The sequence below is a fragment of the Argiope bruennichi genome, chromosome 1, assembly GCF_947563725.1.
Source record: "Argiope bruennichi chromosome 1, qqArgBrue1.1, whole genome shotgun sequence".
NCBI lineage: Eukaryota > Metazoa > Arthropoda > Arachnida > Araneae > Araneidae > Argiope > Argiope bruennichi.
The window spans coordinates 18828515-18896414 of NC_079151.1; the positions used below are offsets into that span (position 1 = coordinate 18828515).

At 30.0% G+C, this 67900-nt stretch overlaps 2 protein-coding genes across 2 annotated transcripts; both read left to right on the top strand.

Annotated features, from left to right (window-relative positions):
* The first annotated feature begins 18310 nt into the window (after positions 1-18310).
* LOC129981675 (sensory neuron membrane protein 1-like) lies at positions 18311-20233 on the top strand. The gene has a single exon (XM_056092647.1). It carries the CDS (start codon positions 18475-18477, stop codon positions 19900-19902), a length of 1428 nt encoding a protein of 475 aa, XP_055948622.1. The 5' UTR covers positions 18311-18474; the 3' UTR covers positions 19903-20233.
* Positions 20234-34983: 14750 nt separating this feature from the next.
* Positions 34984-46594, top strand: LOC129962699 (uncharacterized). Its single transcript, XM_056076632.1, has 3 exons — positions 34984-36723; positions 42237-43925; positions 46384-46594. The coding sequence occupies exons 1-2, from the start codon at positions 35032-35034 to the stop codon at positions 43881-43883; spliced, it is 3339 nt and encodes a 1112-aa protein (XP_055932607.1). The 5' UTR covers positions 34984-35031; the 3' UTR covers positions 43884-43925; positions 46384-46594.
* Positions 46595-67900: the final 21306 nt, after the last annotated feature.

Below are 67900 nucleotides of genomic sequence, written 5' to 3' on the forward strand. Positions count from 1 at the left end.
AAATCTTCCACATTTACTCATACCTCATTTTACAATTAAGAATACAAATAACAAATGTTTTACTACAAATTCAGAATTAGTAATATTATTCCGAGCTATATATTCTTTATATTTCACAGTATCAGTAAGCTTGAAGTTCAACACATTCTTGATGACCAACTTTGTGTTGAGTGATTTCCTGAATGTGAGGATGAAATCTTCCACATTTACTCATACCTCATTTTACAATTAAGAATGTTCTGCTATAAATTCTCAAAATTAATAGCAAAAAAGAATGTGATTAGTGAAGATGAAGCCTCTATTTTGAGGAAAATTTTCAGTTTGTGGCGAAATTCATTGAATCTTTTACACAGTTCAATTAGGAAAACGATTAAACTTACCAGTAAGATGATAGCAAAAAGAATCACTGCATGATCCACCAAAGAATTTTCGTATACAAACTCCTTTATGCTTATAATAGTTTTTCAAAATAATATATATATATATATATATTGAATAAATGGAAAAAAAAAAAAGAAAGAAAGAAAGAAAACAGGGCAAAGAAAAAGAATCGTCTGCCGGTCATAAAATCGCGGTAGTAACGCAGATGCGGAACATAACTTCCGGTTCGTTTGTCGCGCTCGCGGGAAATAGGGATTTTCCGGCGCGATGATTGGCCCACGCAGTTGGAATTTTGGCGCGCTTTTTATAGCGCGCAATTTTCTCCGAGATACATTTTTTGGTGATTGGCTATGCAAATGAAGCGGGCTTGAAGGTCGTAAACGGACAACCATAAAAACTGGAATGGTATCGAGTAGGGAAAGCGAAATAAAGTAAAACACGGAACACTATTTGCAAAAGAAGTGTTTTTTTTTTTTCTTTCTTTCTTTAAAGTATTCTGTGTTTTGGACTGTAACGAAAGTTCTGGAATGTTTATAATATAGTTTATTCTGACGGACTTTTTTTTTTCCGTGACACATTTCAAGGCAAGACGTATGTTGTATTGGTTCCGGCAAGAGTACTTTATAGGGTGATATAGCAGTGATACGTTGCAAGAGTCTTCATTTGCGTAGTTTAGGGGATGGACTTGAGAGATGCAGGATTTGATGCATGAATTTAGTGATGTTTATAAAAACGAGTTTTCCTGATCATTTCAAGAAAGTTATACCGTCAGTATTTCTTCCAAAAAAGATATTGTTTATGAATAAATTGTGGAAAAAGATAATAAAAAGAAAACTAACCATTAAGAAAAGTGATATACGAACTCGGTTCGTTAGAAGTGATGAAATGTAAAATTTCAGGTATAAGTAATTTGCATCACCTTTTTAAAACATGCGTAATTTTGGAATAAATAAAACAAATACAATTAAATGTTTTTATTTTTTAATTTTTTTTTTTTAAGAAAAGATAGGATACAAAAAAACTCTTTTTACAAATAAACTGCATTAGAAAAAGTAATAACTCAAGTTGTGAATGAAATTTAAGTTTTATTATACTATTTTATTTAATATTACTCATCTAATGTTCACAAAGACGTAATTTGTAATGGAGTTTCTTTTGCTGAAGTGCTATAGTTTTGAAATTGTCTTGAATTGCCTATTCTAGATGATAAGACGCCAGTTTGGTATTTTCAGCATTTAATTATAAATTATTCCATAATGTAATTAAATTTTGGTTCTATACTTGTGCCAATGTAATAAATTAGAGGAAAAACTGATTACTTGATTCCATAAAATTTATTATAAAGAATTACAGATTAAAGAGAAAATTTTAAAAAAAAAATAATGTAAATATGGTTTAAAAACGTTTTTTTAGTTAAAATTATTATTAATGTATTGGTCTGATGAATGAATTCTGAAATTTTAAACTGCTAGAGTTTGTTGCTTTTTTTCTGCAGTATACTTTTCAGGTCCGGAGTGGGACATTTAAGAGGTCTAAGCACTTAAAAAATTTATGCGTCTTCATATATCGAGGTCTACTCTAATCATGGCCCAATAGCTAGTTCTAAATGCATAAAAATATATTTTATGTTGCTGTAGCCGTGTCGTAACATCCTAGGTAATAAAATGACAATCATCACGACAACATTGAGGCAGGAGCTATAGTTGAACCCAATGACCATCATCGGCCACAATATCCTTTCGTAAGATATATATTCCATCATCGAAGTGGAGACAACTTATCCTAAATCTTATTTTATTCATCAAGGATTTAAACAACATAAAATATAATTCTTTGATTCAATCAGAGCAATTTTTAAACTGAAAATAATGCCCATCTTTAATGATTCAGAAATTAACTATTGAGCCACAATTAGAATAGACACACCGTAATTCAAAACATAGCATAAATAAGCTATAAGCTTCTATTTTATTGATCGAAATTAAGCACAGTAAGAAAGAATATTGTATATTTTTATATTTTCATTTCATGTATATTTGAACAGTTTTCTTTTTTTTTTAATGAAGATCTTTCACTAGATCCTTCAAACTATTCTTGCTTAACATTTCTTTATTTTGAAACAGTGTACAGAAATTATTACAAAAATATTATGGGAAGAATTTACTTTTGTGCGATAATTTAATTTATTTCAAACCAGAAAAAATAGCAAAATTCAGCTTAATTTTTTTAATTAATTAAGTTTTTTAAATAAAATTTCAAAAACATCGCTTCAATTCCGCAAACATTCGCACCTTCCAAGGTATACGTGTGTTAAATTCCGTGTCTGTTGGTCAAACGGTGTGATCACACCGTTTAGTAGATCGTCAACACACACACACACACACACACACACACACACACACACACACACACACACACACACACACACACACACACACACACACACACACACACACACACACACACACACACACACACACACACATTCATTTTTATTATTAGTGTCGATATTTGCTTCTGTATTAATTAACAGAGTTAAGGCATCCAGGCTAACTTGTATGTTTATTCTGTTGAGACTTTTAATATACTTCAACTGACAAAATGAACGTTCAGCCAAGTAATTGTGACCATTAATGATAAAATAAACGAAAATCAACGTGAGCAAATTCAGAACCGCACTAAGTATTGTCTTTTACAGATACTTGTACAGATAAAGTACTTGTTTTCACATTTTTTTTTGATACTTTGCTTAATCTCAGTTGAGAAGTTATCTTTGAAATCCTGTGGGTAGCTCATCCAGCTTGTACCAGCTTTCAAATGTAATTAAATTTTTATCGACATGAAGTGAGGTTTTGTGTTTTGTCACAGCGTGGATATCTCATTTATTTCTTATTTATCTCTTCTCCTCTTTTCGGAACTGAAAGTCAGAAAATGTCCTTTATTCTCGCCTTCTCATAGTGTCTTTAGCACGTGCTTATTTTTGCTTACTGGTTAATAAACGATTAAGAATATCATTAAGACAAATTCTATTTTCTTTGTTCTGTTCATATAAAAAAGGAAAGTATATGTTAATTAGGGACGCTGCTTCACATTTGTCTCTTTCTTCATCTTTCGAATGACTTTCTGAGCCAGGAATTCTTTCCAAGCAAGAACAAAAAAAAAAAAAAAAAAAAAGGGAAAAGTAAAGCTTTAATCAACACTAAATTAATAACAAATGAGCTTGAAACTATAAACTATTTGTTAATTCTACTTTTAGACATACCTTTTGTGGCAAACGTAATTAATAGCTTTCCGGTTTGCTTATCTTTTCTGGGTAACGAAAATTTTTCGCCTCTCTACTAGCAATCGTCTGAATACCTAAGCATTACAAGTTCTAAACCTGTATTGTTTTTTTTGTTTTTTTTAAAAATAGTAATGGGCAGTTTAGTGATATCTGACGAAGATAAAATGCAAAGAAAGACCGAGCGAGAATCTGCCAGTTTCGAAAAGAAAAGCTGAAAAGTTTGCAATTTCCCGTGAGACTAGCTTTCTCTAGGACCATCAATAAGTCGCTGGTCAATTGTATGCAGCATTGTCCGGAGTAAAATCTAGAGCTGGAATTACAATCCAGGCTAAAGATGGTAGCATTAAAAATATTGCTTTTAAAGATGCTCTTAGTAAAAAATTAATAATATGAAACATAATATTAAAAAGTATCTTTTAATGGTTTTTCGAAAGTTTTAATTTAATTTGTTTAAAAAATTTTGGTATCATATTTTAATTTTTAATTTCTGCCGAAAAAGTTAAAATTATGATGACATTTCTTCTGAATTTAAATAATAGTGTTAAAATATTTCTTTTCTTATTTGGAATTGAGAATTTTTGCCCATGACATTTTAAAAATAGCTTATTACCATTTATTTTTTGTTTTCAAATTTTTCAAGAAAATTTTTGTCTTTTCAATTCAATAAGAAGAAGGAAAAAAAAAAAAAGAATTTTTCGTTATTATTGCATTATTCATTTTTCAATACATAAGCCTGGAGAGTAGCATTAACTGGAGATGCAGAGGTGATACTAATGCAAAGTGTTCATTTCAATATTCATTATAATTGTTCAAGTATGGACCATTCCCTGGTGGTGGAATATAATCAGAATGGATCGCGTGCCTTAGTATTAACGGGAATATAAATAAATAAATCCGCATGTTACCTACAGGAAAAAACACTTTTAAAAATGTGCTTTCACTTAAAAAAAATCATATTTGAAATATCATTTATTATTATTTTTTTATTTATTTTTTACAGTTTCAAACAGTTCTCGGACTTCCTATATTTTTGCAATTTTCACCTACTAAACATCGTTTGGGACCCTATGTTGTTTGGTGATTCTTTATCCTCTTGATGCCTATTATCACCCCTCTGAATTTGTCGGTCGAATTCGGCAACACCCTGTATATATATATGACCAATAAAAAGGAATAAAAATAGAATTTCTTACAGTTACAATACAATGGTGCTTTTTTAGTTTGGTTCAGAAATAATTTGTTTTTTTTAGGTTGTTTCAGAAACAGTATTTAATTGGAATTTTCATAATGCTTATATTTTTGTTTTTTTCTTATATATATATATATGTGTGTGTGTGTAGAAAGAGAACTAGAAAAATTTATTTATTGGTGCAAAAAATCTGTCATACTAATTTATTATAATTTTTTCTACATCTTAATAAGGAAGGTAAAATTAATTAAAGAATTAAAAACGATAATAGCTAAAATGTTACAGGGAAAGAAAAATGAGGAGAGATGTCCATATTGCTGAGGTTATTAAGGAAATTTTGATATTTAATTTTCAATATTTTACCAATTGTGAGAAGGCAATTTCTATATTTGTATCCTATTCTATAAGCTTATTATACATTTATATTATTTGTCTGAATATTCGCTAATTGTATACAGTTCAGAGTAATTTAATTCATAAAATGTTTTTTATAATTGTCAAGGAAATCAGCAATCTTTTATTTGCTTTTTTTAAAACAAACTTCAAATATTTTTCATATTTTTTTCTTTTATTTGAAGAGATACATTATAAAATATCCCCCTCTTTGTTGAACAAGTAATTATGCATTTTTCATACATTTTGGCCTTAATTGACTTTTTTCTGTGTAAAAACTTAATTATGACATGTTTTGTCTTCTTAATATGTAAAGTTCATATTAACTTCTTACTATTCTATTTTTTGCCACCATTACTTTGTAATTTCTAAAAATTAGTTGTTGTTCTCTTTTTTTTATTCATGTGAACTAAGAACTCAAAAAAAAAAAAATCACATCATAAAATCCATTTTTATGTACTTACTGTTTCTCGTCTTTTTCCTAGTATCTTTAAAGTAGATTGATTAAAACATGACGGAATTTTTTATTTTAATTATGGTCTTTTGTTTCAAAATTTGTTAAGAATTTTAATGATGTTTGCTCTCGTAAACTATGTAGAACGAAAAAAAAAAATTAGAACATTAGCAACTTTATAATGATGTGGGTCATTTCAAATTAATAAATGTTTCATTAAAATCGCAATATGACATGTTTTTCTTCCAGTACCTAAAAATCCAACTAAAAAAAGCAACAATTATTGTCTTACATCCCGAAATGAATAGGCTACATCAGTGGGGGGTAGAAGTGGATTAGTGATTGGAACAAAGACTTTTAAATTCCACTTCCATGCCTACCTACTACTGTTGAGGGAACACAAAACGGGGACAAAACTGAGCACAGATCATTAATCACGCCAACAATGAAGCGACTCATGAAAAAGAAATTGATGACATACGAGAGAAAGCAGAAGTAGGAAAAAAAGAAAAGCAAAAAAATGGCGCTTAACTTCTTGCTAACTTCTTTTAAATGCCAGTTGGTTCCGCTGTTGAATTTGCATAAGAGAAAATTCCTCTCTTGGCGGGAAAAAAAATTAGCCATGGCAATTAATTACAGATTCTTTTCTTTTAAACTAGAAATAAGTTCTCCACTTTGGCTTCGGCTTTCTCTCTTCCATAACCCCTTTAGAAAGGAGAAGACAAAAAAAAAAAAAAAAAAAAAAAAAAAAAGAGAAGAAACAGAAAAAATAAACCTCTCTAAAAAGGGCAAAGTTATAGTCTCTTCTCCTTCATTATTCTTTATTTTCGTCAATTTTAGAGATCTGAATGGGCGCCAAGTTTGGCGATTCATTTTAGGTGATTGTGATGTTAAAAAGTTTTAAAATGAAAGAAAATTTAATACAAAGTATAAAATATTTCAGTATATTTTAAATGAATTATTTTAATGGATTTGTATCAAAGTTACTGTTATGGAGCCAATAATGTCATAATGCCAATAATTTGATATATGACAAATATATATGTGAATTTTTCTAGTGTTTTATTTTTTTCTTCTGCAAAATGCAAAGAAAAAAAATGGATTCAAAATTAAATCGGCGGCATCATTTGAATCTGATGTGTCTTAAGAACATCAGTTGATTTGATTTGATTTCACGTAAAAAGACGATTAATAATAATATTAACAATCGTAATATGTAATAATAATAATAATTAATTCGTTTTTTATTGTTATCATCAATCTTTATTTTTGTTTATGAATATTCTTAACAAACTCTATATTATTTTGGCGTCATTCAAGAAAGTTAATTTATTTATATAATTTACAAAATGAATGTGAAAACCCTTCCATTTGAAATGACTATGTAAATTTTTCCCACTCATGAATTCTTTTTACGCTTAGAAAGATTCTCCCAATTTTAGAGTGGAGTGGATATGAGTGGATGATGAATTTCGCAGTTTACATTAAGTGATTGTGGTGTTTGGGAATTTTGTATTGATATTATGTTTAATATCATATTTCCAAACTCATGTTTTTCACAATAGTTTGAAATCATATTTTTTTATGTGTAATTACTGTTGGTTATTATATTTAAGATAAGATAAAATTATCTTTTTCATCTTTAAATCTAGATAACATAAAAAAATACAATAAAAATATGAACAAAGGATCCCAACGTTTCAAAGATAAGAAGACAGAAGCCCTATTAAAAGTTACGCGATAAATTCACATTCAATTTTTTGGAAAATGTTTATTTGAGTGAATTTTTTCGATAAACAAATAATACTCTGATCATTTTTTAAAAATGAAATTAGCTGCATTTTCATTTCTTAATTACGTTTTTACAAAAATTTCAGTTCCATTATCAGCCGCGGCAAATAAACGTATAGTTGCTCACTGACGCATGGCAGATAAAACAAAAACTTGTTTTAAGATTTCATGAAGTCGGCAATATTATTAAAATAACTAATGGCCTCATGCGACCAACTGATTTGCCAGAAATATTGGTTATTGTGGTTTTTAGATAAATCGTTTGGATATAACTTCATGCCCATGATTCCACTAAATTGTTAGATATTAAAGATTATTTTAATTTGAATATTTTACTTTAGTTGTATTTATTGCGTACGTGGATCTTTTTAATGGTCACATAATATCATAGGGCTATTAAAAAAGAACGTTCTAAAATAAGGCTATGAAAAACACATACATATTTTCTAAATTTCGCGATATTGTAACTTTTCCATCTGTATTGTAAAATGCAAAGAGAGATACTAAGCATAATTCTTTTTCTTTAGATTTCAACAATGGGAGCAAATCTCGCGATTAAGTATTTGAGGAAATAATGAAAATAAAATGAATTTCAGGGAAACAATGTAATCTGTTATTAGAAATTAAGTAAAAAATATTCTTAAAAAATTCCCAAAATTCATAAAAAATTTCCTTCAATTATTAAACTGGCCCCATTAAAAAGATAATATCTTCAATTTTAAAGTGGTATTAAATTTATTTTTGTAGCAATATTTTCGGAAGCTATCGCGGAAAAACACGAAAATTTATTTTAATTTTTAATTAATAAAAATCATAACTAAAATTTCAAAAAAACTCTCCCATAGGTGCATATTCCCATCCACCAAGGTATACATGTGCCAAATCTGGTTGCTGTAGGTACGAGGCCTGACACACACACACCTTCATTATTATCATAGTTTAGTTTAGTTTAGTTCAGTTATATTAACGTCCCGTTTAAAGCAACACAACACTAGGGCTATTTTGGGACGGACCTCGTCATTTTGAACCGCGGTCAGATGACGAGGACGACACCTGAGCTGGTACCCCCCTCTCCACACCACACCACACCAGCAGGAGGACGTTTGGCATGATAGATTTAACGTGCAACAGACCCCCTTACACGACGGTTCTTCGGATTATTATCATAGCATAGAAAACTATTGTAATTCCACAGATTAGACATTTTTCAGACTGAAGAAAAGCTTTGGGATTTTGTTTGTGTGCAAGGAAGCATATGTAAGAAATTTGATGTGTAAAATGGCTCCCTTTAATAACCAACATTTAAAATGCAGTTTGATAAGTATAGAAGCCGTGTTTTTTTTATTTTAATTATTTTCCACTTTTTAATGTGCAGATATGTTTTTGAAACATTTATAAACATGTGATGCCACCGATATGGAATCAAAACTTAATTTGATTAATGATTAACTCATAATTTATTTCTGAAAATATTAAAATAACATATTGTCATTTTCAACAAACAAGAACGCAGAATTGGAGAACTCTAACCCATAAGGAAGGGAATAAAGAAGCAATTATGAAATTCTATATATCAAACATGAAATAAGTCAAATTGAATAAAAATATTAAAAATCATAGATTTATATCAAATTTTGATCTACATTTATCTAAAGAAGTAGATTTATTTCTTATATATATTTATATACATATTTTTTTTTTTAATCATGAAACTGTATATAAGAAACAGAGAGTGGTCTCTTCCTAACCTTTCTCGCACTCTCTCTTCTGTTAAAGTGTTATCGCCCTTTCCTATCTGAAAATGTAAACATTCAGTACGTTCACACTTTGATCAAAGTCAAAGATCACAAAGGCAGTGAGTGTCCAAATTTTCAGTCTCAGACATGAGCGAATTTGTGATTCTTCTTAGTATTGTGAAGGAAATAGAGTATGCATTTTTGACATTTTTTAGGAACCGATTGAAGCCAACTTTGGCACAAAATTAAAATTTTAATAAGATCATTTAGAAAATTTCATTTACATAAGGCATTGTGTTTTGAGTTATCGCGTTTAAATTACCGATAGAAGGTCAAACAGTCCACGGATTTAGTTCAAAATTTGAAACATATCTATATTTTAGATTTTAAGCTATATACATACCTGTAACTGTGTATCTAGCTCTTAACGTTTCCTAATTTGCTGGTCACTTGTTTTTAGAAGGCAGGGCAGATAAATTTCCTCTGTGATGATTTCGTTCAAATTATGATATAAATTTACAAATTTGGGGTAAAAATCCCAAATTTCATCTTTTACAAATTTGGGGTAAAATTAAATTTCATCTTTCTAACTCAAATTATTTTTGAGCACACACAATTCTAAAAATGCAGTTTTCGTTCTCTAGGAGATCTGAAACGGGAAGATTCGTCAAAATCTCGATATCAGATTTTTTGACGTTTACAATACTTTGACTTTGTATGCTTAATAGATGAGAAAGTAAAAAAATGTGCCTATCCAAATATAGTAGTAGTAGTTACGTTGCCACTCAAGTTGAATAAAAACTTTATATATTTAATGAATTCATTTCAGGTTATTATGTTATGTAAGTCAGCGGCCGACTTGCAAAAGTTTGAAAATCCTATGCATCTTAATCCTATGTATTTCTTAAATCCTATGTATTATAATCCTATATAAATCCTATGTATTTCTTAAATGTGAAAAAAAGGTGTAATAGCACTGCTTCAGACTATGCAGTCTCAGGCAGTCAAATGGCAAGTGCTACTCTGAGAGTGCACTTGCCATTGCATGAGAGTAGCATTTGCCATTTGTCACGTGCATTGACACTATTATTTAATTTATTTTCATGCAAAAGTTCATCTCCTTCTAAAATATTGATCAAAACATTTTAAATTATTGCTTTCATTTAGAAGCTGTATGTTTTTTCTTTCAGTAATATTATTGAATGCATTTATTTGTGAACATGTTATTATTGCTTTAAAACTAAATTTTTTAAAAGGTATTGGGGAAATCAGAGAAAAAAATTATTAAAACAATGATTACAGAAAATGATCCTAAAAAAATTTCCTTGTCTAAAGAAAATGATCAAAACATCTTAAATTTAAATTATTATTAAAGAAAAAATTGTCATGAAAACTATTTTTATGTTTAAAGAAAATGATAAAAATATCTTAAATTATTGCTTTCATTTAGATGCTCGTTGTTCCCCCTCACAAATATTGCCTGATTCTGAGAGAAGAAAGATAAAACCTCATGGCCGATAATTAGAATTAATACAGTTTTTATAAGAGAAACAAACGATTTAAGTAATTATTATGAGCTTTCCACTAAACCCTTCTTAATATTTATGAACTAAATTTGAATAACAAATTCTATTCAGTAGGAGTTTCTACTGTTCCTTTAGTATGAATGTCGAGAATGAAATGTATTAGAGACTCATAAAGCAGAGTAAAAGATAAATACGACACGGAAGATAATTATAATTAATTCTGTTTTTGTAAATGGAAATAAACTATTTATTATAAATTTATCATCAAATACTTCTTTATATTTAAAAACTGAATTTGAATAACAAATTCTATTCAGTATGATTTTCTATAATTCTTTTAGTATGAATTTGATAAAGCTGAATAAGACATCAATGACTTCAAAGTATTAATAACTATTTTGATAATTCGATGGAACAAAGTGGGGATTTTTATGTTTTCTAAATATCGATACTTTTATTTTTTTCTAGTGGTGTCCCAATGAATGACTGGTTGCATTCGAACGTATGCAAATTAGCAAATTTGGCTGCTTTTGGCGAGCGATTTCTAAATCAAATAAAGAAAACCCTATCGCTCCCGGTCTTATTAATGAAACAGGAAGTAGGGCCGGGACCCCCTAACGTTGCATCTTATCCGGAGAGACACAGAACAACCCTCTCTGATCCCCACTGCTTCGTTTAATCAACGAAGCTTGAAGCGATCTGAAAGACAAAAACTTCATTTGATTATGAAGAACCCAACGAAGTTCGCGTTTCGGACAGAATATTTGTCTCTTTTTAGATGCCGCAGTTCTAAACGAATGTTGTAAAAAAAAAAAAAAAAAAAAAAAAAAAAAAATTTAAAAAAAAGGGGGGGGGCGGAACTGTCTTTTTATTTCCGCTCTTTAATTCGGAAGGATTCAAAACGGTGAAGTCTGTTTTTCTGAAAGGGGGGGGGGTAATGGGGGAGAGGATAAGAGGTTTGATTTTAATGATGGGGTAATTACAAGCCTGTCTCTTCGTTGCATTTCAATGGGAGATTTGAGTTGATAAATTGGCTTGAATTCTAGTTCACCATAGCCATGCGCCGCCGGGTTTATGAAGTTCTATTATTTATTTAAATTATTATGACAAATGGTGGGGTATCAAAAAGGAGGGGGACGGGAGAGGAATAAAGACACAGTAGTGGAAGGAAAAAAAAAACTTGCTTGTTTTGCGGTTCCTAAATGTATGTAAAAGGTTAAAGACTCTTTTAAGGATAAAAAAAAACTTCAATAATAATATTTTTTATGTATTAAATTTAAATATACTCAAAGGCAATTTAAGAGATTCGTAAATGACTTGAATAAAAATTTCATTGAAGCGATTCATCGAATGTTTTGCGCTCATGTTCGGAAGCCAAAGAGAATGAATGTTGTTCTTACGTGTCTCTTTTTCTTCACATAAGTGTAAGAAATCATTGGGATGAAGATCGCTTTCTTTAATTTCTTGCAGAATTGAAAAAGAAAATATTGCAATCATTAAAAAATTCGACCTCGAAATTTTGATGAGTATTGAAGTTTAATGCTTCCCTAAATTAAGTAAAAAAATGATATTTAGTCCGTTAACGCGATAACTAATTAAATAAATAAATTAATAAATAAATAAAAACGATGGTATTCGTTATGTTGTCTGTGCTTCAAAATTGTAGGTTTTTTTGAATTGTCAAATCCACTTTTCTGCCATTTGTATGACAATGTAAGAATTCAAAAATTATTTGCATGGTAGAAATTTGCCAAATTATTTTGTCAGAATAATTGTAGATATTTCCCAATTTTTTTTATATCGAATGCAACATTAAGTGATTGTCTATCGGTTTATCCATATATATGTTAATGCAAAAATGCAAAAAAACTGCAGAAAAAACAAACAAGATGCTTTATATATTTATTTATTATTACTAAGGCGACTAGGTGGCTCTCCGATAATATTTATGTTTTATTTCAGATAAATAATTGAGATATAATTTCATGAACATAATTTCGTCAAACTATTTGACTTTAAGGCCGTGCTATTTTAAATGTCGTACTTGGATTTTGTTTATTGTATGCCTGAACCATTCTAATAGAGACAGTCAGAAAATGCAAGCTAATGAAATGTCAGCTAATGATTTTCATCGTGTCATTTGTATTGGCATTTCACTGAATGCGTGTCGTGAAGCGAATCATTCTCCGAGAGAAATGAACTTAACTTGCGTGGATTTTTCGTGAATATCAGACTTGAGAGAAAAAAAAAATGTAATGACATGGAGTGTCATCATTCCAATGGTGCTGTTTGAAGAGGAAAAAGTTGGAATGGCATGGAATGCCATCATTCCATTGGCGTAGTTTGAAGTGGGAAAAAATGGAATGACATGGAATGCCATTATTTCGTTGGCGTAGTTTGAAGTGGAAAAAAATGGAATGACATGGAGTGTCATCATTCCATTGGCGTCGTTTGAAGTGAAAAAAAAAAGAAGGGAATGGCATGGAGTGTCATCATTCCATTGGCGTGGTTTGAAGTGGAAAAAAAAAATGGAATGGCATGGAGTGTCATCATTCCATTGGCGTGGTTTGAAGTGGAATAACCAGCTTCTAGAAGTTAACATCTTAAAAAATGAAATAGAAAGGAAAGTGCGGTGCTAAACCAAGTAGTGCAAATTACTTTTCCTTTTTGAATATCAAATGTTCTCAGAGTAAATATGAATTAAAGCAATGGCCAGGAGAAAAGAACGGAATAAATAATAGATAGTATTATTCATGCATCAATAATAATTACGTACATAAGTAAAATTAGCGAAGTATTAACTGTAAAATTCTAAATTAATTGAGAGTTTCAGTTTCATGAACGATAAAGATTTTTTTCTAAATGGACAAAACAAGTAAACTTAGTTTGGCACTGATCTTATAGTATAGAACCGTGACCAGGTGACGAGGCCCCTACTAATTCAATATTTTCTAAAATTTCATCAACAAGAGGACTTTTGGCATTCGAAGTTTGTGCATCATGCTTACAATACCACGATTATAATTGGTTTTGTACTTGAAATCCTTTAGTACTGATGCAGAATTCCTGGAACACCTATAAAGTTAGAAAAAGATATTTTAGTATGGGTATGTTTCAGTTTACTAGATATCTAAAGTATATCAAAAACTAATGGAATATTTGTATATTATTAATTTATTTATTGATTTTGAGGTTTTCTTTTTTAAATACATTCTGAGTATTCAATTACTAATCTCGCTGTCCAATACAAAAAGTTCCATCTTCATAAAAGAAACCCGTTGTCTTCTCTTATTCATTGGCATACATGAATAAAAAAAAACCATTTTTATTCTTAGTTACAAAACAGGCAGATACTTCGAAACATTAAAAATTGTAATGGACGTTAAAATGAACGCGAAGAGACAAGCGAGCTCTTATAGAGTTTAAAGTTCTCCAAAGGTAACGTCGCAAAGAATGAAAAGGAAAGGATAAGGGGAGGGGGGAGTACCGCAGGTTTCTTTTCTTTTGTGAATATCGTCGGTTTGCAGAGTAAGTATGAATTAAAAGAATGGAGTAGGTTCATAATAGAGGGGGAAAAGTTTTTGGGAGTAGAGCGCAAAAGCTTCCAAGGGATCACAAGAGGCAGGAAGAGTGATCATCCAATCTCGATCCCTAGAGGGCAGAGCCCAAATTCCTCATCTTCTCTCGAAAAACTTCTTTCTTTCATTTCAGATTACAGCAGGGAGAAGGCAGGAGGGGAAAAAAAGAAAAGAAAATAAGAAGGAGAACGAAAAAGAAGAAGGCTTTTTATAAATATTTTCTGAGGAAGGTTTCTGCTGCCTTCGAAGAAGAAATAATAACAACAAACGATGGAAAAGAATTGGAGAGGGAAGGACAAAAAAATGATGAAAGCTCTTTGATTGATATGCAAATGAGATGGGTTGAGTTGTTCTCTGATGCAAAACTGCAGTAACTGAAGCATTTTCTTTCTGTTTTTATTTAGTCGAGGAACAGGAATAAAGAAGAGAAAATATATTTCAAGAAAAGAGAAAGTTGATTTTTCATTCTTTTTTTCTTGTTTGGAAGGTCTAAAGACAGTAACTGAAACGATGGATATTGCTGTACTTTCAGAAGAATTCTGGGCCAAGTCCTAGCTGACTTGCTTCAAAATAATGCGTTCGCTGGTTAAAGTGATAAGCGTTTGCATTTAGATAAATCTTTCGTTTTAAAGACCTGGAGCGATGTTCGTATATAAACTGGAGAATATGCCCCAAAGGAAAATTATTGTCTTTCCCATTTAGATTGACACTTTTTAGAGTGTTTTGAGTGTTTCAAACTACGACTAAAAGCTTTTGTAATTATAGTTGAGATTTGTGAGCTTTGATGTAACTGAAACGGGCAGATTTATTTCTTATGTTCGAATGTTTAAAATTTTAGATGAATTTATCACGCAGAATTCATGTTCTGTGCTTTCGAAAATGTAACTTTTGACTTCTAAATGAGGAGACGATATGATGTTCTCATGTTGGTTTTGATGAAAGCTTTATAGCATACAACGAATATTTATTGATTATAAAAAATATTCAGTAAAACATAAAGAAAATATAAAAACGATTTCCGATAAATCAAAGAAATAAACGAAGCTACAATGAAAAAGTTTAACAATATGAGTAATACAAAAATTTACAATTAAGCAAATTTTTTAGGAAATAAATTTAAAAATCCATTTATTTGTATTTTTAATACATAATAAAAAGAATTATATTTAAGGCATACCTTGAGTAGTCGTATTAAAAAAATCTAAACAACAACAATATTCAACATATTGTTTCTTAGACTATTAGTATATATTGATTCAGTTTAGTTATATTAACGTTCCGTTTTAAAACAACACTAGAGCTATTTTGGGACGAACCTCGTAATTTTGAATCGCGATCAGATGACTAGGATGACATGTGAGATAGCACCCCCTCACCAAACTTTCACATTGCACCAGCGGGAAGGCGTTTGGATCTGACGGACTTAACGTGCACCAAATTTGCTTACACGATGGTTCTTCGGGGAATCGGTATTGAACCTGAAGCACTCTGATTCCCAGGCCGAGACCTTTTCGCCAGGCCGCTGCATCCCTTAGTATGTTAGGAAGAAAATTTGTTTTAAGGAATTTCAATTTGAAAATATAAAATTTGACTTTCAGAAGTTTTATAATAAACGAATAGCAAAGCTTTGAGTTTGAATTGATTCTTTAATTACATTTAAATAGTATTTAATAAAGTTAATTAATTAATATAATTTAGACATCATATAGTGCTTAAAGATGTATATTTACTTACTTTAAAAGAGATATTCAAATAAAAAAAACTGAAGAATTTTTAAACAATTTGCTAGGGATATCAATATATTATTGACTGGTAACACAATAATTTTTTTTTATCGTGAGATGTTACATTTGTTCCAGAATATATATATATATATATATATATATATATATATATATATATATATATATATATATATATATATATATATATATATATATATATATATATATATATATATATATATATATATATATATATATATATATATATATAAATTCCTTCCCTCCCACAAGAGTATGATTTGAAGCCAAAAATTACAGTAGCGATTTTTATCAGAGAGATTAAATATCATTATTTAATCTCTCATTTCTTCTTAGCTGAAATAATAATCTCTTATTTTTAAAACAATCCCTATTTCTAAGAGTAAAACTAATATTACTTTACCTTTTCATTTAATTTTAAACCGATTAGCAAAATGAAAAACCAAAATGGAAATTTTCAGAAAATAACGAAATATTTTTATTCCGTATCGGTATTATTTATCTTCATATTCTAGACAGATTATCAAACTTATCTTCTCTTGTTTACTGCGAAAAAAAAATTCCTGTGTGATGACCAATTCGCTTTCATCTTCACATAAGTTATGATGTATCTAAGCATTCCTGCTCAGTGTTCCTTATACCATATATGCTCAAGTAAATAGATATAAAGAAATCTACTTATTGATATCAAAGAAGCAAAAATAAAAATTAAAAGAAAAACTTTAAAAAAATTTATCATATTCCGTTCAATTCCTCTTTTATATTCCGACTTTTGTGTGTATACATTTTTTTTCCTTGTTGATGTTTTCTGTTGAATTATCGAGAAAAACTCTTCAGCCATTTCTACTCAGGAAAAGGGGGAGGAAACTGAAAGAATTATTCAAATTCAGAGCACTATGATTTGCGTAAATTTGCATGCAGGGAGGACACAAGAACTTCCTTGCTGTCATCGACATCCTCTTTGGGAAAAACTTCCACCCCCTCCCTCTCTTTGTATGGTTAGAGGTACTCCTTCCTTTCCATTCCTTAATCGAACGAAAAGACAGACGATTCGAATGCCGATCGGCCAAGATCGTCTGTCTGACCTATCCCAACAAAACATGCCATCAACTGAACGTTTTTATTCAACTTCCTTTTCCGAACCGATGCGGGTGCCGCTTTCCTTTTATTCTTAGGAAAAGAATATTTGATGTACGTCTGGAATGACTAAATCGCATATTTTTGAAGATTTCTTTCTTTCTTAATGATATATCACCGAGCATGATTCGTTTATTATTCTTATTCTCAGAAGGAGAACCATGATATATGGAAGAGTCTTTTGTATTGGAAGTTATATTGTATTATTGTACAAAGATTATATATTTTTGTATAGTTTAAAAATGTTAATACTTGTAGAGATGTCTGACAATTTCAAACGTAATCGTCGTCTTGTCAATAGCTGCTTGAAAACTCGTTGTCATAATAATGTTATATATATACTATAACATTATATAATATATATTATATTATGATAATCCAATGAACGAACACATATTAAAATGTTACACGAAAATGAAAATTAAATGCGCATTAAGTAAATTTAAAAAAATTATTATCCGCAGAAAAGATTAAGAAAAAAGAATGTCATTTCTGTTGATTTTTTAAAGGAAATTCGAGTTTGGAATTTTGCTTGCTTTTTTCCCACTGATTTGGTTGATAGACGTAAAAACAGTGAAACTAATACTTAAAAACACAAGATGCATTTATACAATATTTAAATAATGGAGTAGCAAATAGTAGTAAATTGTAATTCTAATACCCATAATATCTAGTCCTGCATTCAGTGATTAATATTTGCTCAATTTATCATTGACATCCTTATTCAACTATTTTTTAGATGTGTTAAAAGGAAATTTGAAAGCATGATAAACCATATCGGTTATGTTAAATATTTAAAGAGTTTCGTCTTATTTTTCTGAGTTATTGAAGACCATTATGTAAAGGAAGAATATGTGCAACGATAAAATCTTGAATTTGTTTATTCGGTCATTTTATTCCTGTTATTTCATTTCAAGATTGAGAAAACTGTCCAGTCACCACCTATCTTAAATGTCCTTTATCTCAAATAGCTTAAGATCCCTATCGGTCTAGTTCACTGACTAGTTTAGATATTTAGCAATCTACTATTGACACATTTTCTTTGTTCAAAGATCAAAGATATTGCTGTATAGCTTTGGTCCAAGTCTGTTGTAAGTTCATTCCTCCCTATGCAGTTCGAGATTTAGAGGCATGAAATATCTTTAAGCTTGTCATAATCATTTTTAAAACTTGCGGAAAGAAGTGAGAATTTTTTCTCGATCTTTTGAGGTCAAAGGACTAATGCAAAAAGAGAGGAATCAAAATGTGTAGAGTTACTTTTGGATCCATTATAGCTACTCTTTTTATACTAGTTTTTGCTTTATGGATTGTCATCACAATTTTATATATGAGGGTAATGAACGAAGCTATTTCATTTAAAAATGATTCTCAATTATTTAAGCTGTGGAAAGACAGACCATTGGTGATGTACAGGAGGGTGAAAGTCTTCAATATCACAAATCCTGGGGACTTTCTTTTGGGTTCCAAAATGATTGTGAAAGAAGTGGGTCCAGTGACTTACGAAATGGAGTGGCGCAAATCAAAATTTTTCTGGCAAGATGGAGGGATATTGGCGTACAGACGGGAGACGATTTTGAAATTTAATCCAGAATTGAATTGGATCGATGAAAATGAAGTGTTTTACACTTTGAACTCAAAAATGATACACAATGCTGATATATCTGACCTGACTGACTTCGATAAAATGAAAGAAAAACAATTAATTATTAAGACAACAATCAAGCAATACATGCAAGAAACAGTGGACAAATCCCTGAATCCTCCATTATTACGAGAAATCTGCTCAAAGGAGGAATTCATTATGTTTTACAAAGGAGAAGAAAGTATCGAAAACTTGAATTTCCTTCAAGGGTCTGATGGAAAGGCATCACCTGATAATGAGAAATCTAATGCAGCAATTAGAAACAGCCTGGATATAGGTCCTCCGATGAATGAAAAAGAAGTTCGTTTCAAATATTTGGAGCCAAATCTTTGCCAGTGCATGATCTTCATTCAGGCTGATACCGTAGAAGTGAATGGAGTAAAGAATATTCGATTCGAAGTTGCTCCTATTGTAAATGGTTTCAACGACCTTGATCGTTCAGAGTTCTTCCAGGAGTCATGCAAAATACTGAGTGACAGCAGATGTTGCCCTACCTTTCCAGTAGTGCTATCTCTACCACACTTCTACTCATCTTCAGAAGCTCCAAATACCTTGGTGTCCGGACTGCATCCAAATGAGTCAATACACAATTCATTTATTATAGTTGAACCCATGACTGGCTTGACTACCTCTTTTGTCATGCGTTATCAATTTAATGTGAAACTTGAATTCAACAAGAACTGGGAGCATGTGCGAAAAGGTACTTATCCTTTGTATTGGGTGGAAGATTCTGGGAGTCCATCTGAAGAAACTAATTCGTTCCTTTTCTATTTTCTGAAATTGCCTTCTTTCGTTTTATATATCATGGTGATTTGGTTAATTGTCTATGTTTCTACTGGACTTTTAGTGTACAATTTTTCAGATTATTGTCAAAGCGCATCTCTATCTTCAAACGAAGAACAAGAATCTTTTATAGAAATTACCAATTCGAGAGACTACCATTCCATAAACGAACCAGAATTACCAGAAAAAGAATCCCCGCCTCTTTTGAAAGCCTTTCCAGGTTATTCTCGATGTGCTGAAATTTGATGTAAACAGAACACATTATTTCATTTGCTTCTAGATATTAAATAATAGGAGTAAAATTAATTCAAATCAAATATGTTGCGGTAAGCACTATTTCACCATTTTTATATATGTGTTAATATTGTTTCCTTCGATTGATAAGATGATAAATTGTAAAATCATATTTTTGAACTATTTATTTGGGAAGGAAATGATACTTTTTCTGACATTTTATCATATGTCAACTAAAGATGATTTTTTTTAAATGTTCAAGTTCCCTGTTTTAATTCGTTTTTAAGACTTCAAAATAATGTTCTTTTAAAAAAATGTTGCGTCAGTATATTCTTAGTTTTCCCAAAATAATTATTATATTATCATTAAATTTGCAAATGGTTGCGTAATTTTTGTTTATTTTGTAAAATGAAAATTAATCTGTGGAATTTTTCCTCTTTTAAATGGAATTTTTGATGAACCAAAAAGTTTCAAAATTTTCATTTCAATTAAAGCACAATATATTAACATAGTAATAATATATTGCTGCATTCAAAAGATTCGATCTGAAGAAGTCATAATTAACCAAAATTTTAAAAATCATATATATTTAAATACTGATATTAGTTTTTATTCTTTATATATCTATATATTTAAAATTGATTATGTAAAGATTAAAACAATAAAATCCATCATGAACTTGAAAAAACTTTGATGTATCTTGGGAAATGTTTGATTTATATGCAACGAATAAATATTAAGGATTTAGAATACATGTAACATCTAGTAAAAGCCTTTTAGAAGACAGTATAAAAATAGATTGATACAATTTAGTAATCGTAACTATTAAAGTTATCTTTATTTTTCCCACTGAATATGATAATAATTCTTGCTCTCCTATTATAAAAATGATGAGAAAAAAAAAGAACTGTGAACATAGCTGCTAGTTAAGGCAAAAATTAATTTAAAATATCAGTTCAGTAAAAGCAATATTAATAATTTTACAGCAGTCAGAACTTATTCAATTCCCAAATTTTATTCAGCCTGAATTATTAATTTCATCGATAGAAATTAAATTGCTACAAGCTAAGAAAAATGAACAGATTTCGAAAAGAATTTTTTTGTATTCGAATTTTTAGCTTACAAGTGTTTATCATAAGCTAAAAAATAACAGCGTTTAGTTAGAAATTGCACTAAGATTAACGGAATCAGCTTTTGCCACTTGGAGGAGGTCAATATCCAGAGCTCATGACAGCAGGTTTTTGTATATAATTCATAATAATTTTAAGAAACAAAAATGCATTTCAAACCATTAACATTTTTCAATTTGTAATTTAAATAAAATTATTTGATAATTTCTAGGAAGTTAAATATACATTAGTGATATTTATCTTTCAAAATATAGTCATGTTTTGAAAGCTTCGGAAATCTGTCGAATGATAATGATAATTTTGTGTTGAAATCTTTTTACAATTACATGTGGGGCTTATGCAAAATAATAAAATGATACAATATGTTGGAATTATGAATTAATTATTAGCCCCAACAATTAGAAATAAAATAAAAAGAAAAAAAAAATTTGATACTAAAAATTTCAAAACCTTTTGATTTTACTATTCACTAAATATATGAATGAAGTAATAGTATTCATGATCCAAATTAATAGCTCTCTTTAATGAGTATATTTTATTTTTTGAAAAATTTGGAGTTCTAAATTATGGATCAAGTATGTAAAATTTGGCATCGTGAAATCACATTTAATAAGAGTCTATCAAACTCTTCAAATAAATGAAAATATAATTTAAAATTTAAAAAACTATATTAACATATAATTAAATTCGATAATATTATTAATTTTAATTATAAAATAGCCAAAAGATTTTTTATATAACATAATATAACTTTTCTTTTTTCTCACCTTTATCCATAATTTTTTGTTTAATATTAATTTTTTATTTTATCCATTCAATTTCTTCTTTCTAATATATCATTACTTCATTCTTTTTTTTTATACACATGAACATTTGGGAGCGCTGAAAATTTTTAAGTCATAGAAGAGATTGCAGACTAAATTTCAAATCGATGTCAATCGATGTTTCAGATTCTTTTTCTGAAGCTCATACCAATGAGACGAATGAAGTATGTGATGTATGAATTTGTTAATTTTACAGCTTGAATAAAAGTGTGGCGAATTGATATGACCGAGGATAGAACCTGGAACCTTGTGGTTCGTAGTCCAGTAACATTACCATGATACAAAAGCAATTGCTCGAGCAGCGTAGCTGTTAACTGGTTTATAAGCTTTCACCACAGACAAACCATAATCACGTCCGGGTCACCAATCCGCCACATTAGTGACCTCGGACGATGAACCTTTAACCTTCGTACAGCTGTTGTGGTGCCATCTACTGCAACCAAAATCGTCAGACTCACTTGACGCAGCAACCACTGAACCACTCAACCACACGCACTCTCCATAACACTTGGCGTACTCAAATGGGTACAGGCGCATTAGAATCAAAAGCTAATACATCACCACTCAACAGCCATATCGTTCGTCTCAACTCCGACTCACTTTAGGGAGAGTCTATGGTGAAAGCTTATAAGCCAATTAACAGCTAAGCTACCCGAGCAATTGCTTTTGTATCATGGTCATGTTACTGAACTGCGAACCACTAGGTCCCAGGTTCTATCCTCGCTCATAATAATCCACCACAAAAGAAACATGGTGAAAATTCATAAAAAAAATATATGAAATGTTGCGAACTGTACAGCCAAAAAATAATTTCTGGCGTGGAAAAACAATTTATTTTCAGATAATAAACTGTTTTTCAATTGTCTTCATCTAAATATTTTATCTGTGAGGGATTTTGACAGAATAATTAAATGCATTTGAAGGAAAATCCTTGCCTTAATATATTGAAAATATTCAAACTTCGGATTAAACATTTCATCTTAATATTTTTCTCCTGGTATAAAATTATTCTCTTTTATGCAATCAGTTTTCATACTTTTTCAATTCTTTTTTTTACCTGTTTTTTTATATATATATGATGCATCGCTTGCATGAAAATGTAAAAGTTCGTTTATGCATTTAAAGTAATTATTTGATCCTTAAACAATGTGCACAATTTTATACGAATTATATTCTTCAATCTATCAGCCTTCATCACTAAATCTTCGTGTCTGTCTTTTAAATTGTTACTAAAACGTTACTTCTAGAGATACGAAGATTAATATTTTGGATTACTTTTTGTCACAATAGCTAACAAGTTAGCTTAATAATTAAAATTTAAACTAAACCAATTTACAGATAAATAATTTTATAAAATAAAATAATTTCTGATATAATGAAAGCATAAAAAATTAATTAAAGTAACTCCTTGTGAATAAAAGTATAAATGTTTTCGAGCAGTGAAATTCGAAAAATTTGTGAGTTCTTTCCATAGATTTTCGCGATATCATTTAGACGAACAATAAATTTCATGAATCTGCAGTCGTGAATGAATGAATTTTAAAATGTTATTACTCATACGCAACCCTCCTCTCCTGAAATAGTAACGTTGATGTAAGTTGCAGTGTAAGTAAGCAGGTTCTCGTTTCCCTGATTTGAAAAGTATTGCTATGGTTCGAACTATCTTTACTCAAATGATGGGATGTACCTCCTACGTGGTGTTTATATCTCAGTAATCGATGCCCCGTAGGACTTTAACCTCAATTACTCACTGCCGTGATGATGTCAAGTAGGGAGGGGATGATTGACCTTGAATGCTCATAATCTCCCTCTTATAATAGAATTTCGAAATTATAAAATTGAAAATATATAAAAACTATTTTGCATTTGTGATAAAAATTTAGATGAATTTAATTCGAAAATCAGTATATGAATAATATAAATATAACATTTTTGTATCGCAATTCGAATACATATCTATGAGGATGATTACATTCTGTGGAGTTCTATCTGCATTTGAAATGAAATAAAATAAATCTTTCAATTTGTGTTGGATAAATTACTCAGAATATGTATTATGTGATGTTTACAAACAAGAATAAAGATTTTATTAACAATCGTTATTTTTTTCCCCCAGTTTAGAAATATTTATATATTTTTTTTCAGATTGAGTATCAAATGTTTTGAAATATAAAAATCATTTTAAATTATTCGTAAATGTTTTTACATGTTTAGATTATGAAATATCACTATGTTTTAATTCTGATAAAAGCTTTGGTATATTTCTTATAATATAATCTATTACCTCTGCATTTAGCAGACTCAAGGTTTTAGGATTTGTTAGGTTAACTTCAATTGGCTTATTATTACATTCTTCAAAGAATTTATCAGCACTTAACTCACTTGCGTAGTGAATGGGCGCAATGAATAGAGAAATTCAAATTCGCTGTCATTTTTGATTTCACATATTACTTCAGATGTTATTTTGTTAATTTAATCAGTTTAAATTCACCTAGAATTGTAGTTGGTTCAAAAGTTTACGATTCACCATTTCACGTTTCACCTGCAGATGATTTTTTAACGTGAAGCAATTGATGAATGCTAATTTTTTTTTCGGGGAGTTTGGGTTTCGAAATGAGCTTTTTAATTCTTATCTCAAACTTTTCACTTTATTATCAATCTATAATTTCGTTTCCATTTTATTTTTTCTAATCATTATTAAAAAAAACTAATAATAATAATTTCTTTCTGTTGAATTTTGTAAAAAAAAACACAATTCCAACTGATGGAAAATATTCACAAAACTAGAATTGATCTGAAAGCTCAGATGTCGTACTCGTCATCTGAACGCGACTCAAAATTAAGAGGTCCTTTCCAAAATAGCCCTAGTGTTGCTTTACAACGGGACGTCAATATAACTAAACTAAAGTCCACACATTAACAAGTAGTTGGTGCAGGGATACCAACTCTTTGTTAGTATCAACATGAACTTTAGCGTGTTTAGCTGTATGGAAATAGGACTGAAAATTATTCAAATTCCAATTTGTCAGAAAACTGTTACCCTGATTGTTGAGGTATTATTGATTAAAGGATTGGGTGATGCTTAGCCAGCATTAACTATGGGCAATATTTTATTTTTCTGACTTAATCTTCTATCTTACTTTTACTTTTTTTAAATTTAAATATAGTCAGGTATGTTCTTTTTTTGTCTGTTTTTTTATTAAATTAATTTCTTTTTATTGTTCTTACATTTAGCCCTACCAAAGATTCTCTAAGAAGATTGAGGGTTCCTTTGACAGTTCGCTGATTTAAATAATCCCCCCCCCCCCAAAAAAAAAAGATCTCAGCGTTAGATCACATTGGTCGCGATTTTTGACTACAATGTTTCATCTTGCACCAAGTCCGCGTGAAAGAAGAATGCGACGCCCTCAACGAGGAGCACTGTACAAAAATTATGCTTCGCCGTCCTGACATTATGATAGTACATATTTTGGTAATGGACAATTGTCAATGCTATGACGATAACGCACAAAACCCGTTCTTCACATTTGTTAGAAAATTTCTTTCTCAAAATCGCAGACATATACTTTAGTATGTTCCGGAATCTCATTACGCGGTTTTGTTTGATTTCTGGTTTCCAGGATGATGAAAATATTCTCGAATAAAACAACAACAACCGACACTTCATTGCAGAAAAGACATCGCAGCCTGAGACAATTACGCACAGTTCCAAGAGGGAAGCTCCAATGCTGTTCTTATAAGTAGCAGAACTGTTGGATAACCTATGTATTTATGTGAGTTAAAAGCTCTGTGTATATATGTATTTCATAGATTTCCCTGCCAAAATGTTGTTTCATTTCGCCTAGTGTAAAAATATTTAAAAAAAGAAAAGTAAAAGGAAGAAAATAATAAAAATGCCCTTAATTTTTAATTTACATGACAAATATGAAAACAAAAAGGATTAATTTCGAGCAATTTAAATTTATTTTGGAATAAATTATTTGAATAATTTTTTATCCTATTTTTAGAACATGAAATTTTTTTTGCATCTGAATTCAGTTTTATTTATATTTTTTTTACATGTCTTAGTACATTAATGCAAATTTCTGCTTCTAGCGTAGGACACAAGAGATTATGTGCAGAGAACTTACACAATACAAAATGATGTAAAATTAAAAAGATATCATTTAAATATTTTAAGCAATTGTTCAAACCAAATAGATAATGAGATTCAAAACCAATCCAACTGGGAGAAGAAAATAATATTTTTGGAACACACTCGTTTCAACGAAAAAAAAAAATTCCGGAAATTTTTTTTAAAAAATAATAAAATATAAAATAATGAAAAAAATTTTAATAAATAAAAAAACCCCTAAATTTTCTGATTTGGATTACGTCAAACGAAAAGACGCCAGCTGAAAAAAAATGTCTGATCGTTGATTTGTGAAAAACTCTTCCTGATTAATTCATCTTGAGATTTGATAAGGCTACACGAAAACATTTTCATCAAGTGCCAAAAGATTTTTAATGAAGCAAAACACTTTATTTGAAATATTCTTGAGTAGTATTGCGTAACTATTCCGCCATTAATTTAAAACCATTTTACGAATAATTTAATTCTAAATTATTTAAATTTTGATGTAAATTGTTAAAATACATGATAATGCTTTTAATTATAGATAATGTACAAGTATTGAGGAAAATTCATTGTTTGTCACTTGAAAAGTAGTTAAAATTATATCTATTATGAAATTTTACAACGTGAAATTCCATTAGCAAGAGTATAAAATACGATTTGTCGATACTGATAAAATCATAAATACCAATATCTAAACTGATAAGAATTCTTTTTATCAGGCAGTCCTGTCAAATCCGGTTAAGTTGATATCGTGTTGTTTTATCTATGTCTTTTTAAGCCGTGAGCTGAGTTAAACGCTTTAATCAGAAAAGGCATGAATGTATCGACTGGGCTATTTCGTTTGACAGAAAATTATTTCCTGTTCAATCATATTGAGAAGTTAAGGACGGATTAAAGATTCAAACAGATAAACAGAATTTCTTTATAACGAATCTCATGATTTCTAAACATTTTCTTACTCTAATATAATATATTTATAAATATATAAATAAATATTTAATAATTTTCATAAATATTTTTTTAGTCTAATATAATAAGGAGACTGGATGTGAAAGAAAAATCCCAGGGTATCCAATGTCTGGGGGCATCCTGCTCCTGGGAATTATATCAGGGGGCTGGTGCTCCAGGTTAGGTCGGGCGTGGAACTAACAACTCAAACTCGGGAAAAAAAAAGTATTGCTAAGAAATCCGAAGAAAAAGACTGGAAAAAGCTTGAGAATATTACGCTTTGGGACATAAAATATTCCTACATTGTATTTTATTAATGGTCTATATTTTTTTCTTGGCAAAAGACTTGAAAACTATTAAGGTGACAAACTGCAAAATCTTAGCCAAGAATATAACAGTCTAGAATGGAATTCTAAGGAAGGTCAGGGTCAATCCTGTGTTGTCGCGCCAGTAAAGAAGAAAAATATAATATTTTGAATGATTTTAAACTCTTAATTTAATTCAAATTAATTTCCAAAACTTTATCTTAATTTAGCCCATATATATTCTCTTATTTCCTGATCTAATTCTATTTTCGGTTTAATTAATTCCTTTGTAAAAATAATGCGCCATCAGTACTACGTATCAAATGAAAATGATACTTCCATTACCCTTGTCAAATTTCAATACATGTATTCCATTGGCACGTGGCCAGAAATCCTATGTTATATAAGACTAGTGATCATTTGCTTCGTTCCTTTTTGCTTCTTCTAACTTCTGCTTTTGTGGCATGCTGTGGCGGACGTGGCTTGTACGCGTCTCTGCTTGTAAATAATTATGCCCGATTCTCTATGCATTTAAAATAATTTAGAAGAAAAAAAAAAAGAATTAATTCTCTAGACCTAACTCCTGACTCGTTTTTGCCATTTTTACTTTCTCGTACACGAAGTACAGAGAAAGTATAGTAACCATGAAAAATTCAAACTGGGGATTTTGACGAATCTCCACATTTTACACCTCCTTGAATGGAGAATTTCCTTCTAAACCACCTTCCTATCTTTGGAAATTGTCTCTCTATCCATTTGTTTGTCTGTGACAAAAACACTTTGAAACAGATAATAAAATCCAATATCCGATCTTTACACCAAATTTAGATTTCAAACAAATTCTGAGCAAAATCCATCTAGAAGAAGTTTATGAATCCAGTTTTTCAATCGTAAGTTAACAAGATAATTACAAACCAATGAGAGCAAGATGAATAACATTCGGTACACGGATTTAATCTGAATAATGTAGATACTTATCAAATTTTAAGCCAAATCTGTCAAGGGATTGCCCTTCCGTCGCACTGTATTTTAAGAAGTATGTAAAAGCGATAATTTAAGAAAGTAATGACGTAAATATATCAAATTTGGTATGGAAATGTATGACTACAATTGCAGTCTTGTATCAAATTTTTCTTCCAATCGTTTGAAAAAAACATATCTATGACACAAATTCGGTTTTTTGATACTTTTAACTTCATGCCAGGGACTTTCAAATAACTTGCAAAGGATCATATTATAGATGAAGTAAAAGCTGAAAGTTAATGTTTCTTAACCATTGTACGCCAATGCCATATAAAACGTTCTCTTTAATGATATGCTTATTAAAAAGAATGCGAGAAAGTTTTGTGGTGGCAACTCCCATTGGTTTTTTATATGAAACCTAATGATCCCTAAATATGTCATTAAAGATACCTGCATTTCCATTTTCTTCTCCTTTTAAGAGCTTCTTCACTGTCTATTCACCACGGGTGAAAACTTTAATATAGATTCGCAGCTACAATCACTGCACAGATTTCACCAATTTTTTTCATATGAAAGCTCATGATCTCCGGATATGACATCAATGGTCGCTAGCCTCCAGTACGAAGCCAGTACGATAATATTTTTCGATATATGTCGTAAAATAAGACTTTAGTAATGTACTGTATCTTCGGCAATATTTTAATAATTTATATTACCTCTTCGAAAACATAGCTAACCAATCAGAACGCTTTATGTTTATTGTTAAAGCATAATTAAAAGTAACAATTCTCTTTGAAGTAATGAGTTGAAGTTTATTAATATGACAAAAATTATTATTTATATGGTGGAAGAACAGCTGATTTCTGGAGGCGGCTTATAAGTGTTATTTACGCCAATTGATTTTTGTATAATCAATAGCATGTAAATTTAATTTTATTGTTGTTTCACACACACACACACACACACACACACACACACACACACACACACACACACACACACACACACACACACACACACACACACACACACACACACACACACACACACACACACACACACACACACACACACACACACGCAGTTTCTTTCTGCTAATAATAAACATGTGAATAAGAATATGTCATTTTGCTATCTTTCCTTTTGAGGCACTTTATTTTTCAAAGCAACGAAAATTTCTTGTTTAAAATTAAATTATGAAACAAGAATTTGAATGAAGGAAAAAAATTGGAAAATCGGAACTATTTTATACACTTATAAATTCAGACAAAAGCTTTTCTATTTTTTCCCTTTTGTTCCTTTGCTTTTCAACTGTTATTATGAATATAATTTTCGCATATAACATATACAATGGGTTCAGTACGCAAATTTTTTTTAACAAAGTTGGAAAGGAGTATGTCGTTAGAAAATATGAACACAGTGCAAAAATAAATTCGTAGAACGATATTTTTATTCGAATGTAATTCACACATATTTAGAAACTATATGAAGCAATTGGGTGCAATTTAAGATTCATAGAATATCAACAAAATGAAATCTTTTGATTTTACCACACAATAAAGTATATTATATTTCTCCGCTTAAAATTTATTTTTTGTCAGTTTTGAACATAACAGATTTTTTTGACAATAAGTTAAGGAAGATCGAAATCATGAAATCATAAAAAATATCTGCAGGAAGAAATATATATATATATGAATAAAAATATGTAATTATATATATATATATATATAATATACAGTACTCCAGCTGGCATTACGAACACCACTCTAGAGAGTGGTTGATTTGTTTAAGTCTTCGAATATTTATAACTTTCTGATAAGGTGTAATGCCACAGGAAATTCTCCAGAAGACTCTTCAGAGTTCGCTTCCTAATAAAATGGAATAGAAATTTTAGCAATTGGCTGATATCTTCATTTTTGCAACCAAATTTTTTAAGTCACATATAATTGCCAAGTTTGTAGCCAAAGTTGGAGACCATTGAATTGACATTAATAATTAATTTCTGTAAATAATTATTACAATAAGACAAGTGTACCAGGGAAATGATATTACAATTTGGCATTACCATCATATTTATACAGACTGTGCATTCCACTTGCGAAGATTTGCGTGCATATTGCAACAAAACAGTCTTCAAAGAACCGAATGCCGATTGCTTTTTCTTCTTTGCTTAGTGACTTGGTTCTTAATTTACAAAATCGAAATGAATCATCTTTGGTTCAATCACATTGAGATATGTAAAGTCGCTTTTAGAAGTATTAACGTATGTTAAACTCATTTACGTTTATGCGTTATTCATCATTTTAAAGAAACGATTAAGAAGTTCTTTTTTGATGCAGTCAACTATATTTTTATACCTAAAGCTGATGATTCAAAACCATGTATTGGAGACATGTTGTAATTGCAGAAGTTTGATATTAATAGCTTTCTTTGTCTTTTATACGAGAGGCTAATCTGTTAAAAAAATTTAGCGAATAAAATTCTTAAACTGAATTAAAAAAAATAATAATGATCTTTCATAAAATAATCCTGATTGTTACTGTGATAATAATAAACTTCAAAAAATTATATTTTAGCTTTTAGAACTCAAGGTATTTGAAAAGGAATTGTAGTGTTTTGAATATATTTTTTCACAAAATCATTATCAATCTCTTGTTAATTAAAAATAAAAGGACGCCTTTATTGAAAAATTAATGTACAATATTATTAAAATAGGTGAATTAAAAATATTTTAATTTGTCTGAAAATTTTCTAATATTGTTTTTAGGTTCTCCTAGGATCAAAATAAAAAAAAAAATTCTAAACCTAATGACTTTTCATTCCTCCATCTCTCTTCAACTTCAAGCAAACAATTGCGGAGTAATGCTTTCCAAAGCATCATGTTTTAAATATTTAGGCTAATTTGGTTTGGCTGGCTGGCTAAAGATTTATAGATTTTAAAACAGTTAAATATAAAGAAATCTAAAATATTCAAACAAAGATGTATCCAATTCTCTTTCGTTGGAATCGATGCTCTTTTCTTACGATAAAATTTAAGTTGTTGGATATAATTATTGTGACTGGTGCTTAAAAGTTCGAACTTGAACAAAAGACGATTTAAAATGTCGAATTTACTATAAATTAATCGAAATTCAAGCATCATAACAATTAGGTCGTGCAGATTTTGAGAGCAGCAGAACGTAGCAATTCTTTGCAAAATTATATATATTTATGACGTTTTATGATATAGAATATGATATGAATACTTTATAATGATAATTTAAAGATATGACGTTTCTGATAAACAAACAAATGGAAAGCTTTATGATAGTGAAATATTTCGATTAATATATTTTTCTTTTCAAAGATCAATGCATTTTTGTCATTTAGCAATTATTTTTACATTATTTTTTTTATCTCTGTTTAATTTTATATTCCAATCTTAGAAAATATATATTTATAGCTTTTGTACCACTCGTGCGACGATTAAGCAAGAAAATTTCTGATAATATTTGGAGTCAAAGTCTGCATGCTCTTACAAACATGGCTGAACTGTTTGATCTTGTAATCTTTTCAGAGAATATAGAATATTCTATTTTGCTTATCTGTTATTTATGATTCTCAGTTATTTGAAGCACCGGTTGAAGCCAGTTTTTATTTATTTCTCACTTCATGCTTATTCTGTTTGTATTGATAAGGATTTTAGGATCAATCCTTTCTATGAAAACCGATGGTGAGCCCAAAAGTAGTTCCAGTTATAGCTCCTTCATTTACTGACTGCTACTTTACTGATTATTCTTTATTTACTTACTATTCTCAGTAAATAAACATCAAATATGGAAATGAAAATCCTTCGGTTTAGTAATTGGTTCTCGTTTCTTTGATGGGTAGGATTGGGTATATAGGATTGAGTTATCCTCACTCCGATGATGAATCATATCTCCGAGTGATAAGTGGCGTACGAAACATACCTTTATGAGGGTATTTTGCTTTCACCACAATACCCGCCTTTAATTTCGTGTTGACCGATTCAGACATTCCGCAGGCTACAACATGACGTTAATAGTTCCATTTGTGGTATCTTGACTCAGCAAATTTTTGCTAATTTAGACATTATCGACAATTAGCAAAAAGAAAAAAAAAATTAAATATTTATTCTTATTATCATAAATTGCGTAGGCATTTGAAAAAGGCAAAGAGAGGATGAAATGAACTTTCTCTTGCTTAGAAAATTAGAAATACTTAAATTCGTAAAACTGAATGAATCTTTAATTTTGTGGGAATTTTCAACCAGCAATTGTAGCTTTATCCGAGTATAGAGTTCTTTTAAATTCATATATAGTATTGTGTAAGGAGAAGAGGGGAAGAGATGATGTGCATTTATTTTACGAATTTCAGCATAAAAAAAATCAGATCTAAAATTTAAAAATAAATTCAAATTAATATTTAGTAAATTATCGTATTATGCATTTCGATTGAGATGATAAATTGTTCACCTAAAAAAGCTATTTATCTTTGAGGGAGCAACACTACATTTCAAAATGATTAAAATGAAGCAAATTTTAATTTTTTATCGATATTTTAAATTTGATTACAGTTGTTGAAATTACAATAGCGAATTTGTTTAAGTAAAGAACATAAAATTATCATTTACTTTCCCTCCTATCAAAGTTTCCTAACCAATGGATCATATTTCACCATTTTTCACACACTTTATATTGTTCTTGATTTTTTAAAAAAATTAAGAACCTAAGCAATTAATTATTAATTAATCAATTTATTTAAATGAATTTTGTATCTATATAGGAAATCTCTTATATGTGTCTCAAAAAAATCAGTTTCAATATTTTGTAATATATATTTTAATGAAAAATTAAAAATTAACCTCTTAACTGGATATGACGAAATATTTCAATGTAAAACGAATATAAGTTAATTACTCGTTTAGCAGGTTAAACAACGTAAAAATAATAACTATTATTTTAAATTCTATTATTATTAAAAAGAAATTACTGTAAAATTTCTTTTTTCTAATTTGTCTTTTTCAAAATTATTGTACTTACATAAATATAGACCAGCAGGAATGAAATTTTATCATCAGATACATCTAAAACATCAGCATGTATCAAAATTTCAATAATTGTCGTATTATTCATAAAAAGGGAATTCGAAAATATTATTAGTTTCCTTATTGTGAATAGATTGATGAGAAATGCATGATTGCAAATTTGTATAAGAGTGTGATTGCGAATTCTTAAGATTTCTACTAAACATAATCTATTATTATCTCTTATCGTGTCTACTTTCTGTGAGCCTTCATGTCTGAACAGCAATAGATTTAGCAATAATATCCTGTTAACGTGCTGCCTCAGGGGTACCAAGGTTAAAGTCTCTTGATAGTTGTTGCAAATTAAATGATAAGAGAATTTTGTAATGTGCCTCATACATTGAAATATATTTGTTCTTTAACACACAAAATCTCTAAAAATCAAAATCAAAAGTTATTTAGAATTACCAATATTTTAAAATCATGAATTTTTGGAGTCATATTGTTTAAATAAAATAATAATTATCTCAACATTAATTGATAAGGATTAACTCAATCTCGAGAAATCTATGAGTATTTGAGTTTCTATAACATGATGATTGATTTTTTTTTATTTTAGTTATAATGTTTAAAATAGTTAAAGCTGACCCTAAAGGCTTCATGAATAAAATAATATTAGTTTTAACATTAGAAATATAACTATTGAAAGGACTTATTTTCTCTATTATTACGTGAATTAAGACAATTAAAGATTTAAAACTTCATTTCAAATATTACAAACATTACAGTAATATTTTGCATGCTTGCATTTAATAATGAATAAAATGATCTGGGAAAGGGAAAAAGTACTTCATTTTAAAGAACTGAAAACTTTGTTCGTTTCTTCTAGAGGTTTTCTCATTTACTACGAAAAACGTATGTTGAAGAAAATCAATTTTTTATAATGTTTTTTGTTAACATTTTGCAAAATGTGATTGAATCAGTATGGATATCTATATAAATAACTTGAACAACTGATTGTTGAAGAAAGTTATTAATGTAAAAGCCCCACATTTTGAGAACTCTCTATGAAAAATATTAATTCTTATTACAATAAAACATGAATTTTCTGATTTGAAGAAAATGAAATATTCATGAAAAATTACATGATAAATTCAATTTTCATAAGCTGACATGTTCAAAGTTATCAAAATTGAATAAAAATTTTTTAAAAAAATATATATATATTAGCAGAGAAACATTATTGTCTTTGAATCTACCCTTATTGTTAAATAAACATTTATAATTAAATAAAAAAAATTCTTAGTTGCATTACAGTTAGAATAAATTAATACCTACAAAATTCAAATTCTATTAACATTCTGTTCAATTTAAAATTCATTGATTCATTAATTCAAATGCTTCAAGTGCTTTCCTTTTCTTCTCATATAAATAAATTAACAAGTAAAATATCCAACTCCCTTGAAATTCATGAAGTAATTCTCAAGCAATAGGAGATTTAATTGAATCTTAATCAAGAAGTCATTTCGAAATTATTTTGTTTTGCAAATCTGAGTGTATAATGAGCAAAACTCCTGCCATGATTAATCTATTGCTTTCAAAGGTATGAAACTCATAAAATAATTTTCCAAGTAATCTAAAAATTCAAGAATCTTTTAGAAGAAAAAGTTGGGTAAACGATATTTAATCTGTTAGCTGTCCGTTTAGCAAATGGTCATTCTTATCTAAATTCTATAATCTCGCAACAAAATTCCATTGATAAGACAGTTTCGCAAAAGTGGTTCACGATCATTTCATTTTTGACTTGGAGCTTGCCAGGGTTAACATGAATTGCCGAAAAAAACCTGGATCTGTGCTGGTGTTGGTTGGTGGCGTTATTTTAATAGTCACTCTCGTTATTTTAATTGCTTTCCCTTCTATGTTTAACAAAGAGTTAGAGAAGCAGACTACTTTGGTAAACGATACTGTTATTTTCAACCTTTGGAAAGATTTGCCAATTCCTATCTACCAAAAATTTTACTTTTTTAATATCACGAATAAGGAAAGTTTTCTGGATTCTTCAGCTGATCGCCTGTCTGTAGTGGAAGTCGGCCCCTACACATATTCAAGCAAGTGGGTGAAAGAAAATATAACTCATGAAGATGACACAGTATCCTACCAGGAGGTAAAAACGTACCAGTTCGAACCTGACCTGTCTGTTGGTGCAGAAGATGACGAAATTTGGACCCTAAATGGACCTTACGCGACCGCAGGTCATGTGGTGGGAACCAAACCGGGTTATATGCAAGATCTTATGAACTTGGAATTCATAAGTCTAAATCAAGAGTTAATCATAAAGAAAAAAATTGGAGAATTGGCCTTTAAAGGATATAAAGACAAACTTCTCTCTAATCCTGCAATAAAAAAGTATTTTAAATCTCCTTACAAGGATGGATATTTTGCTTGGTTTTACCACAAGAATGCAACAGACGATGGCTTGTTTACTGTTTATACAGGGGAGGGAAATCATGCAAATGTCAATATCATCAAAAGTTGGAATGGACAGTCTAGTCTTAAATTCTGGGCGAATGATTCGTGCAATTCAATAAATGGCACTAATGCCGAATTAGGACCACCTCTTTTTGAAAATCAGAAGCGGTACAGTTTTTTCCAGCCTCTTGCTTGTCGCTCTTTGACTTTTGATTATACGGGAGAACACGTCCACAAAGGTGTAACTTCTAAAAGATTCCAGAATACTTATAAAATTTTTGCTACTGAAAAGATCAATCCTGACAATTACTGCTTTATAAAAGATAAAAAACAGCGATCTGGAGTATTGGACATCGGTTCTTGTCAGTATGATGCCCCTGTTTATCTTTCCTTCCCACATTTCTATCTGGCAGATGCCACCTATTTTCTTGCAGTAGACGGTGTGATTCCAGATGAAGATATCCACAAATCCTATATTGATGTTGAGCCTGTCACTGGTGTATCAATCAGTTTAGCCATCAGAGTTCAAGTTAATTTGAAGCTAGACCGAAACAAGCGTTTGCACCAATTTGAAAACATAACCTCCGGAATATACCCAGTATTTTGGACAGAGATAAGAGCTGAAATCGACGACGATCTCTCACACATGTTTAATGATCAGCTTCATAAACCTAAAAGTGTGGCATATGCAGTTCTTGGAACACTATGCTTGTTTTCTGGATCACTCTTGTTATACGGTTTAGTACTGATGCGCAAATATCGAAATCGCATGTATCGAGAGATCCAGCCTCTGGTTAATAACACGGGAAATGTGTCATACGATTCTAACAAGAATAGAGACGAACCTTTGGGAAGATCTCCAAAATCCCAATATAAAAAAGTTACTGAGGCTAGAAGCAATATTGTGAATCCTTGTGCGGTCTACAATGAAGAGGCTGGCAGTCAAACGACAAAAGGAAAAGCAACTGAAACCTATACAAGGCAGTCGGATTCTGTATATGAGGGGACTCTAAAAGCTGGAATTGCATCCAAGAATACCAGAGCACCATAGAAGAAATAAAATGGAAAGTATTGGAAATTCTAGAAATGAATTAAGGTGAGTAGCACATTTAAAATTTTTTTAACCATCTTTAAATTGGTTTGAGGTCATATTTTTTATATCTAATCACGCAGGCGTCGTGGCATAGGGGTAGCGCGTCTTCCCCGTCATCTGGGCGTCCCGGGTTCGACTCCCGGTTTGGGCATGGTTGTTCTATCTGTGAGATGTGTGAATGTGCCCTCCTGTAAAAAGGGGGTGTACAAGCGAATGAGTGATGCGTGAGTAGCAAAGTCGTACTATTGGCCCTAGTGGACGCTAATATAAAAACAAGAGACGCTTCCCCTCAGGCTTAAATCGCTGTCTTCGTAACAGCGGGCTTGTCCGTGGCAAGTGCCACGGACAACAACATATCGTGTCAAGAAACAGGTAATTGTCACATTTGTACTACTATCAAAGAAAGGATCCTCTATTCAGAAGTGACTGTAATTAAAAGCTTTGTACTTAAGCAAATTTCTCTTTAAATGTTCAGAAATTTTATGTGTAAGACAAAATAATCTACTCAACTCAAACAGTTTGCATTCAAAGATTTATCATGTTTTCACAATGAGCTTTATTTTAAGTTTTAATGAATCTTTTCTTTTTTCAAAAAAGCTAGTATTTATCCTAAAGAAAGAGAAATTTTTGTCTTTGATTATAAAATACCGTACTGAAATATTAAAAAAATATGCTTTATAAATAAAATATAGACTACAATCTATACATGATTCTTATTTGCAACATTCTAATTTTGTCTTTTTAAGATGACTGACTACATTCAATGTAAAAGTTTTGGAAAATGGGATTTTTTGAATAAATTTTTATTATTTTTAAATGGTTTATCAATTATAAGCACAAAAATGACGAAAAGTTTCTTTTTTATATAAATATAATATTTTTGAGAAACAGGAGAACTTATAATAAATTTTAATGAAATCTGAAGCGGATAACCTTTTATGCCAAATCGTATTAGTGATGCCCTTTGCATTTTAGTTATTGAGGCTAATGATCTATGAAAATAACCAAGACGTAAGAAAGATTTTGAAATGCAAGTGAATTAAAGAAATAATGTGCATAGATATGCATTTTACCATTAATTTACAAATGAATTTTGCTATAAACACCTATAAATAATAGATCAGATATTCTTTTTTCTCATTTCACAAACGTTATTATTTTGTTGAGCAAGAAGCTTTTTTTTCGTTGAGATTTTCGTTTTACATAGAACTTTTAGAATTACTTTTACTTTTAGAATGTAATGAGTTGATTTTCAATGAATGTCAATCCATATATCCGCCTCCTTCAATTCTCCAGTTCAAACCTTGAAGCCCATTTCTGGTTTCTGAAAGGCACTTTTGATTTGGTTCTGCTTTAGACAAAGTATATTATAGTCGTTATAACTTTTTTTGTTACACTTAAAAAATGGAAAGCGGTACAAGAAAGGGAAAATGTCATCTACAAAAAAAAAGGGGGGTGCAGGAAAAACTCCTTTCTTCCTAAAGTGGTCAGAAGTTGGTGTTTCCAATGTAATAGAAAATCTTAAAATAATTTTGAATGATTTTCAAAATGCATGAATAAAACTATTCATCTATACTACTATTATAAATGTGAAAGTTTGGATGGATGGATGGATGTTTGTTACTCAATCACGCCAGAACGGCTGAACAGAATTGGATGAACTTTAGCTGAGAGATAGATTATAGTCTGGAATAGGACATAGGCTACTATTTATTCCGTTTAATTGAGTGGTTAATTATTTATTAATTAAAAACTAACTTTCCTGTAAAAAATCGCCAAATGAGTAAAGCTTCAGAGTTTTTTTCCCCACGCCAATGAGATTAGGCTTAACATGATAATTTTGACTATTATTTCAAACGATTCTGTTTATTTTCTTAGTGTTCGATATATTTAAAATTAAACATTTTTAATTAATCGATCTTTCGGATTCATTCTGAAGTACTTTTGAATTAAAATAAAACAGAATAAAGGAAAATAAAAATTTATAATCTATATTGCATTACCGCAATTGGCGTGCTGACCCAATTGGCATTGAAAATTCACGCATGCGCAGGAGTAACAAAAGATAAAGCCATTGATGCTATAAATTGCAATCTATTTCCACGCGTACGAAGTCGCAGGTAAGAGCTAGTTTATTATATTTTGGGTTTAAATACGGGCAAAGTTTCAGCAAATAAAGTTTCTTAACTGTATTAAGGCTTTGATTATTTAAATTTATTTACGAATTATTCCAAAAATCAATTTTTTAATTATTTTTTAAATATTTCTTTTATTTTTTATCATAGATTTATATAAATTTTCTAAATTAAAATATTATGCTTTGCAGGATCAATACATGAATTTATTTTCTTTATATTTTTAACACAATAAATTTTATAATCTATACTTATAATAAATCTCAATGTGTGTGTGTGTGTGTGTGTTGGCGCTCTACAGGCTAGACCGTTTGACCTACAGCTACCAAATTTGGTACATGTATACCTTGGAGGTTGGGAATATGCACCTGGGGTTCCTTTTTTCGAATTTTTAATTCGAATTTTAATTATTAATTAAAAACTAACTTTCCCGCCAAAAAAATCTCCCATTTTCCCCACCGCCAACTTTTCCGCCAAAAAAATCTTCCATTTTCCCCACCGCCAAATGAGTAAGGCTTCAGTTTTTTTTTCTCCCAACAGTAATGAGGCTAGCGTTAACATTTTTCGGCGGATTATTTCAAACGATTCTGTTTATTTTCTTAATGTTTGATGCATTTAAAATTAAACATTGTTCATTAATCGATCTTTCAGATTCATTCTGAAGTACTTTTGAATTAAAATAAAACAGAATAAAGGAAATTAAAAATTTCTAATCCGCATAGCGTTACCCCAACTGGCGTAGAAAAAAGCACGTGTTTGCGTTACGTAACTGGCGTTGAAAATTCACGCATGCGCATTGTGTTCTGAATTCCGCATTGTGTTGACAATTATTATCAACGGATGCGGACTGGATTTAAATTAGTTTTAGGTTAGTTGTATTCTTTTGTAATTAAAATGTATTTATGTAAGTTATATATTTTTGTGTATATGCTTATAGTTTTAAGTACAACGTTTTTTTAAGTAGTTTTTTTAAACCTGTTTTCAACCGTTTATTTTAAACGATTCGTTTTATTTTCTTAGTGTTTGATGCATTTAAAATTAAACATTGTTAATGAATCGATCTGTTCATGATGAATCTGAGAAAATTTTGTTGACAAATTCTTGAGATATTATATAAATTAAAAAAGATATTCTTTAGTGCCCATAAAGTTTAAACGCTGAGTGACTCTATTTTCAGTAATCAGATTATAAAAAAAATGCTTTGTTTCAGTAAAAAATATTATTATATTAATTGAAGATTAATCATTGACACTTTACTTTAAAGCATAAATTCTGCACTATAAAAATGCACTAGTTTAATACTCTCAGAAAAATTTCAGTTATTGATTTAATTTCAGTAAATTTTGATTCTTTAAGATCGGCGGCATTTGGTACTGAATTAGAGAAAAAGTGACCTTAAACACCCATAATAGCCTCAGTAAATATAAATTAAAATAAAAAACAAACAAACTAATAAATAATCGAAACAAAAAAAATTCTACTTTTTTAGTAACCAAGAAAAACGTATTTTTAGAAGCTGTCTTAATTAAATGTATTATTACATATGAACATGTGTTTTGAAAAGCAACTTATGACTGTCAAATGAGTCCTTCATTATTTCTTCGAAATAGTTATTAAATGGCCATGTCGATAAAAATGCTACATTGATCAAATACACCATAATCGACTCTTGAGGCGATTATGGTGTATTTGAGATCTCCATGAGTATATAAATATATTTAGAATTTAGGTTCATAAATTGCCCGGGTTGAATGCCCTCTTGACTACAGATTTCGTGTGAGTCCTTACCCAGAATTCGTCTGAAGAATCAATGTCCAATTACAGTTATCGTTTAGGAAGTTCTGGAACAATTTCAGAGTTCCGCCGAGAATTTTCACACGGTATCACCAATCGCATTAGGTTATTTGACCGCCAGTGCTCACTATTAAGGACGAAAGCACTTGGTAAGCATCCTGGAAAGCAATTAACGTGGTTTTGCGGTTTACTGTGGGCCATTGAACTACAATGTTACATTTGCAATTAAACTTTGGTACTTGATATCAGTTCAATTAATATAAGAAATTTTTAGCTGTTATTAAGCTTTTGGTTTCTTGATTAATTGATCAATAATTATTCATAAAGATACTATCAAACTGCATGAAAAAGATTTTTATTTTATAAAAGTTTAATACTCGATCTTTAAGATGTTTGCAATAATTCCAGTTAAAAGTTCTTATTGAGTAAGTCTAAAGACCTAAAACAAACTTAAATGGCAGTTCAATGTATGCAGATTAGTATTATAGAGGTGTGATTGCAACAATTAAAGCATTTTTTTTTCCCCGAAGATGATAAGTTTTCATGTGATTGTTGCATATATCGGGCACCTGAGAGCGTTTGAAAACTCACGAGGCATCATGCTGCGCAACAACATTTTCTTAATTGTTTTGGATTTCTTAATTGTTTTGGATTTTTCAACGTTTGGATTGACATTATGAGAGATTTCTATTTCAACTGAATTCTTATCAACCAATAAAATTCGAATAGAGGCGGGGGGTAGACTTACAGGATATCTAATATCCCCTCTATTTGTAGCCAAATAACTAATTTTTAACTCATCTTTGACAGGCATTTATTTCCAACTGAAAAAAAACAAACTTTAAAAGAACTGAAGAATTGCTTTTATACTGTTTGAAAAATATAATACTAAAAATACGATGAAATCAAATTTTTTATGTAGTTCCCCGGTGCTATTAATCGTATTTAAAAAATATTCTTGATACTTTAGCATTTTAAATAAACAGTGTTCCACTCTTCTGTCTGATCGTGTTATGAAGCTTTGAATTTCTCTATTTTCAGATCATTTCAATCAAATTGGAACATTTTATTACCAATTTATCTCTAATTTTGTATAGAAAATTTTAAAATGAACCGTAATAAAAATGGAAATAACAATGTTATGACACACAAGAAGGAAATAGATAAGATTTATAAATGCATAATATCACATAATTCATTGAACAATATCGAAGCATATTATTAAAAAATCCAAATAGATTATTTACACACATTTGTTGCATTTTTATTATACTTTACACCATGCCAATATCCACCAAAGACATACTAATTTTTGATACATTAAAAACCACGACGAATGTGCATTAAATGCATCAGTGTTATTTTTATAACAAAAGGCATTCTTTTCTTTGTTTCCTAATGAACAAAATACACATTATCTTTTCCACTCGTGATGTCCTATCATATCTGTTGGGTTTTACTTAGATAAGGTAGGTAAACAACAGAAAGAGAAACGTTCATTTCAATGAAAAACTCGATACAGTAAATAGGATTTAAAAAATGGCCGCAAAATGTATGTCCAGGAAAGCTGCTAAAATTGTGTTCTGGGTGGCTAGTGCGGTACTGGTTGTTTCCGTAACGGTTCTGCTGGTATTCCCTTCAATTTATAAGAACCAACTGAAAGATGAAATTACCTTAACTGATGGATCATTGCTCACAGGTATATGGAAGGATATACCATTACCATTGTATGAGAGGCTTTATTTTTTTAATATAACCAATGAAGAAGACTTTTTAAAACATGGAGCTCCTCTGAATGTCACAGAAATAGGACCTTATACTTATTCTGCTCGATGGGTCAAGAGGTATCCTGAGTGGCATTCAAATGGAACCGTATCGTACAGAGAGACTAGAACGTATCATTTTGAACGAGGACTGTCTGTAGGTTCTCAAGACGACATCATCACGACTCTAAATGGGCCCCTTATTATTGCTGGTGAGATACTTAAAAAGTACAATATCGTGGAAAGAATAGTAGTATCAGCTATTCTAGGTATAGCTGGTGAACATTTAATTATTCAGAAATCAGTAAGAGAACTGGCATATGAAGGATATCCTGATACGATAATAAAGGTTGCTCCTTTTTTTATGCCGAACATTCCTTACCAGGATGGACTATTTTCTTGGCTGTACGGTAAAAATGCCACCAATGATGGTCTTTTCACTGTTTTTACTGGAGAGAACGATCCACAGATGACGAACATCATCAACAGGTGGAACGGTGAGGACAAAGTGACTTTTTGGAAAGATGATAGTTGTAATTTGATAAATGGAACAAGCATAGAGACCGGCCCTCCTCTACCAGACAATCCGGAAACATACACTTTTTTCCAATCGATCTTTTGTAGGTCTCTAACTTTTAACTATACAGAAGATGTGAACCATTATGGCGTAATAGTTAAGCGCTTTAAGCCCACAAGACAAATTTTTGCCAATGGCACAGAAAATCCAGAAAATGCATGCTTCGATATAATAGAAAGACCATCAGGAGTTTCTGACATCAAAAACTGTCAGTTTGGAGCTCCAGCTTTGATTTCTTGGCCTCATTTTTATATGGCTGATCCTTCATACCTAAATAACATAAACGGCCTTCACCCAAATGAAGCAAATCATGGCTCCCATTTAGATGCGGATCCCATAACAGGAATATCTCTTGATATTCAGGTTCGGTTCCAGATCAACCTTGAATTGAGCAGAGTGAGAGGTCTTGTACAATTTGATGATATCCCAGAGGGAATTTTTCCTATTCTTTGGGTCGGTCTAGAGATTCATATCACAGAAGATTGGGCTCATTTTTTGAAAGGCCAACTTAATAACCCTAAAATCATTGCCTACTCCGTTTTGGGAGGTATAGTTTTGATTTGTCTCGTCTTGATTATAATTTCTCTTCTTGCTTTGAGACGTACATCAAATGATGACGAAGATGACCCCTTGCTTGATGTCAAAGAAGAACACAAGCAAAATCTTAGTAAAAAAGTTATTGTGCCAAATTATAATTCTAGCGGCTCACACAGAGAAGGTACATCTGCTGCCAGAGACGAATTGAAAAGAAAGGAAGCGGAAGCTGTTAATTCTGGATCAATAAATGGAGCCTATGAAGCAGAGGATGTTACCGTAGTACCTGTTGATTCAACAAATCGTGAATAATTATAATTTATCAGTCATTTACCATCAGGGCTTTCATATTTTGTAAGTATAATCATTTATGCTGTTAAGTTGAATATCTATGATCAAATATGGTGAAGAATCTACTTTCACGATCTTCCCAATAATTACAGAATATTATCAAAAAATAATAGTTTCCCGTTTTAGAAAATTTACTCAACATTGAAAATGTGTCGCAGCATATCTTACTATATATATCAATAAAGTTGGGGATAAGATTATTTGATTAGTATAAAACATGTTTATATTATATTAGTATAGTTTAGTTTATAATGTTTTAGTGTAAAACATTTTTCTATTATTCTAATTTAAGCTGCAATATTTATTTGCTTTTTTTAAAGACTGCCTTTCTTAAGAATATTTTTTTTTGTTAGAAATGGATTGAAAATATCTAATAGTAAATTGAAAAAATAAAAAATTTCTTAAATTATTTTAAGTTACTGAGAATAAAATAGTTCCTAGATATTTGGAAAGATATTAATAAAAGCCCTACATGCTTATGGTAATTCTTTTCAGTATATTGAGTAAAATGACTGTGTGAAATGAAGCCAATCTTGTTGTTGGTTCTTTCTATATTTATCTGCTTAAACTTATTTAGAACTCTCCCCATATTCCATTTTCTCATATACAAATTCTGTATTTTGATACAAAAATTCTAACAAAACTTGAATGAAATGTGAAAGAATTATATTTATTTTTTTTCTCAGAAAAAAATGGAATATAGGGAGACTACAGTCCATTTTCATATTCGTTCTTATCAGAAGAGAATTTTGTATCTCTTATCATTTTTTTATTATATCTCGTTATTTCAAATTTCTCTTTACATGTCGTTTGCACCGATGAAAACTTAATAATAAAAATGGAATAAATTCATAGGTGAGAATTATTTTTAAAAAGTATTAATGAAAATTTTGTGGAATTTGTTCCCAGAACCTTAATTAACTCGTAAAATGAAAATTTATGGAACAGTGACTATTTAACATTGACGAACTTAGGAATTCTAATCTTTACTATTAATTTTATTTGATAGATGTTATTACTCATAACGTTGCCTAATTAGTGATTAGTATTTCATTTTTATTGGGGTGGGGCAGGTCTGTGATAAAGAGGGGGGAGATAGCAATATTGGAGTAACGTTTGGTTAATAAAGGGGAGGAGGGTTGTATTCCAGTAGTTTGTTCTGGGGCTAGACGGCCATGACAGAGTTCTAGTATAAATTCGAATTCATATTCCGATTTATAAATGATGAATGAATGTAATGACTCTAATTGCCATAAGAATTTAAATGTTATCGATTTTGATTAGCAAAGTAAAATGCAATTCTTTTTGGAAATAATTTTTTGCATTTCAGAATTTATTTTTCATTGACATTTCTATTTCAGCCAAATCAAAATACAACATTTTGGTAGTCATTTTCAATGGTTTGACATCGGGATTCGTCAAAATTTTGATTTTGAATTTTTTTACTATTACAATACTTTTTCTCTGCCTTTCTATCGTAAACCTGAAAATAATAACCCAGAATGCACAAATATCCATTCATTCATATTTAATATGTCAGTTTAATAGATTGATTAATTTATAACTATACAGAAATGAGTATCAGATTGTTTGTGAATTAATGCAATCGAATCCACTCAAATAATGCACATTGAATATGATGAATTTTGAGTAAGTACAAAAAAAAGGCAATGTTACGTATGGTTTACAGTATACTGCCTTTCGGAAATAGTTGCAAAATTTATACATAAGGACAATTTATAATTCCATCCAAGTTCTGATAGCTTAAATTCATTATCAATTTAACAAATTATACGAAAAGTTTGTAAAACATATTTTTATTGAATATTAGAGAGTTTAATAATGGCAAATTAATTAAATAATAGAATTAAATTAAATTAATTAATTAACTGATAATTAAAAGTATAAACTTCCAAAACTTTAATGCATAAAGAAGTGAATGTGAAATTGATTGCAAAATTCCATCTTTTCAAACACGAAAAAAAATGTGTAGAAAGAAATCATTTGCATTTTTCTTAACGGAATTGATTTGTAGTTTCTTAGTTATTATGGCAATGGAATATGAATAGTGATTAGACTAGATTATTTACATTATTCCCCCAGTTTGAAGCAACTTGAGGGCTCTTTTGGGATGGGCCTCGGCATTTTCAACCCCGATCAGATGACGGAGACAACATCTGAGTCAAAGAGCCTTCTCCACGCTTATACTCCAGAAGGTATTACTCTCGGTGTCAGATTTAATATGTTCCAGAAATATTACATGGATGATCTTTCCTAAAATCGAATTTCGAACTTAGAACAGGATCCAAACGTAGTTATAGCTGAAGACTGAACTTTGACTGAAGACTAGACTTTGCAATTAGGTTAATAGAAATCTAGGCAATGCTCGTCCTTAAAATGATGGCATTGTTTTAAATTAAATATTGTTTAAAAGTTATAATATTTTTTTTTTTCTTTTCAGATAAACAAGTTTTGATCATTTGTAGAAGGAGGAAGTTAATTGTGTACTGGACATCATGACATATTACCTAGGAAACAGAAAAAGTGTTTAATATTATACAGATCTGAATTAAATAGTCTCGCTTTTTACTTTGTATTTTGACCGTATTTGTCTGTAACTAAACTATTTTTAATGTTTATATTATAATAAATTTTGATTTATGTTCTTTTGATTTACGTCTCTTTCTATCGTTAATTTTGATTAAATGATACAAGAAATCTTACAGAACACTTCTACTTAGTTTTAAAATTTTCTGCAATGGTTGTTCCATCTCTTTTCTTGCTGATATCCAGGTAATAGCTCATCTGCAGTTTAAAAAAAAAGTTTATGTAAAGATATGTTAGAAATCAGAATTTAGATATTTCTAGTATTAGTTTGTTGTGTAAGACAAAGCATGAATTTAAAAATATTCTATAAGTACTGTTCGACAACGGATTGTAAAACCCACCGCGCTTTTGCGCATGCGTTAGGAGGGGTTTAATTCGTCAAAATAGGAGGAAAGGAAAGACGAAAGGAGGAGATGTATACATTTAACAAGGAAGACTAGAGACGTAAAAATTATAGATAATTAATAATACAGAAAGAAAAAGATACTAATACACAGTAAAATATTTCAGAGCAATTTTTATTTAATGTAAGAGGCATCAACATTAAATTATGAAGAATAGATTAAAAATTTCTGTTCTTAAAATTTGGTAATTATATTTTTACAAAATAATAATGAACTTTTTAGTATTAAATTTATATTATTGTGTATTTGAATTTTTTGACATTTTAAGATTAAAAACAATGGATAATCCAGATTTTATTCGATTTAAAACATTCTATTTTCATTTGAAGAATTGCTGTAAATATGGATTCTTTTAAAATATTATAATTATTTTCTTTAAAATCCATGATATTTAATATATTTTGATATCAATTTAATTTATTAATGATTTTTCTACTTAAGAATATTATTATTTTTAAATATATAACATGAAATAATTGCTAAAATTTTCTTCGTACCACTCCTTAAAACTTTTTTGCCATTTGAACTAGCCAATATCAATGCGAAAATTTGAGTTAAAATAAAATGCGGTCAGAAAGGATACAACACTCACATACACGTCAGAAAAAAATTGAACTAAAAAGTATCTAATGGGAGAAATCCAAGGTCAAAGGTGAATACCGGATATGTGTTCATCGTTCCGTCCCTCACCCCTTAATGAGATGGAATCGTCGAAATGTGGTCGTCTCAGAATTCGTTGACGAACAGTAGTGATATAACAATTAAACAAAGATCTTATCTCAAAAACTCGTTTTTGTGAATTTCTTATCTTCCAGAATTATCTCAATTTTTTTCTCAGAAATCCAGTTTGTTATCAATAGCGGTAAAGAGATAAACACATAAAACCGTTGAACGTAAGAACAGGAGGAAAAAGAAAGTCATTTACAAATAAAATTTAAAAGAAAAGAATGTTTTCAGTTTATGTACATAGAGCATTTTGAGTGTTTAGCTATTCCTCAAAGCAGGAAATTGATTGGCGATGTTCCTGTAGTTCAGAAATTGCTGCTTGTAGTGTATGTATATAGGGAGATATAGAGAATTGTGCTTTTTCAGGAAAAAAATGCATAACAGCAATTTTGAATTCAGTATTGAGTTGGCTATCCATGCAAGCTTCTAAGTTTACACCCAGATGTTTAGTTCAGTTTAGTTTAGTTATATTAACGTCCCGTTGTAAAGCAACACTAGGGCTATTTTGGGACGGACCTCGTCATTTTGAACCGTGGTCAGATGACGAGGACGACACCTGAGCTGGCACCTCCCTCTCCACACCACACCAGCGGGAGGAGTTTACACCGAGATGTGTTACCTGGTAAGGAAGAGATGGGGGGGGGGGGGAGTTTTACCACTGGTTTTTGTTTTTTAAGTAAATAATTGTTATTCTCAAAGGAAAAATATTGAATAAAAAGTTGTAGATGTTTAAAAAATAGACGCAATGAGTTATAAGGTGTAATAATAACTTAAGACATAATTACAGCTTAATAAATTTGAATGTTTGTGTGTCTATGTCTTGGCACTCAACAGGCTAGACCATTTGACCTAGAGCAAAAAAACCTCTTACATATATACTTTAGAGGGTGAAAATATGCACTTCGGAGAAATTTTTAAAAAATTGTTATTAATTCAAAATTAGGTAAAATTTTGGTATTTTTTAGCGATAACATATGAAAATAATATGGTATAAAAATGATTTCCATATCGTCTTAAAGTTCAAAAATCTATCTTTTCAATACTATCAATATTTTATCATATCATTTTTCTTTATATTATAATTATTTAAAAAATAATAGTTAAAGTATATTTTACAATAATATATTTTATACGAAATAAAAATAAAATTTAACTTGCAAGACACGTTATGAGCGGATGGGAAAAATTAGTTTTATTAATATGTTGCTATTACACAGTTAGAAGCTGAAATTGAAAGATTAAGTTAACTCTTACTGAAAACTGAATCTAGTGTCATTTTTAGCATATATCAGTTTGAAATGAAATAGACATGAAACATAATCTTTTTTTAGGAAAGTGAGTGTAGGGAAATTTTTTTTTGTGTTCTTTTAAAATATTTATATTATTAATTCAATAATTATCTTCTATTTCGGTGAATATGGTTTGTATATACTTAATAATCACTCTAATTGGAGCTCAACAGCTAATTTCAAAACGATTAATATTAAGCTTATACATTAAAATTGGTCTGAATAAAGTAAAAAAAATTATATTTCATGTAGCTGGAGTCAATAAATGTTCTACTGAATTACGAATTTTGAATTTTTATGCAGATCTTATATCCTATAAATCATATTCTTGAGACACTATCATTTTAAATAAAAAATATTTTCAATTTTTGCATCTAAAACGGAGGGATGTATTGACATCTGAGTATCCTTATTTTATAAAAATGCACAATTTTAAATACTCCATTAACCTTTTCTAAGAAGATGCGCCAATCAGAATTTGGGGTTTACATAAGGTTATCGACTTAAAATGATGAAATTGTGGATTTCCTAAAGTACTGATATTCGGAGCTTCATAACTCGGTCAGATTTGATCACTGAAGATTAAAAGCTTTAGTGATTTAAAATTCAAAGAATAATTTACTAAGTAAGATTACTTAGAGTTAAAGGACTGTATAAAATTCAAATTTTATAAAGTTTTTAGAAATAAATTTATTGTCTGAAACGAAATAAAATATTATTAATTGCATAATTTAAATCCTTATGGTGTTAAAATTAAAAACTGAAATTCTTTGCTGAATACTTCTTCTATATATTACATAAATTATAAAAAAAAATATTCTGTAAGGGATATAAGACAATTTTGATATTATTCTATTCTAAGTACTCACATTTTAACAAAAAATATGTTCGGTTTTAGCGAAAACATTTGTGCATGAAATGAAGTTTAATTATTTCCGCTTAGATTCTGATTTTACGAGAACTGGCCGAGTATTAAGGAAATGCATATTGCAATGAACAGAATGACACAATGCTTCTATAACACTGTGAATAATATGACCATCAAAAGCTGAAGCTTAAAAATATTTTGCTGAAAAAGCCATTAAGACCAAGTTAGATAAAATATTTAATTGAAAATTTCAGCGAGACTTAATCCCGGTGAACTTGCTGGCCGCCAAATAAGGTTAGTGTTATATATTTTGAGAGAAATGAATTCGACCTTCAAATCAGAATTCTCAATTTTCTCATGATAACGAATAGATAATCATTAACATTTTTTTTGTATTATACCCTAATTAACTATTTATATTATAATGATTAATTAGAATTAAATATACAAAACCTTTAAAATATCATAATAGCTGTGGAGCCTAATAGATATGTCTGTTAAATGTACTTTCTGATTAAATATGTTATAATTTACCCAGCTGTGATTATAAATGTTGAGTATTTCAAGACAATTTATCATTCTAACACAAAATAGTTCTAATATTAAATGATTTCTTTACTTTTAGATATAATAAAAACTTTTTCCATTTACACATTCATCTAAAGTTTACAGTATCATAAAAGAATAAACGAAAGAGATTGAGGGGTAATCGTTTGCCCATATACTATATCATTTCTTCAATTCTCGAAGTAGGGACAATTTAGAAGCCTGTAGTTATAGTGATAAAAATAATAATAAAAGTTTATGAAAGAATGCCTGTTTAAAATAAGTCATGCTTAGCACACTGGCAGATTCTGACTTGTTTCTTATATTGTGAAATGTCTTATGTATGAAGAAAAGAGTTTTTCTAATAGTTTCAGTTGAAGCTTTAAGTAGTAGTAATTCTCCATGCCTAGTTTCCATTTAACTGCAGTTGTTTGAATAACAGTTGTTTGCCAGCTTTAGATTCATTTTGCAGTATCATTACATTTTCATGGTTTTTTTTAATGGGATAATCGAAGAGTTTTCAAATTTTTTGAAACTAGAAACGAAGCATTGAGAAATATAATTTCTTTCTTTGCCATTTTATTTACAGATAATACTAAATTTTTCATACGTTGCAAGATTTTTTTTCATTCAATGTATAACTTTTTTTTATTATACTTAATATCTTTCAAGGAAAAAATTGTTCGCAAACCTTTAGAATACTTTTAATTATAAACATTTTGCATAAAGTAATTTTTTTCAGTGATTATTTGCTCAGATTTTAAATTGTCATAGGATACTGTAAAATTGCTATTACAGGATGTATCCTAATTTAAAAATAACGTTCGTAAATAAATAATGTACAGAAGGCAATATTTTTTTCATTTTATGTTATTCAAAACAGCCATTAAATCCATAGAATTCGTTTATATAAAAGCCATATAATATACTCCTTCACTGCAAGTGTGTAATTATACCAGTGAATAGGAGAGTTCCTGCAAGTAAAAATATGTGTGCTGTAGTTTGTTTAAAAATTTGCAATTGCCAGGCCCCTCATTAAGAGGCATGTCGCATCATTGGAAAAGTGGCTTCAGGGAAAGCGAGAACTGATATATTTAGTCATGCTACTTCTTATACTCGTTTTCTGAAGACGGAAGAATTTTAAAAGAATAGCTCCAACACTACCCTGACATCTGAACAAGTTGAATAATTGTCTGCGCAACATCATTTTGAAACTGTAAAATAGAATTGTATCGGTCATCTTCAGACAATATCAAATACCACTACCACCCTCAGTAAGTAGGTTCCTTCATCTGAATGGAACTAACTCGACCCCACCTTACTATAACACTAGGAAAGTGAGAATCTGCTTGCTTTCTGGAAATTTATCATCCATATGTTCGTTGAGTCTTATTCACGTGAAGTTCATCCTTTTTTGAGATTACAAGCAACCAGATTCGTTGATAAATTTACCTTCGTTCTGCTTGGCTCCTTAGGAGATCTGAAAGTCCATTATTGTGATAACTGTGACTATGAGAGGCAGATCTAATGGTAATGAAAATCATTAGCAGCATTAAAAAGGGCAGGGAGAATATTGGAACAGTACTCAAACTTTTATAATGCTACCTATAACACAGCGCCATCATGAACTTGGCATTAATATAGCATCAAGGTTAATCACGGATCAAGCAGAGGATCAAAATGCTCGCGAGCCGATCATTGAAATTATTTTCACAAATAATCGAAAAATTAAAAATCTGGAAATTCAGTATCAGGAGAAAAGGTTAGCCATTTATGACGATTAATTGTGTATTAGAACAAAATCAAAAATTACTCGTAAAATTGCTACTATATAAAATTATTGTTACTAATGAAAAAAAAAAAACAGAAAGTTGTAAGAAAATGTACAATATTTGTAAGACCAAAGCAATATTTGCATAATTAAATAGAAAACGATAAAAGAGATAAGAAATACATAGTGAGTTGCAAATTAGATCTTGGATACTCATTTGAGATTCGCAAGGAACGATGAACCACACTCAAGTACATCCATATTTGCATTGCGAATCACCTTGCATTTTCCGAAAGACTGGCAGACTTCACAGAGGACGGTTCACGGTGAGTTTCAAAATCCGTTCACATCTATGAACCAATTACTTGTGCTGTATATGTTTGACTAGCAAATATACATGACTTATATAACCATACAAATGAAATTGCAGTGAAAATACAGATAAATTGTTTTTAGTGTTTCCCTCAGCCTCTCTATTATTTATAGAATTTTTGAAATTTTGTCACAAATTTGGGTAATGATAACTTGCTAAGAAGAAATTAAATTAATACAGGATGTTTATAAAAGAATGTTTCTATAGTATATTATAACAGTTTAATTTATATTATTTACAACAAATTATATATCAAATTGAGGATAAACTAGTTTTCTTACATATGTTCAATATGTATACCTTTGGTACATATCCAGTCTATTCTTCCTATACTTTGGTTAGGAAGTCCGGAATACAATAGAACTAGATATTGTTTGCTACCTGCAGGATCATAATTAAACTTTTAAAACAAACGCATGCTTAACTGAAATTACATCTTCACTCTTAGCAAATTTCTGGACCGAAAATGTTTTACTCTTAGGAGTTGCCATTTTGTGTATGTGGCACTGCAAACGAGAAAATCGTTGCTGCTGTTTTGTTGCGCACGCACAACAAAGTAATAGTACTCCCGCATGCACTTATTTAAAATTCTCTGAGTTATTTAACCAAAATTTTCCAACAATTTCAGCTCATATTACTAAAAGGTATAAATGGGACATTTTTTTACGGAGACCCTGTGAATCACATAAAAAACTTCTTTAGTAATTTTTTTTTTAGTAATTATAAAGAAATGTTGAGGACAAATTATGTTTTATGTTCACTTCCAGAATTATACAACAGGCTATAATAGCATAATGGATAATTTTCACTAAATTTTAATTTTAATAGAGAATGTCTACGAATGCTTTAAAAATAGTGCGTTCGTGTGACATGTGACACAAAATCCATTAACAAAAAATTCTATTGGCGACCGAAGAAAACGGAAAGGCTGCATCCCTTTTGTTTCTCTATAGCATTGATCCCGGGCGGATGCAGTGCAGAAGCTCTCTCCAACCCATTCAGAAATCGTTAGGGTTGACCGGAAGTGAGGAACCACCCGCAAAACTCTACTTCCGTCCACTCGAGCACTCCCGCTGAGTTCCACTTCCGCACAGCTTCTTGCCTTTCTAGTTGTGTCAGTTGCAATTAACAGACAGACATTTTCGAGAGCTGACGATATACAAGTAAAATGTTTCGAGAGATAGAATGAAGCCTTCATGTTTGTTGGAAAATGGAAAGATTATTTATTAATTAAGTGGTTAATATTAAAGTAGTAGCTATTACATTTTTACAAGAGACAAAGAGACACAGCAAATAGCATTGAATTGTTATTACTAGGAGTATTCAGAAACTAAATGCCGGTAAGGAATTAAAAAACAAAGCAAATTATTATTAGAAAAATACTTTTATTGCACAATGAAATACAATGCATAAGCTATTTTTCAACATAGTTGCCACCATTGTTGAAGCATTTATCTTAGCAGGACATTGGGTTTTGTATGTCCTTGTGCTAGAAAGATGTCGCTAGAGATAAAGAAATGAAAGGGAAATGTGAGGAAAATATTTTGGCCGTGTCGTAATGATGAACTTTTATTTTCTTTAATCTTCTGTTCAACTGCTATAAACAAATCATAATCAAGCAGACTCCCCGCCCACTTTTTTCTTCACCATGAGCCTTTTCGCGTCCTTCTTTGAAATTACGCAGCCATTTTCTTACTATTCACTGACTTATTGTTTTCTTTCCATTAACTTTCTATAACTTACTTTCTTTTCTATCCATTATCCTGCCATATATATATATATATATAGAAACTACTCTAGAATGTAATGAAAAATATGAATAATTATAAAATGTCGAGTAATAATTCATGTGATTCTTATGGTAATTGCAAAAAAGTTACATCTTTAGTGACAATGATGTAAAACAAAATAAGCAGCAGAATATATGGCCAATTTTTAGATTATTTTCATCTTCTGCGATGATAAAACTTTATTTGTTTAGATACCCTTATGAATAATTTGAAGAAAAAATATTATAGAAAGAAAAAGAGAAAAAAGTAGGGCTTATTTTAGAGCTTCTTAAACCTTATCGAAAAATGTCTAAAAGAAAAGCGAAACCACCAGTAATTATATAAGAACAAAATAAAAGAACAAAACTTGCTACATTAAGAAGCTGATTTAGATAACGAGGTAGCTAATAATGTTTAATAAGGCAAGGCAAACGGCTTTGAAAGCGAAACATATTAAAATTTTGTTTATCGAATTATTTTGTTGGCAATTTGATCGCGCCGTCTCCATTCATGCATATATACACAAACATTTGATATCTTTGTTTATCACTTTTACACCATATTGTACTATGAACAGAAGCATTAACAATAATTTATTGAATTTGTAAGGTTCACATTAAAGATTTAAAGGGTTTTTTCTCATTAATATTTCGAACACTTGCTCATGAAAAGTCATGAAGAAGTCTCCATTATGGGTATCCCTGTTGTTAGAAATCCTTATGGCTCAATTTGCTGTTAAGTAATCATTTCGAACAAGAACGCCATAGTTAAATGTAAAGATTTTAGTAAAGGTGAATTCGTTAAAAAATGCTTGCTTTTTATGATATTTTTTCGAAACTCTGAAATTCTGTTAGATATAATTAAAAAATACCATCAATAATTCTGGAAAGCAGATTCTTAGATTTTTAATATATTAGCCTGAAAAAAAGAAGAGTAATGGAAAAATATAGTAGTGAGCATACAATTTAGAACATTAAAAAACTTTGATTTAAAAATGAAATTAATTCAGTTGTCATCGTTTAGTACCTAGCGTAAGTCACCAAGGAGAAAATGAATACTTTACTTTGCTAGTTTCCCCAATAAACTCTAGATGGCACCACCAGCACTAAACGGAGGTATCTAAAATAGATATTGGATATCTATGAGTATCTGCTCAATAATAACAAAAATTGTGTAAATTTTAAAAAATAATCTAAAATTTTTCAACAGTTTTAAAATAATGGAAACATATAGATACTCTGCACAGTTAAAACTGAATGCTGGCATAAAAAGTTATGAAGAATGTATATATGAAATGTGTAATAAAGATAAAGATTTTATAATTACTATATGATTAAAAATTGTAATCTTAAACAAATATGGAGACGGAAAAAATCAAGTTTAGTTCAAATACAAAATCAAAATTTTAATTTCATTCTGTAATTTTAAAAAATCAATAGTAAATTGAGTTTATGAAAGTATTCGGGAATTTAATATTATAAGAGATACTTTCAAAAACGATTGATTTCCATTCAAAATCCAGGTTCAATCCAAGATCAAAATTTCAGATTCATATTATTATTTAAATTATTAAATTATATATTAAAATATATTATTAAATATTATTATATTATATTAAATTATATTAATAAATATTATTATATTATATTATTAAATATTATTATATTATATTAAATTATATATTATTAAATTATTTTAAATTATTTTTTAAATTATTTTAAAATAAATTTATTTTAAAGTATAGGAAGTTTATGAAATGTTTTTGTAAACATTTTATAGAAGGAATATTTATTTATAGGTGCTATATAAGATACTTTTAAAAAATGGATTTGCAAAAAATTAAAATATGAAACAGATAATAAATATTGAACTAAATCGGAAATAAATGATTTGTCTAATTATCCTTTTAACTCTAGCTAATTTTCAATGAGAAATATCAATGGCTGTTTCTTTCTTTCTTTTTTTTTTTCGTTATAAGTAATCTCATATATTATTGGATAGTCAGACTTTCCCGCTTTCGATAGAAATCAGCTTCAAAATCGTTAATCAAAGTTTAAATGAATAACTCAAATTTTGTTAAATAAATAACAATAATAAACGTTAATACGCTTACAGGATATTTTAGCTTTTTATTTTTAATTTTTTGCTACGTTCTCAACTCTTGAAAATTACACTATCTTTAATGAAAAAATCATTGACTAATATTAAATAAAAATTATTTGTTAGGGCTCTTACAAGAAATACTATAGTTTTAATTTCAATGAATATTTACATTTAGGCATTTAGGCAACCTCGCAATTTTGCTATGCGGTAAAATCACGTTAACGATACTTGATTTAGTAGTTTTATCTAATGGTACACAACTCTCCAAATTTCCATGATACACTAATGTACCGATATTTATCACTTATTGCAGAATTATCATTCGTCTAGCTTAACGGAGGTAAGAAGTATCAGGGATAAAATATCAGTTTTACACCTTTCTCCGATTGTCGTCATCAGGTTCCCTAAGCGAAGGTAAACGGGACCGGTGCATCGTGCAATCTTTTAGGGTTTGATGTTTTGTCTTCAAGGCACATCTTATAAATAGCATCCTGGGTAATTATAAATCCATTTTTCCCCGTTCTCATAGATATGCGACGGCATTCGATGGAATAATGCTTGATAATCATGCTGTGGAAATAACATTCGCTAAGAGGAAGAGAAGGTGGCAAATAGGTAAGACAGCATTAAAAAAGAATTGAAATGAATAAATAAAATGGAATGGATGCAAAAGTTAGATATAGATGATTTCCTAATGCTATTTATTGAACAGCAAGTATAGCGTATTTATATTCCCATGTTTCCTTGTTCTTGTGGGTACGCCATCGGCCTTCGTGGGGATAATGATTGATAATCGTGCTGTGGAAATACCATTCGCTAAAAGAAAGAGAAGGTGCCAAAGAGATGAGACAACGTTAAAAAGAAGTGGGATAAATTCCTGGAAAAGATGAAAATTTTAGATAATGTCATTCATTAAATAGCACGTAAATCAACACGCACGAAACACGTGATTAGATTTAGAGCGCGGAGTTCTTGTGGTGAATTTTACAGTGTTTTTTGTTGTAGAAAAACAAAGAATTTTTAAAACGCAAGCATTCGTTTTACTGTTAACAGTCTGTAAATATCGCATAGCTGCAAATTTAACTTGCAAAACCGCAGAGCTGCAAAAGATAAATATGCAAATTCATTTTCTTCGCATGAAAGTGACAGTGGCAGAGGTACAAATTTTCAAAAGACGTATACGAAAAATTCCTTTGCTTTCCATCAAAATTACAGTAAAGATTAAGGAAGTAGTTAGAAACTGTAAATTCTCACTGTTGCAGAGCATCTGACAAATAAAGGAAGGATTGGTTTTTCTACTTTTAGATGAGCAAATGTAAAAAAAAAAAAAATTATTTAAATATTTGGAAATATATCTATAATTGTATTGTATTACTAATTGGTGCAAAAATGAGATTGTTAAAGTTTCACCGCTATCCAATAACACATTACAAGTGTTTCATCAATGATTCTTCTCAGAAAAAAAAATTTCTGCTAAAAAATTAAAATGCTTCATTTTATGCGCGGTATTAAAAAATTAATAAAGAAATGATTACACATTTTCATGATCACAGTTCATGATCACACATTTAAAGTTCAAATTTTTTAGGAGCGAAAGGGGGGGGGGCTTTTGCATTGCAGTTGTAACAAATAGCATCGTCGATTTGATCTTTTATCTGAAGCTACGAAATTTCTGACAAAGAAATCGGCAAAACTATAGTTATATCGCCGAGTTCCATATCCAGATTAGAAGCAGGGGAACATTTCAATTTCGATGTTTGGATACAATTCTCATCGAAAAGAAGTGGCCAAACAATAGTAATTTAAAATTTTTAATCACTTTTTTTTCAAATGCATTGAAACTTATCGACGCATTTTCAGTTAGCATAAACACCACGCTATGCCACTGCTACCTATAACCAGAAGGTTATTTTACCAGTTTTTAGGACATGATTTGACTTTCAGTTACATGCATACATTAGAAAGAAATTGGGCTTTTCCAAGCATTGTGAGTGTAAAGAGAATGCGTGATAAAAATTAACATGACATTTAACAATATTCGATTGCATTACGTATGTAATTGAATATTTTATTATGATTCAACTAATAAATAAAACCTACTTATTTATTATTCACACAAGAATAAATAAATAATCACAATATGTAACATAGAATCCTTTCTATCTTTTCTACTGCATTGAAAGCAAAATTTCGATTGCATGTTTAAATATCATGACTGAGTGATCAGAATTATGAATTCAGTGGTTACGACTTTTGATGTTCGAAATGAAGAAAAGCAAATAGTTTCAAAATATATGAGTGGATATCGAAAAATTCTTTAAAATATGAGTTGTTCCAGAAAGTTGAAATAATAGTTATCAATTGAAGTATATTTTCATAGCAGATGTCAATGGAAGTAAGTTCATGAAATTCATTTATGCTTATGGAATCAAGATGTAAGAAAAGATAGGATTCAACTAAAATAACATTTATTAAAAGTTTAGTTCTTCAGAAAGGAGCTGAATCTTTAAAGGTTAGATAAAATTGTTTTTATAATTTTGGAATGTGATTATGTGTGATTATTTAAGTGAAAGGTTGTTAAAATTTGCTGAAAATCATGAAAGATTGTCGAAGGAGTGAAAGTGTTTAGAAATTTATGAATGAGAATATATGTAAATAAAATTGTAAAGTTTAACTATACATAAAAAAATTATTATTTAAAAAACGAGGCAACTATTAAGGAAAAAATTTTTTCTTTGATTTTTCATAAAAGGTGAATAATTACTTTTCAGATTATTTTAATTTTCATAGAATAAAACTTTACAAAATAGGAAATCTAAAAAAAAAAAGTATTTTTTATTAAAAATAGAAAAGCGAAATTTAAAAGCACAGAAAACAAGTATTAATTAGGGAAATTAAATATTAATGAAAAAATTAAAGGAAAATGGAGGAAGTGAATTATTTTTAAGCCAATAATAAATAAATAAAAATCTTAAAAACTAATAAAATTTAAAAAATGATCTGAAATTCCCAGTAAAAGAAATAAAATTACGAATTAAGTTTGCTTCGTCCTATTATAATACAAGTCATATCTTATGTCTTATAACTACAACCTTCTAATCGACTTTTAAACTGATTTTATCTATTTGCTATAGATATCGAGTTTCTAATCACCAGAGGCCGAGGGGGATAGGAGATTCGGTTTGACATGTTGTTTACCTTTGTCATAAGACGGACGTTTTGAAGATAAAATAATTAATGACGCATAAGAGTTCAGGAGTAAGAACAAATACGTCTTACTCGTCTTAGTATAATCTTACATTTGAAACATATTGCTTTTATGAGTAAAATAAGCATTAAATATAAAATAATCTTTGGTGGTAGATACTTTTGAAGGTACAATTTTATTGATCCATTCTTAAATAATTAAAGCGTAAGTTGGAACACAATTTACTTTTAGCATTTACTTTCGTAATTTAAATCTCAAAATATAATTCAATAAAATATATTCAAGTAATGTTAAAATGAATTACATTTGAAATGTAGTAACTTGAAAGTAGTTTTTCGCAGAAGCAGCCATTTTTAAATTGCTACACACATTTGCAAAATGAAATTTGTTAAAATTAAACCTGGAACTTAGATTTTAAATCAGTTTCCAGAATAATAAAGCATAAAACTATTTTAAAAATGGCTATATATATATATATATATATATATATATATATATATATATATATATATATATATATATATATATATATATATATATATATATATATATATATATACTAGTCACATTTTGCGATCAGTTGTTCACTCCGATTATTGACTTTTTAAACGATTAATAGGAAATAATTAAACCGTAATGATTATACAATTGACGACGGTTACGCCTATTTTAGTCCTTGCTGAATTTTCTGTTTGGTGCCAAGTTAAAAAAAAAATTGCATCTTGTTTTCTCGGCTTATTGGAATTCCAGCTCTCTACAAAACCTCTATAATAGTATTTTTCAGCTCCATTAATTAGCGAAACATTGAATGAAGGGCAACTGTTAAAACATTGAAATATTCTGAAACGTTCGTATACTGATTTGTTTACATCTCATTGTTCACATTCAGTAATAGGTAATAAGAGCGATTTCTGTGCCCCGTACGGTAGTGTTTTATATATAGAGAGTTGTTATGGTAAATAGGATTAATCCGGTGAATAATCACCGGACAGTTAGTGACAGTTACCGTAACATACATGCAGTCTAATCAAATAGATAAAATGAATTCAAAACATCAGCAAAATTTCTTCATTTATTCGAAACTGCATTTACTGCATTCGAACCGAAGTAGGATTTGTATTCGAATCTATCGAAATGAATCCTCTTCAGCAACGACCGAATGCCGGTCCGGGAAGAGGAAATCGCACAAAGAGTCCGATGGCCATCCTTCAGAGCAGGAAGTGACGTCATAAAAGGAGCAATCAGGGCTCCCAACTCTTTCCTTAAAAACTCCCTGGGCGGCATTAAAGGTTTCCTGTTGGCGCCCGGACTTCAGATTGTTTTCTCTAAATGTTTCGTTTTACGAGTCTTTGCTTTGCTCTCCAACAAAATGAAAGAGAAGAAATGAGAAAAAGAAAAGAAAAAAACTTCTTTTCTTTTATTCTCCTTTCTTTTTCTAATTTTAAATTTTATGTTCTTCTTTTGGCTCGGATGATTTTTAAAAGAAGATTTATTCAATGGCGTATAAACTTTACGATGTCTTTTTTGCTTGGAAAAAAAGTTAAATTGTCAGATTGCTAAAAATTTGTTAATGTTTAGTAAAAAAAGGAAAAATCGAAGATTATTCTGTTTACGAGATTTTTTTGCACTCGCATTTAAATCTGCACATTTTGGCCTATGATAGAAAATAATTTTGTTTTAGTCAAATGCAACCAAATATTTCCGATTGATCTCAATGAAAATCCGGTGATACCGTTGGTCAATTTTCAATCAATTTCTAATATTAAATTTCGCCCCACTTATCAATTAAATAATGCCAGTTTTATGGGGAGACACTATTTTTGTATCCAATTTCCATAACATTTTAGTAACTTAAAAAAAAATCACAAATAAATATATTTTATATGTTCATGGAGGCAGACTATCAGTAACTATTTATTTTTCTCTGTATACAAGTAATAACACGTAGCCACAAATATGTATTAATTAAACAATTATGCATTTATGCACACTATTACACTTGTGCACACTACATTTATTTTTGGTATAATTGTAGTTCACATGCTAAAATAGTCTTATTATGTAACGTTTTTATACATTCAGATTTTAGAATCTGATTCAAAATTCCTTTACATTTAGATGTGGGCTTCCGCTTCAATCTACAAAATTATCAATAATATTTTATCTAATTTTATCTATAGTATATCTAATTTTTAAATTTAAAAGAACTATTCAGAAACTTAGATGAAACAATTATTTTAGAGATGCTAACTTATTCAAGCCCGAAAAAATGTCATCTATAAATATTTGTATATTAGTATATCGTTCAACAATCACAACTTGAAAGAAATTTACTAACCATGAATATTGTAATTCACTTCGATTAGTCAGTAGTTGAAACTTTGACTTTATAAAAAGATCAATGAAATTTGTCTCAGGGAAATAGTGGAAGGCTGAACAAGAAAAGAAAGTTATTTGCTTGCAAATGTATGCTTGGTATTAAACTTTCTAAAAGAATGATGTATTTTAGTAATGTAGAATACTTTGAAATGCTGATGAATTAGGCTATATGGCATCGCAATGTTGGCTTAGTTGCAGGATACAAACATCTTTTCTCCCGAATTTCTGGCATTTTTCGAAGAAATTTATAAACATAATGGTTTAGCTATTGCAAATTATAGGACTCTTACTTCCGCGGCAAGGAAAGAGGAGGATGAGACATCATGCAAAAAGTTAAAAAATTTGGCTTATTTTTCCAGGATACTCTCATGCTGTGTAAGTAATATTCTCTGGATACTCTCATGCTATTGTACAAACAGTTAGTTCGAAAAATTTCTAAAGAAAGTTTTCTGAAAATTGCTGAGAATACTTTAATGATTAACTGGCATCAATATATTCCACGGATCATCATCGAAGCCTAAAATTTAACAATCGGGATATGTTTCCAGAGAATGAAGCCCTTCTTTCTTCAGAAATGTAACTTGAGCAGATGAATGTTGCTTTAATCTAGATGAAAGCATTAATTAACCTAACAATCACTTTTGGAACGATAAAAATCCATTCTTTGTACGAAAGGTCCATCATTAGTGACAATTTTCGATAAATATATGATGTAAAATTTTCACAAACTCTTTAATTGGTCTCGTTTTAATGCAACAAAACGCTGAATAATGATCGATATTTGAGTTAATTTGTCTCTGAACTTATGTATGAATCTCTGTTGGCAGTAGTTTTACATGTGTATTTGCAATAAGATAGAACTCTTCCACACCTCATGTCATCTGAAAAATGATAATTGAATGCAAAATTTCATGATAAATGGCTGAATGCACAAAGACTTCTTAAATTTTCTTCCAGATTATCTGATTGGAAGTCCATTTTATTCATGGGTTTCAATACATTCTTCTGTATATAGGGTCTATAAAGTCAAAGTTTCATGGACATAAAAGGATGATGCCATTTCAAAATGTCCAACAAAATGAAACAAAATGCTATAGAATTTTGTAATTACTCATAAAGAAATCATGGAATTTTATTTTTCTGAAAAAGAAAATTCTTACCATCGCCAGCGAGTAATGGTGCTGTATACATTATTGTTAAGTGAAATAAAACGTGGGCATTGGTTTAAAATATTTTTAATCCTTTTTAAACATAATACAAAATGTTCAATGTGGAGTTTGCCATTTTCTGAGAACAATTTAAATAGCAATCCTGCCTTCTCTCTAGTAGATCTTAACTTATAATGAGGAATTCTACTAATATGTCGGTGCATCGCATTTATCAATTCCACCAGTTGCTTATTTTATCACCATAAATAATGACTTTAAAGTAAACCTTAGTCAGAGATCGCAGAGGCCTGTGTTAGCCAAACAAAAAAATGGCTTATAGTCCTGTCATCAATGAAATTGTTTGACACATGTACCAATAAGAGAGGCGACTCCGTCCTACATAAAAACCATAGTGCGTAGGTGCCGAAGACTAAGTTTTGTAAATACTTTAATTAATGTAAACACTATTGACATGTTTTTGAATTTTAATACAAGTCAATAAATACAATATCATTTTTTGATTCCACCTTTTCACTTATCTATTGTGACAAGTGTATTATCCCTCAAAAGTAACACCAAAATTTCTTTCAAGCAAATTGGTCTAATTCAAGAAATTTGCCTTCTATTATATTTTGAAATTTTGTGGATAACAACGTGAAATTTTGTGAGTGCATAGAATAGTGTAAGAAAAATATTTTACTAATTGACACTTTTCCGTTATGGGAGCAGTACAAATATTTAATTTTTTAAAAAAACATTTTATTATCAACATCCATTGAAATTAAGGTGTTTTTATGCAATTGAACGTTTTATTTTTTGAAATCTTGTAATTAGAAGTATAAATCTGAGTGCAATATTAAAGAAAAAGACGCTTGACTCTCTTTTTGGAAGCAGCACTCACTCACACTCAAACTCAAGCCCACAAACACATTCTCACTTATATAAATGCATACGTATATAAATTTTCATGTATCTTTTATTTATTTATTTTCTATTTATTATAACTTCATTTAAAACTATCTATAGCTAATGTTTTTCTTGTTATTGGTTCCCAGGCAGAGTAAAAATACATAACACTAAGACTTGTTTACATCAAAAGCAACGTTTTTCATTTGACAGATATTGTTATAAATTTACTACAGATTACAGTGTGAGTGTAATGAGCATCACATTTCCTGAGAAATTGAACTAATATTCCAACCATTTACTGTTAGCGATATCTTTGAGGTAGAAAATGCAACTTTGCAATAAATACTCATCTTCGGTGGAAGAATTTTCTCACTAAATGAAGAAGTAGAAATATTTACTTTTAAGCATTAAATTTTCCTCACGAATTACAGAATTTTGATAGCAGTTGTACATGGCAATGATTGTCTTTCAATCAAATTAGATATGGTAAATATAGCATGGAATAGGAATAAATAATGATTCAGATTACGTGTGGTTCTCTCAATAATCTTTGCTGGTGTACAAGAACTTTTTTTCGTCGATGCATCTCTTACTCTACAGAATCATCGGCAAGCAACAGCATTATTGGCTTATTTTTTAAAAAGAAGTCGCCTAAAATTAAATCCTAGGAAAATTTTCACATGAAGTTCAAGAATCGCAATCTGAGTGTATAGCAGTGTAACAAGATTCATTCTCAATTAAGAATTTTGACTTTACTGATGAGATTTCTTCTAATATGTTATAGAAAAGTCATTGGGACTTTAAGTCCTATCTAGAACAAGAGCTCTTGAAAATTTCTCCGTGGATTGAATCTCGTATTATCAATGACGAGAATATGATATGATTTATGGCCTTGGAAGTAGTATCTTTAGATGTACAAAATGTGATCTCATGTAAAGAGATATGTACTTATGAATACTACACGTGAAAAGGCTTTTCGTTTTAAAATTTTTGCATAGGTTTTAATTGAAACTATTTTCTATTCGAAAAACCAAGATTACTCAGAAAACACTCTAATTGTTGTATCTCTACGGTACAGTGCGTCTTAATGTCGGGTATCAATCTTCTGCAAGAGTCGTGACTCTTTTATGATCTTCGTTAATGCTGTAGGTAATGGTGTTTGTAATTTGAAATTAGATTCAAAACCTATGAAATTGGTTCCATGAAATTGGAATCATTATTCCATGAAATCCATTATTCCATGAAATTGGTACTTTTAAGTATACCAACGACTTTTCGTCTCAGTTACCAATTAAACATTGCCCAGAACTCATTAACTGTACAGAACTTAACACACTCTTGGTATTTTCTAGGAAAAAATACAATTCTATAGAAGAAATTTGCACATTAGAAGAATCTTTTTTGAGTTTTCTAGAAAACGAATGTTTAACAAGCCATACCTGCTTATATTGTATCGAGGATTCTTCCCTTTTTTTAGCCATCCTCCCATCCATGAAATCTTGGTTGACGTATTTTGTTGGAATTAAACAAATAGTTATGAACAGTGTGAAGATTTAACATTGCGCAGAATATATAGCAAAATGACTGCTGATTATACGAAGATAGATTGTATTTTAAACATTATGGCTTTTTTGTATCAAAATTCCCTGTTCTTCCCAGATATCATATATTATGATTATCGGTGGTTAACAAAAGAAAGAAAGTGATAAAATTCCTATATTTTTAAACTAATGTTGATTGCTTTCGCAGAATCTAAGTTCAAGTGATGCAAATTTCGTGTCGTTTACGAGGATATTTGTTCATCATCTTCGAAGTTGGATGTCCATGAGGTGAATTCTCTGATGTTGATGCGAATTCTTCGAAATTCCTTTGAACTTGCTACCCTAATTGGACGATATATAGTAAAGCTTTTTAAACTTTCTAATAACTAATTCGATTACTTCGTAGAAGATGATATAACTTAGACATACTATACTAATATCAAGTTATTTAATTATGGGGTTGTAATTCTACATCAATTCACCACAATGCAATGCATCAATGCGCATTTTATAGTGAACTTGAAACTGACAGCTAAATAGAGACAATATATATGCCATCACAGTCGCTTTACGAACAGAGTTGCTCATAGCAAGTGATTACTGTACCATTCAAATAAGAGTCAATAAGAGAAGGAATTAGAGAAGTCAATAAGAATTCAATAAGTCAATTTAAGAGAAGTTTTTCTTACATTGCAAATTTACTAACATGATGTATACTAAATACAGTCTCTTGATCGAAAAATTAAAATTACGTTTCCATGTTTATTTAGACTTATGGATTCGTTGTATGTAGTCACGAAGTGCAAAATAAATGAAATCGACACACACCTTACTTGAAAGTTAGCAGTTTTACTGCAACGACGATTAAAGGAGATATTTGATCATAGTGACATGATTCTTTTCTTTCTTGCCGATGGCAAGTCCATTGCTTTTCACCCTCTTAATGAATTTTGGGCTAAGGGTTGCTCCGCCCCTAAAGTAGGCTTCCCAGCGAATGGTCTCGCTCCAATGGCCCCTCATGATTCATTCATTCGATCTTGCACTTAATTCAGCATCTCCAGACCATCGCCAACTGCACGTGACCGGAGGGACCGTTGGCATGACAACGGGGCAGGAATGTGTAGCTAATGCAGGAAGGCGACGTCTATATGGGTCTTTTATGAGTGTCAATGAGCTTTGATTATATTTTTACGGACACCAGCTATTTATTTGAAGCGGAAGGGCCAGAAATTAAGTCCATTTTGTGCACGGGAGGAGAAAGGTTAGGTCTTAGATGGTGGGGAACAGATTTGGTATGAATGATTTGATTTTTTTAAGGGAACTTGCGTTGTTAGTTGATCAGATGCTCAATGCATTCGTTGCGTTTTATATACTTCGTAAGCATTAGCAATAAGGACCTGATTAGGGAAGATACTTAATTCAAATAAAATGATTAATAAGAATTTTATATATTTCACCCAATTATTCCAGAAAGATTTCCATGGTAAAACCATTGAGTTTATCTTTGATATTATAAAAGACTGTATTTATAAAGATTATCATGCACCCTGCCTATTATTGAATGTTATTGAATTTTGATACATCTCTATGTTTTCGAATAAGAAGGAACTGTTTTTAAAATTGTATCTATCAATTTATTGATCATTGGTACAGAAGCGGAAAAAGATAGAGAATTGAATTTTCGTGTACAGTCATACAGTAAGTTGCAGATCACTATAAAATTTCCAGGCCGTCCTTTAAGATATCCATTGATGGAGCTTAAATCCATTTATGGATTGAATTTATATGCTTATAAACAGGTAATGTTTGTCAGATAGCAGATGCATCTATGGAAATATGTGTTGCTTTGAGAGCATATTCCATCGGCGGTTTGTTATGCATGGAGAACGGGCATATACAAAATATGTCACGTTTGATCTGCATTTTTGATGAATGGGACATCAACTCAGATGCCTTATTTTCCTATGATCTAGAATTCAGCAGTTCATTCTTAGTACTTCTCCCCATAAAGCGTGACATAAATCAAACATATAAAAAATTAAATCTATTTTTTACTGATTTACTTATAGCACTGTATATCGGACATATGCAATCATTTAAAAAAAATGTTTGATATTGAAAGTTGTTGATATCAAGTCATTAGTAGCAATTAGCTTTTAGGCAGAGGTATAATAAGGATAAATATTGCCCATTGCAGTTTTTCGCCTTCCCTTCATGTTTTGTTTCAAATAATGAAAAAGAGGTGCTGATATTTATCTTCTCTGCTCTTCTCCAAGCCGGGTAAATAGCACATCTGTGTTCTCCTTATCCCTCATTTCGTTACCCACTGCTTTATGC

What these genes read in the sequence shown, in the direction of transcription:
- LOC129981675 (XM_056092647.1), top strand. Translation starts at nt 18,475, where the DNA reads ATGTGTAGAGTTACTTTTGGATCCATTATAGCTACTCTTTTTATACTA.
- LOC129962699 (XM_056076632.1), top strand. Translation starts at nt 35,032, where the DNA reads ATGAATTGCCGAAAAAAACCTGGATCTGTGCTGGTGTTGGTTGGTGGC. An exon ending in CCAAGAATACCAGAGCACCA is followed by an intron (nt 36,724 to 42,236) that starts TAGAAGAAATAA and finishes AGGATTTAAAAA; the next exon opens with ATGGCCGCAAAATGTATGTC.